Here is a 72,089-nt window from a genome sequence, read left to right as displayed (position 1 = left end):
GGTGGAAGAAGGGGGGGAGGGGTAAACACAATAAATACCATAAGCAAGTGCACTTGCCAAACCTACTACTAAAATACAGTATAAAAGCTCTCAATTAATGACAAATCTGGGATAAGCCCGGCAATATTGCACCTGAGTGCTAGTAGCCAAAATAAGGTTGACAGATACCATGGTCTGACATCATCTTAGGGCTAACTGGCACAACAAATAAATAAGAGTAAAAGAACAAGCAAATGCCAATGCTCAAAAATTTAAATAGGATTAAGTATACATGAGGCTAAAATCAATTGACAGCACCTTGGACATCGTCTTAGGCTTAATTGACACTACAAATATAGGTAAAAGGACAGAAAAATGACAGTACCCAGCAATTTAAATAAAATAAGTCAGCACTATGCTAAAGGCAATTGCTAGCAACTTAAAAAGCACACATAAAAAGATCAGACCGCTGCCACATCACAAACGGGCGCGCACGCAGTCGCCAGCAAGCGAGAAAACCAAAAACACACACTCCAGCAACCGAACCAGCCTGACCACAGAAATTTCAACTCAGAATCAGGGCGCATGAGCACACCAGGTCCACGCAAAACACACGCTGCTAAATAATTGCCACCAAAAGATACGGCCACCCCCCGGGCGGGAAAACAGGGGCGACAACCGGGTACACACCGGCAGAAAACTCGGCACCCAGACTCCGGCTAAAACGGAAGCACGCAGAAAATATGAACAAGCTAAAGTAAGGTGAAACGAACCCCGCCACGCAGACCTGACAGAGCAAACACACACAAAAACTGCCCTGCAGTCCTTACAACTCCTAAGTGCATAAACCCAAGCGATATTGTGGCACCCTTTTCAGAGGCGGGGAAGCTTGAGCGATCTCGTGTGGGAATCCATCAGTTATCCACTACACCACATCATCAACACGGCACACTGCCCAATGCCCAAATCAACGAGGCCCGCCAACAAGGAGGCCACACCCCCAAGCCGGGGCAGAACGTAAAATACCGCCAGCTCAGTGTCAATCCAACTACCGAGCCAAGCGCGCGCGACCCCCCGCGAAAAACGCTCCAGAGGGCAGCAGCCGCCTCAGCGCCTGTGCAGGCTGAACCAGACGGAAACAGAAATACAAGCCGCTATCGATAGTGCCGGTTACGCAACGCGCCAGAGAAATGGCCCAAAGTGTGTGACGTAATCGGGGCGGCGGCGCAGCGATTAAACGGTTATAACGTGCGCGAGAGAGAGTCAATTAGTGAGCGTTCTGGTGGGGACCAAACGTTCTGTTATACATTCATGGCGGATTGCACTGTCGAGCAAACTTTGCCGCCAAAAGTGTAGCACTACGTTCTCGCTCGCACAAGGACATGTGGTGGACGGTGAGCGGTCGGCATCGACAGGTTTGAACGTGCCCAGGAAAACAACTTTGGCGCCAAAAGTGTGGCAGGGAACAGCCGACCGTTGTGTGATTCAGCTCCGAGGCAAACAATTTTGGCGGAAAACGTGTGGAGGCGATGATTACAAATGGTGAGCAGACAAGGGACCACTGTGACGTCAAACTCGGCAAGTTCCAACATGTCCAGCGAAAACATGTTTACGACGTGGGAGCGATCGCTGGGCTCGTCCCCAGCGTACCGGCAGTCCAGCGCGAGCGGCCGCCTCACGCGACAGGCGTCAGCAGTGGCTCCGCGTGCTGGCCAGGGGGTGGCGAGGATTTGAACTAATTCAGTTGGAGCGCGGACGTCATGGCGACTGCACTGCGATATCAATGATGGGTGCTGATTGTGTTGGAGAAAAAGTGATGACCGTACTGCTTGAAATAAAGTCTTCAGTCCCTTCCGCCCTGCAAAATCAAAGGATGTGACATAGGTCACTATAAGTGCAGTTTATTATTTCATGCGATTCTGATAGGTTACCAATGAAGAAAGATAAGTGACGGAGAAAGTTCGTATGTGTGTTCGATTATGGTGTTGGAATTTGAACTTGTGATAGATTCTTGTTATGGATGTAAGGGAAATGGCTTTTTCGCTGAGAAAATCGGACATCTTGAAAAATAATAAATTATCATAATAAATAGAAATACTGTTTTCGAGATATTATCGCGTTTGAATTTAGCGCAATTTTCTAGTGGAGGTAGGCCTATAAAAATAATAATAAATGATAATAAATGACAATGAAGATAATAACTGATAATGAATGATAATGAATGTTAATAAATCATAATGAATAATAATATACAAAAGTAAGGGTTTGCAGCCATTATTGTGTTGGAATTTGAATTTGGAGGGAATTTTCTAGTGGAGGCAGGTCAATAATAATCAATAATAATAAATGAGGATAAATGATAATAAATGTTAATAAACGATAATCAATAATAATTAATAAAAATAAATACATGTACGGTTTAGCATGCATTATCCTCATGGTATTCAAACTTCCCGCCATTTTTTCTTCTGCAGGCTTAGGTTAGTGGACATAGCACAATTGGTCTATTTTCCCACCAAAAGCCGGCATCTTGGATGACGTCATGCGCTGTTGCCAAGTCACATGCCGCCATCTTGGATGACGTCATCGCCGCCATCTTGAATAAATTTGGCAACAATGCAGCACGTCGTGACGCATACTTACTCCTACTACTCACATACGGGCGCGCACGCTCTCGTTACGTGTTGTCGCTCCAAGAGGGACAACGGAGCGGCCCCTCTCCATGCCAGACATGAAGGGATATTATTTTTTGATCTATTCCATTACTCTTGCAGCTCAAGGCGTCAGAAATATCGTCTGCCAATCAGCATTGCTCTTCTAAAATGGGAGAAGTTTCGTTTAAGGCGACCAATCCAGAATTCTGTAGCATCGGCGTTTGGCGTTTGCTGTCTCTCAGTGAAAATCTCTGAATCTGCATGCTATATGTAAAGAATGCATAGGCTGACCGCTTCCACACAATGTAGCGGAATTTGCTTTTAAGCCTAACACGGGGTCATTCCTCCTTTCCCTCAGGCAAACACTTTCCACTCCACGGGCGTCCGCTTTCCGATGTAGATAGGTTGGGACTGGCCTCCTGGCGTGCTGTTGCTGTCCCAAACTAAAAGCTCGTGTGACCGTCGTGTCTAGAATATATATGAGTATGCCAGCCTCGAGTATTTCAATCTCGGTGCGCACTTGTTATTTGCGTATCGTTTCCATGAATTCATACAACATTTACTTTATATTATCGAGTTTGGGTGCGAATGAAGCGTCTTGATGTGCGGAATATAATTGTGAGGGCGGAATATGTAAGCAATGAAGGTAATTAGACCACGACGTCTCCTTCTGACAAAATTTTTGTCTGGGGTTTGTCAATGCCGAGGAAAACATTGACAAAGTCAGGCAAAAATTGTTCTTTTATATTTTGCAATAAACTTTTCTCAGCCATTCTTAACAATTTTTTCTAATGATTTCTTTATAGCTATTGTTTCTATTTTTTAATTCTACAGTTTATGTTTTGTTGTTAGGCAAATATAGACTTTACAAAGGTTGTTATAATTTGTCATTGCCAGAACGTGTCTCTGTTTTTCCTTTTCATTTCCAAAAATTTGTTTTTACAATATTAATTTTTCTAAACTCGTTAGTGTACACTGTATCATCTTTTAGTGTGGTTATATCTTTTCTTTAGTTAAACTTCGCGTGAATGTTCACAAAAGCTCTGTTGTGTTACTCTGCTTTATTTATTTAGGCATTATTATTTTCTTTATGTGTCACTGTTTTTTTTGTGTAAGAACGAAGAAGCGTTTCCTCTTAATTCTGTCCTTGGTATTAATATTATTATCGCAAAAAGGTGTTTTTGAATGTTACTTAAAGAAGAAAAATCCTGCATAAATACTTTTCTGATTTTATATATAAAAGAAATAAATAGAATTTCCATGAGTTTGTGGGATTATATAACTATACTAATTAAGTTTCATTACAAAAGGTTTTAAGGTATCTATAAATTATGGACTTTACATACATAATAAAAATAATTACTTTTACAAAAAAGGAAAAAATTTTTTTTACAAATATATCATTTTCTTTACATTTGTATTTTATTAGTTTTTTGGTTTTTTGCTGCGTCAGTTTCTGTGCTGGAGGATCCCCACTGAAATACCGGAAGATGTCAACTCATTTTTATCATGAGAGAAACACTCTAGCACGCGATGCCGGATCTTACTTGTTGACATTGTCATCATGGAGTGGTACTTTTAACCAATGATGATGACTGTGCTTTACTGCATAAACAGTGATGCCTTGGTACTCCTTTGCTGTCACACCTGGGACGGTATGATAGTTCAATGATTGTAGTTGACTACCGACGATCGTCACCCAATGATGTACTGTGACGTCTTGGTACTTCACACCTGGTTCGGTATGACAATTTGATGATATGGTATGGAGAATACTGTTCATTTTGCTGAATTTATCTCTAGATAATGTTGGTTGGTACTACTTAATATTCCGTATGCCGTTCGCTTGTATTTGTTTGACGATTCAAGGTTTATTTTTGGAGAGGTGGTTTTAGTAGTTTGCCATGCGTCAAAGTTCATGGAAAGACCTTTGTAGCAATTTACTTTGTATGATAGGAGAGAAAGGTATCTTGCTTTTTTCTGCCCTTCTTCATCTTGCATCTTCTTCTCTTTTTTCTTGCATTATTCTGTTCTTCTTGGGCTAGGAATATGTGAATTTTAGTGTAATAGTGATATAGGATTTGTAGGAACCGACTGCTTTTCCAAATGTTACTTGATGAGTTTGTAGATCTTAGTAATTTTTTTGTACCTTCATTGTCGTATCGTCGTATTATGATTCTCCCCACACTCTTCCGTTGTGTAGCTGTGTCGTGACATATGAAATGTCTGTGCCGCACGTTCTCCTCCTGAAGTCAAACCTGGTTGCTACCTGCATTTCCAGTGTGGCGTTGGTCTTCATGTTGTTGTTATAGCCCTAAGTGCTTTCTTAATATGTCTGTACCCTCTCCGTCGCTATCTCGAAGTATATGGTGTTAAGGGAGCTGGTGATTGGTGTTGGTGACGATGTCCCTCTGACAGGTAGAAATATTTACAATTTTTGTTTCACATATATCTGTTATTTACAAAAAAACTCTGATTTTATATAATGCAAAAATTTTCTGATAGTGGCAAAAATTATTGTATATATATGATTTCTTTTCTTTATTCTAATTATGTCCTACCATTTCTTCATTCTTTTAATTGTTGTGTACCATTTATTGTTTGTGTGCATGTTTTAGTGTACTTGATACTACAAGAGATTGTTAGTGTGTATTGTGTCTCTTTTTCTTTTAATTAATGTGTTGTTCTGTTGATCTATTAATTTAACTTTTATTTAGTGGTTAGTATAAGATAGGGTGGACGTTAGTTTGTCTAACCTCTTTCGCATTTTTCTATTCAATCTTTACGTTTTGCAGTATTCGGTGGCCTAACTTCTACTTCTGGTTTCCCTTTGCTGTGTTGTTCTTGTCTCTGTGGACCATAATTTCCTCGGTAGTTATTCGCGCCCTCGTCTCGCCAGTCGCTGTTACTAACATCGTGACGTCTTTCAAAGTACGCTTGACCGTTGGCATTTTGATTCCTAAACCCATATCCGCCACTGTATGACTGTCCATTACCGTTCCTATTTCGGTACCAATTATTCTGGTTATCGTTTCTATGGCAATTGTCTCCATTGTGCCACTGTCCTTGTCTGTTACATTGCCTGAAATTATTGGTGTTAGGATTACGATTATTATTATTGGAATATTCGTTCCTAGTCCTCTCCTTTTGGTGTTCCCTTTCCTTTCTTTTATCTTTCACCTCGTCTTCTTTAAACATAAATTCAAGTTCCCTTAAAACCTCTTTGAATTCTTCGGTATTTTCATTTTTTCCTACTGTCGCCTGTTGATACTTTACCTATAATTTCATTCTACACATACGTATCAGCTCTGCGTTACTGTATGGTTTGTCTAGGCATTGATTCTTTTTGTCCACTGTATCAAAGAATTTTACCACGCTTTTCTCTCCTTAGATTTCATATGTTGTCATCTGAAGTAACTCGTATTTAAATTTGTTTTGCGCCCCCTTAGACCAATGTTTTTCGAGAAATGCTGTTCTGAACTGTAGGTAAGACGCACAGGCAGCCGCGATCTTTTGCATCACCTCTGCTACTGTCCCTGACATGTGTGCACAAATGAAGTCAGGTTTGTGAGCTACGCTCCAGTGGTTTGGTAAGCCTATTTGAAACTGATCGATGAATGTGAGTGCATGCAAGCTACACCTTCTTCTTTGACATGTTAAAATTTCTAACTTTAAGGGCCTGTATCATACCTACTCATAAATCCGGTTTGTGGCTGATTCATGGACTCAAATAATCTGCCACTGCTCATATCGTTGTGTTTAGTCTCTGGTAATCTACTGCCTGTCTGCCTATTCTCAATTTTCTGACTCATATCGGCGTCATATCCTATCATTGGTGAACTAAAGTGTTGTTCGTATGTTTCTACTCTCGTCGTTCGCGGTATAGTACCTGTCCTGCTATTATGTTGTGTCACTGGATTTACTGGTTCAGTTGCCTGTCTTTCGATTGCTATCTGCTGCATGTATGTGTTCCTTTTTTTTAGATACTGTGCCTGGTCCTGTCGCAGGTCATGTATTACTTTAATCGGGGTTTTCTGTTTCGATTTCTGCGCGAGTGTTATGTCTAGCCTTGGTTCTACTTGAACGTTCTTAGACGGCGCGTGTTCGTGTACTGAATTAATGCTTGACGTGTCAGTTGTTTCGCTACAGATGTAATTGGTCTCGATCTTTTCTTCGCTAGTTTGTATCAACTCTGTTCGAAGCTTTTCAAACTGATCTTTGTTTTTAAGTTCTATTTTATTGATCCGCTGATCATATCTTTTCAGTGCAACCTTTGCGACCTTGCTATGAATTGCTTGTTCTTCCGAAATTTGTATTCCTGTTCGAGTGGCTTTTTTCGTAAAACGTTCCACCTTTTTGTCAAAGTTTACGATGTCCAATTGGACCTTTTCCACGTCAGTGCGTAATTGCTGCTGACCTTGTGTTAGTACTTGAATTCTTTCTTTAGATTCTTTCGCGTCTTTGTTTATCTGAGTGATCTATCAATTCTGGCGATCCCTTCTTCCATCTGGATTTTATCCTGTTGAATGTGTGTCCTCAATCTCTTGTCTCAAGCTCTGATTATCCTGTTTCAATTCCTGATTATCCTGTTTTAATTCCTGTTTCAATTCCTGATACTGTTTTGTCATCTGTGTATTCTGTTTCGTCATCTGTCTACTAATACCCTGAATCTGTGTATTAATATCCTGATTCTGTTTCGTCATACTAGCGTTCATTTTTTGTAACATTTCCATGATCGCGTCCTGTCCTGTAACACCACCTTCTGCTGAACTATGTATTCTCGATGTATTGTTTTCTACTCGGTCAGTTACGTCGTTTACTGGGCTATGCTGCGGCGTTTCTAAGTTTGATAACTGCAATAACCCGTGCTGTCTGTGTGGAGGACTAGTTGCGTTTGTCACTGAACCATTTCGTGGCGCAAACAACTCCGCATTCTGCCCTCTCTGTTGTGTATGTCTTGTGTTTGCAGGTACAGTTGCGTTTGTTACGGAACCTTTTCGTGGCGCTCGTAACTCCACAAAATTCTGTATCTGCTGTTGGGGCATATTTAGAATGTGAACGATAGGTTCGACGTATACTAAATGTTCCCCCTCTTCCTCACTGTCTACTTCTCTTTGAACGCTAGCTAACTGCCGGTTCATTGATTGTATTCACGCGTATTCTGTCCCTGAATATGCGGCAAACAAACGCGTATCCTGTGCTCGTTTCGCTTCTAATATTTGCCATTTCCTACGTGCGCTGTCTATTTCTGGCTCAGAATGTGCCCTACCTGGAATTTCATATTCTGGAAATTCGATGTTCTCGTCCCTTCGATTCCCATCTGTCTGATCTTTCTCAATTTCATTCCAGTCTAACTGAGCTTGCTGATTCTGCAGCTCTCCGACTGTCCTATTCTCTGATTCACCGTCTGTCCTTTTTTTCAGGTTCCCCTTCTGTCCTATTCTTAATAAGCTCGTTCACTTGCTCTCTATCTGGTTGATTCTCCACCATCTTGTCTACTTGCTGTCTCTCACGTAACCTTTTGGCTTGCGCTCTCATTAACATGTAAATTCTTTCAACACACTACAACCCTATCTACAAAACTGTACGACCGCTTGCCAGTTGGTTGAACCAACAACAACAACAACATCGTGACTTCTCGGCTAATGTTCTGTCTGCTCTGCTACAGTCTCCCATCTCCACCTGTGCGCTTGCAAAGGGAGAAAAATATTATTTCTTAATTCTAACTCACATGATGCTGCATCACACTGCGTCTCTGCGTCATTCTGTGTCCGTGCCTATCACCTGAAAATCCTATGCCCTAACAGCTACACGAAAATCGTAAAAAATTGCAAAATTTTCCAACACAATAACACACGCCCTTTTCCCTACAATTCTACTTTCTTCACTACCTGTATCTGTTCTGATCCCAGTCTTTGCAAATAGCTATTTAATACATGAAAGAAAGTTCTTCAATGTGCTACTGCTGCGACCTGCCGAACCTAACTATCCTGACACTTTCCTATCCTGGTAGCTTACCTGTTTTACTTATCCTGGCAGGGTCGCTATTTTATGTGAGCGGCGTGGGTGCTATTGTGTCGTTCTGCGCAATGGATTAATCTGAGATGTACCCTTTACCCTGTGGCTCCTGCAAGATGCAATTTCCACCCATACACTACTACAGAAGTCAGAAAGACGCTCCTAACGTTCTAAAGAGAAATGCCTGAAAAACTTTCAGCAGTAAATATCTTCTGGAGCCGTCCGCTGTAAGCAAATTACACAAAAATTCACAAAATTTCTTACGTAACTAGTGGGATACTTGGGTCCTGGAGTAGTGTTAGTGTATGTAAAACATTAAACTAACGAAAATTATTATTTATTTTGCTAAAATTCTGAGAAATCACAATGGCAATTTTAGTTATGAATTTAACAAGTTACTTCCAGGTTCTTTTTGGAATGTGAAGTTACCTCTCAAGGGTAGAATTCGCTAATGAAATTTTTATACAAAATTTAAGATTGTTATTGAATTGGCAGAATGGCTGAGAGCTGCACCTACTCAACTTGAATAATTATCCATTAGAATTGTGCTAGGTATGGTCGAGGCTGTCGCGTGTGAAATGCAGTGAAGTGTACTGTTGTGGAGGAAATATGGGGCTCGCAAGAGCTGTAGTGCAAATACCGGCGCCCTCGCTGCTGACAAATAAGATGACTCTTGTTCTATCTGGATTGACCTTCGCCAATCAAACTCTCCCTACACCTTGATGAAGTCAAGGACTGCTATTCGCCCCTAGTCTAACTATTGGCGTGGTACACCGGTCAGATAACCAGTCCACCGCGAAGGTACTCAAAAATTCGCTCGCAGGCGTTTAACTACAACTCTGTCCATTCACGGCGCACAATAAGTGTGGCGGCCAACGTAGTGAACAACGCTTAATCACAAGGACTCAATATAGAGTCGCACTCTGATTTGCTCTCGACGGAGGTGCTCTCCCAGTGAAATACTGAGGAGAGACTTATTCCTCACCTTTGAGTATACGTACGAGCGCGCACGCTCACGTTACTTGTTCTCGCACCAAGAGCGACAATGGAATGATCCCTCTCCACGCCAGACGTGAAAGTGTCTATCCTTCGGTCCCTTCCATTACTCCTCCAGCTCAAGGCATCAGATATATCGTCTGACAATCAGCAATGCTCTTCTAAAACGGGAGAATGACATTTCGTTTAAGGCGACTAATCCAGAAATCTGTAGCATCGGCGTTTGGGGTTTGCTGTCTCCCTGTGAAAGTCTCTGAAACTGCGTGCTATGTGTAAAGAATGCATAGGCTGTCCGTTCCCACACAATGTAGCGGAATTTGCTTTTAAGCCTAACACGGGGTCGTTCCTCCTTTCCCTCGGGCAAACGCTGTCCACTCCACGGGCAGCCGCCGGCCGTCGTAGATAGGTCTGGACCGGCCTCCTGGCGTGCGGTTGCTGTCCCGAACTAAAAGCTCCTGTGACCGTCGTGTCAGGAATGTATGTGTGTACGCCAGCCTCGAGTGTTTCAATCTCGGTGCGCACTTGTTGTTTGCGTATCGTTTACATGAATTCATGCAACATTGACTTTATATTATCGAGTTTGGGTGCGAATGAAGCGTCTTGATGTGCGGAATATAATTGTGAGGGCAGAATATGTAACCAATGAAGGTCAGGAGACCACGACATCTTACAAGGTACAGTGTGTTGAAGTTGATTGTTGAGCTGATATTTATTCAAAAGATCAGCACACCCTGACTCGTGCTCTTTACGATACACTGTAAGTGATGTCAACATTAAGACACTGTTGATTACGATATGTTGTGTTAGTTTGTAGTTACCTGTTTTATGGTCTCAAGGAGGCAGATGCAAGGGTGACGGAAATCCTGGCGCAAGTGCTTCAAGCTGATAAGCTGGTTCTAATTTTTACGCAGCCGAAAGGCAGGGACAGGGAAAGAAGCCGTCGGTTGTGTGACGTCTCCTGCCGCTGTTATTCAAATAAGAATTGATGTCCTTTTTATTTAACGGGAAAATGTTGTGTACCGTTAATTTAAGTCAGTCCATAATTGTACCTTGAAGTGAATACAGTAATTATTTATATGAGTGTTCCTATGGAATGACATACAATTGATATAGGGTAAAGTAATTTGGGAGAACTTTTCCTGAAAGAGTATAGAACTGTGTTAGGAGTTCTTCCCAATACTTTAAAAACAACTGTTGTGGCGTAACAAGACAGCCACGCCACTCGTAAGTAGCCGAAAGGCACGCGTTAACTCACGCAGGCTAGTAGATAGGTCTGAAACAGGATACGTAATGAATGCTATAAAGAGAAGTACGTAGCTGCTGGAATACTTAACTTTAATCCATCCTTGTGGTACATCGCTCTTGACGATACAAGTGAGATTCTTTAGATACAAGCTATGTAATGCTAATGGCGCCTTGCTAGGTCGTAGCCATTGAATTAGCTGAAGGCTATTCTAACTATCTGCTCTGCTAATGAGCGAGGCTTCGTCAGTGTGCATCGCTAGCTACGTCGTCCGTACAACTGAGGCGAGTGCTAGTAAGTCTCTCGAGACCTGCCGTGTGGTAGCGCTCGGTCTGCGATCACTGACAGTGGCGACACGCGGGTCCGACATGTACTAATGGACCGCGGCTCGATTTAAAGCTACCACCTAGCAAGTGTGGTGTCTGGCGGTGACACCACAACAACAATATGGGAACTGTGAGTCCGCCTTGATGCAAAACACCTAGTTATTTGTTTTCTTGTTTATTCCTCAAATTAGTTTTGGTGACAAATCTCGCCATCATATTTATGATCCAAAACATTACACCAACTTCAAGATGGAGTAATGTTCTGGATCATAAACAAAGTGCGAAAGCTTTGTATTTCTGTGTATAGAATCAGCGACATGCCGTACAACGAAATTGCGGATGACATGGTGTACGCTGAGAAAAATCAGCAACAGAATAGCACAGAAAAAATTCCGTAAACAGCGACAATAACTCTTAACAACATGCCATAACGTACAATAAATGAGATTTATAAATCCACTAAATGATGGTGATATTTGTTGCCGAAACTAGTTTAGGGAATAATTAAGTTAACAAATACCAATGTGTTTCGCATCAAGACGGACTCACAATTCCCGTATTGTTGTTTTTCTATGCAAACACGGACCAAATGGAAGAGTTGCAAGATTAAGTTATTGTCCCAATATTTTATTTTGATAAAAGGTCCTGAATTGTTCCACGGGAACATATTGCAATAAACAGAAGCTTGAATGATACTTCGAGAGAAGCAAACTACAACAAGATATGTCAGACCTTTGAAAATAACAGTTAGGTGGATTGAAAGTCTGTGTGCAATATTATGCTATTTGTGAGATCACGACATTTGAGACATATTTATATACTACTTAGTGAAGAATAGCAGTTGCAAATACCACCCCCGTTAAGGTTAAATGTGTTTGAAATGATTAAAAGACTAGCCAAATCGACTGAAACTGCGAAACTGCGTTCCAATTAAATGTTACTAAAGCAACTCGAAAATCTAAAACTGTATGGTAAAGAATCTATCATGTGAAATGTTGTATTGATCAATGCAGTGAACAGGGATACAGTGCTTGACGTCACAGTACGTGCTTTCTAATTCCAAGAAACAGTACTACCAACGTATGAATTCCGCATAAAATTGTAAACTGTAGTTTAAAGGAATGGCTATCCAAAATGCTTCTGTTAAAATGCCCTGCAAATTTATGAATGTTGGAATGGAACGCAGCAACAGACCAGCTAAAGAAAACCTTGCCCAAGTGCAATGCAAGACAAAATAGCAATGCTAAGCACGTTGCTTTGAGCAACGTGTTCCGCTAAGTGCAATGCAGTGACACACAATTACAAAGTGTAACTTTAGTAAGGGGATGGAGGTAGAAACTGGACTTACTGAGTGATATAGAAGACACTAACATTTATAAACTGTATTATAAAGCTCACTTTGGTCTATTATAACAGTCTTTACAAAATTCCCTTTCTTTAATAGAATATATATATATAACTCTGCCATGTAGTTCGTAAATAAAGTGCCAACTAGTGGTGAATCAGTAACTCTGACTCCAAGCCATGTGAGCAGATAATTTTGTTTAATCCCGTCTCGACAATCAAACAAAGCAACAGGAATCAATAATGGAAATTATAGAGAAAATCTGCCTTTTATAAACTAATCATAAATCACATGCGAGCAAGCAATGCATCGAGAATCTTCACACTTATAAAAGAAGCTTTTACTAAACCATATTTCCAAAACTCAACATTCTCTGCCTTTTTATATTGTGTCCCGCTAATTACCCTCAGAATTCTCAGCAGCGTGACCAACACCAGACTTTCTCGATTAATACTTTCGAATACTACACTGGCAACGACAAGACTATAGACAACGAAAGATCAAATTGCCTACACTCAGAACCTCTGAAGCATAGCATGTTGTTGTTGTTGTTGTTGTGGTCTTCAGTCCTGAGACTGGTTTGATGCAGCTCTCCATGCTACTCTATCCTGTGCAAGCTTCTTCATCTCCCAGTACCTACTGCAACCTACATCCTTCTGAATCTGCTTAGTGTATTGATCTCTTGGTCTCCCTCTACGATTTTTACCCTCCACGCTGCCGTCCAATGCTAAATTTGTGATCCGCATAGCATATCGACTACTAAACACATTTGTCTGAAAAATATCCAGTGCACATTTACGAAGCATGATTCATCGAATAAAAAGAGAACTCATATCACTCGAATCGGATACCAAAAATAAACTACAAATCATACACAGTGTTAAAATTCGAAGGGACAGACAGAAGCCGTTGTATCCAAGTATTAAATGCTCGCATGCTATGTGGCAGGTTGCTGTTATCCAATCAGACGTCCACGATATAGTTGATACAGGGTGATAGTCAAAGGTTATTAGGACCGACTGGATACAAATTCGTGGAATTATCCGGTCTGTGTAACTGCTACGAATCAATAACGGTAGGTATACCGTTATGTTCATACGGTGAACGTAACTGAAGCAAATACGGACTGTTGACACACACGGTCCTACGGATGCCCTACTAAGCACAACCACGCATGGTCTCCTCGTCGAATGCTTCGAACTGTAGAAAGAGCAATGCCATACTCTCGGCGAAAGGCACGCCACACAATTGTTAACTGATTTGTATCTATTGAAGCCACTAAACTCAAAGCACCTTTTGTTGTCATGTTGCTCGCCATTCTGCGAACCGTACGAGGAAGAAATGGAAAAAAGTAATAGAAAAGACTGAAAGAAGAGCAAGCACCACGTTTCGTGGTGGATTCGTTTATTCAGCGCCAAACCAACTCTCCAGTGGCAGACATTACAAGAGAGGCATTGTGTATAAAGATGTGATTTGTTGAAGAGACAACCAATACAATGGGCCTCCCTGCATACATATACTACGGAAACACCATGAAAGTAAAATTATGGAGGATTTCCAACAATCGTCCTTCACTCGCACCGTTTGTGACTGGAACAGAAAAAGGAGGAACTTGTGGTGTCACCGCCAGACACCACACTTGCTAGGTGGTAGCCTTTAAATCGGCCGCGGTCCGGTAGTATACGTCGGACCCGCGTGTCGCCACTGTCAGTGATTGCAGACCGAGCGCCGCCACACGGCAGGTCTAGAGAGCCGTCCTAGCACTCGTCCCAGTTGTACAGCAGACTTTGCTAGGAAAGGTTCACTGACGAATACGCTCTCATTTGCCGAGACGATAGTTAGCATAGCCTTCAGCTACGTCATTTGCTACGACCTAGCAAGGCGCCATTACCAATTTATATTGAGATTATAAATTATGTGTCATCAAGAGCGATGTTCTCCAATTATGGATTAAAGTTAAGTATTCCAAGATCTTCGTACTTTATTTGCAATTCTCAAGACTTTGTCCTGTTCCAGACCTCACGCCAGTCTGCGTGAGCTTAAACGCGTGCCTTTCGGCTACCTCCGAGTGGCTTGGCTGTCTTGCCAAGTCACTACAGAACTGACAATGGTAGACAAATTACCCGACGCCTCATACCACTGGGTGGTTTGTGGAGTGTAGATGTAGATGTAGATCTCCACCTTGACTCCATGCACATTGGGAAACGTACCGTCGGCCGGAGTGGTTCAGCGGTTCCAGACGCTACAGTCTGGAACCGCGCGACCGCTACGGTCGCAGGTTCGAATCCTGCCTTGGGCATGGATGTGTGTGATGTCATTAGGTTAGTTAAGTTTAAGTAGTTCTTAATTCTATGGGACTGATGACCTGAGAAGTTAAGTCCCATAGTGCTGAGAGCCATTTGAACCGTTTTTTTGAAAACGTACCAGCACGAGAACGAGATGGTTGCACCACGGAAGTTCCTGCTGGCAAGCACACGAACCTGCAAACTACACCTGGAACCACATTAAACTTCTAGTTTCGATCTGTAACTTAAAATTCGCCGTGAAGTATTGTCTTCATGTGAAGCAGGACGCTGCCGGCCGGAGTGGCCGTGCGGTTCTAGGCGCTACAGTCTCTAGCCGAGCGACCGCTACGGTCGCAGGTTCGAATCCTGCCTCGGGCATGGATGTGTGTGATGTCCTTAGGTTAGTTAGGTTTAATTAGTTCTAAGCTCTAGGCGACTGGTGACCTCAGAAGTTAAGTCGGATAGTGCTCAGAGCCATTTGAAGCAGGACGCGTCTTTTTAAAGTACGCTATATGCAGGGAGACGCTGAAAGGACGGACGTTTTTAGAACAGCTCACGAGGTCGGAGAGGGGGGACTGATGTGGTAACGTGATCGGTAGCTCCTGCCATTTTTTTTAGTCAAGGTCATGGAGCAGTGGACTGCCGAACATCGTGCGTTTAGCTACGATAGTTTTGTGTGCAATAGTGAGTCTGTCGTTGCAGGACAGCGTGAGTTTCTCGGTAGATGTGATAGTGTTCCCACCCGTAACGCCATTTTACGTTGGGTAGAATCATTTCGAACACGAGGAACAGATATGAACAAAAAACAACCACCAGGAGCTCCTCGTTCAGTTCGGACACAAGAAAATGTGGAAAGAGTTCGGCAAGCTATACTCCGAAGCAGTGGTCGATCTCTTAAAAGACACGCGGCTGAGCTGCGACTCAGTAATGGCTCGGTAAGGCGTATTTTGCATACTAGCCTAAAATCTCGTCCTTACAAAAAGGCCATTGTGCAAAAATTAAACCCAGTAGATTATGAACAGCAGCTAAATTTTGCCCGAGAAATTGATGCCATATTTGAGCAAAATGACAACATTTTGCTTGTGAGTGATGAAGCTCATTTCCATTTGAATGTAATGCTAAATCAGCAGACCTGTCGTTATTGGGCCAGCGAAAACCCAAAACTACTCAATGAGAAACCATTACAGTGTCATGGTAACTGTTTGGTGTGCTGTGACAGGTACACATGTTATTGGCCCATACTTTTTCCAAGACGGGAAGGGGAACTCTGTAAGAATAACCTCTGAACGATATAGAGAGATGATCAGTGAATTCTTCCTATCTGAATTAAGAAGAAAGCGTATTCCTATCCGGCGAGTGTCGTTTCAGCAGGGTGGAGCTACAACGTACATGGCAAGATTGGCTATGGAAGCAATTAAGACTGTTTTTCGTGGCAGAGTTATTTCCAAGTTCGGGGACATTCATTGGCCTCCTCGTTCCTCTGACCTATCCATGTGTGTTGTTGCCTCAAATCACGTGTGTACGTGCATTAACCATGTACTCTTGAAGAATTAGAGGAAGCTGTTCGTGTGGAAATCGTCCAAATAGACAGAGGCATGTTGCAGAGAGTTGAAGCCACCTTCCGAGAGCGCTTTGACAAGTGCTTCGCTGAAAACGGCCGTCACCTGGGAGGTGTTGTTTCCAAGCATTAATTTTGTTAAATGGCAATATTATTTGAGTGTTATTCTGTAATTAAAAATTTTTTGAAGCACTCCTAACGATGTATTGTTCATGTGAAAACCGTTCATCCTTTATGCCTCACCCTATATCTACTAGGTGATTGTCTCTATAACGAACCGATAGGCCACTGAAATAGTATATTGTCTACAGCACATCAGCCGTGAATGCTACACAAGACATTTTTGAATTTTAAAATGAGGAGTACTTATTACTAAAAGCATGAGGATAGCACATACTTGAATTGCACCTGGAATGACTCGACTGACCATCCGAGGTTACAAGCCTATATAATCTATATTCATAAGCCGGAACACTACGACCACTACCCACCGCGACGTTAGATGTCACCTGGTGGTGCTGCGAGCACACGATGCTCTAACAAAAAGTATTTATGCGTAGCAGACACGGATAGTGGGCAAGTCCAGTGAGATAAGCAACGTTCACAAAGGGAAGATTATTGCTACGCAGACCCTGCGAACGAGTATCTCAAAAACGGCGAAGCTGTCGAATGTTTAAGTGCTACTGTCGTGAGCCGCTATGAAAAGAGGTAGAAGGACAATGAAACTTTAGCCGTGGTGTGCCTTTTCTGGAACATCAGCTCTTTGGCACGACAATCGATTATCCGGCTGTACTACGACCTTTGCCCCTGTTGTGATCTGCTGGCCGGTATTGGCGGTATGGGAGTTGGTCGCGAGACTCGCTACGAGGCTCTAAGACAGGGGCGGGCAGGAATCCTGCACGTGTGCGGTGCACTTGCACGCGTGCAGTTAACAGGTGTTCCGCGTGCACACAGGGGCAAGCTGGCCACCCGCTTATCTCCCATCCTCACCATACCTTCTGTCCGCTCCTTCCTCTGTAATGCGTTTTGTTTCCTAGCTTGCTTTATTGAGTGAATCAATAAGGTTAGTAGGAGTGCTTGAAGGAAATCATGGTTTGAAAGAGTACCTATTACCTACGATACGTTTTATTTAATTATCACAGGTGGAGTTTACAATACGTTTAATATCTGGAACAAAATTTCTACATACAGACAAACATAAACAGTTACGTAAATTTTCATCACTGATGTTTGCTCTTAACCGAGACTTATTAATTCAGCAAATGGTTTTCCAGCTCTCGCTATAGTAAGCGCAGTCTTATAACTTGCACATACCGCTGGGCTATTATTGTTGTCGTCCTGAAAACTTGAAAACAGTGCTCCATAAAATGTTAGATCAGTTAAATGAGAGACCTGACGAGAGAAAGTCGCAGATCTCTCGTGACAACAGCAACTACGACAAATTCAAATGGCTGTGAGCACTATGGGACTTAACTGCTGTGGTCAGCAGTCCCCTAGAACTTAGAACTACTTAAACCTAACTAACCTAAGGACATCACACACATCCATGCCTGAGGCAGGATTAGAACCTGCGACCATAGCGGTCGCGCGGTTCCAGACTGTAGTGCCTAGAACCGCTCGGCCACTCTGGCCGGCCAACTACGACAGATTCATCTGGTATCGTCAGATCGGTCTTCTTAAGCTCAGTCAATTCCCCATCCGCTCAGAATCCGACAATAAATTGTACTCGTCCTTGTGAAATTTATTAGAATGGCCTTCAATAATAAACTTCGGTTGACCAGGGAGAATACTGCCACATATTAAACATTTCGAATTTTCACGTTTTTGCACAAAGAAAAAATGATTCTCCCATTACTTTTTAAAAGATAGCAAATCTCCACTTCTCCGTTTCTTGAAATACAACGTTCACTACATAGTGCTCGCTTCACATCAACGTCCGCAGCTTAGGCTGGCACTACACTGCCGCAACCTGCCGGCTGTCGCCACAGCCCCGGTCGACGCCTGCACGCGAGCAGCACACGTGCAGCGCTGTGCGCTCATGAGCCGCGTGCAACGTTTGCCCGCCCCTGCGCTAAGACGTGCTTGAGGGGACGACGGATCAAACACGTGGGCTCGGGCACCGGTGGCGCGGCCGGTCTACCTTGCAAGAAGGTTGCCAGTTTGTGGTGGACCTGTCTGATGTCAGCTTCGGGCGCTGCTCCTCGGATCGCTTTGGGGCCTGTTTTCTCGGAGACACCCTTCCCTCGAGACAATCTCGAACAACGCTCTCCATCGTACATGTTAGTGGTTTTGGTGCCTTCGTTTCGTGAAACGATTTGCGTTGCAGCGAGTCTATTTGTTGGTCGGTTGGTTCGAATGTACGTGTTGTCGAAGTAAGAGCAGCCGGCAGAGTCTGTGTGACTGTATGCAAATCAGCAGTTACTATTTGCTTTAAAATCCGCTGGTTGGGTGACTATTAAAAGGCAGATTAGCACGAACGCGTGCGTGTAATTTTGGTTTATTGCCGTCAAGTGACGTCCCTGGTGTATTGCTGTAACTTTTTTTTTTTTTTTTTTTTGCAATCAGTTATTCTGTTATTAGTAAAACTTGTACTTGTAAAACTAGTCATTTATATGTACTTCCTTATGTAAGTGCACTTATTGAATGCACTCACTCAACAGTAATTGGTTTGTGTATTTGGTTTATCAATTTTTTTAACGTATATTGATTGATGTTTGGTTGGTGTTTGCTGTGTCTCCTGCGGTCTGTTTGTGTTCCAGTTTCTGCGAGTTAGGGTGCGTGGGTGCCGCACCACGTTCCACTTCTGTGCACAGAAGCTGTGACCTGTTGTCTAATGGGAAGTGACTCCCGGTTGGGCCCCGGCGTCTAGGTGTTGTTTTGGACGGCTGGTCTGCTGCTTCCGGCATTTTAAGTTAAGTCACCTTTTTCGCAGGGGAGCTTGGCGTCACTGTCCATTTGATAAACACCTAACATTTCTCATGTCATTTAAAAAAAATTAAATTTGCTCGCCAATGAATTATATTAAGTGTAACGTATTGTGCCGTTTGTGTTATTGCCCAAAAAAAAATTTATCGGAGCCATCTTCAAATTACTTTAGATTTATTGCTCGTTAAGTAATTCAAATTTGCTGCTTGCGTGAGAAGGAAGCTATTGGTCATTTTGGATTGTTTTTACGACGGCCACATGCTTGTATGTTAGCTGTTTTATAAATGTGATCTTGAATAAATTGTTAATTTATTGACCTACTAGTTATTGTGTTTAAGGAGAGACATTATAGGTGCCTTGTCATTCCATGCCAATCCCGACTTCCCTAGTCACAAAACTATTAGGCGCTAAATGGATGGACGTCCAGAACTCTTCATAGAACGTTGGTATCGGAGGCTGGTCTGTAAAGTAGCATAGATGGTGACGTGTGGCATCTCTGCCGAAAGGACACAATACAAGTGTTTCGGAGCACACCGATCAACGTACACTGTTAACATAGAGCTTCACAGCTGACCACCCCTACGTGTTCAAATGTTGACCCAGTGACATCGCCAATTAAGATTGAAATTGGGACGGGACCGTCGGGATTCGAACGTTGACCCTTGGGTGAATCACATTTTTCCTACGCTAGGACGATGATCGTCTCCACAAATGCCGTCAGCGAGGTGAACGGCGGGTCAAAATGTGCAGCGCGCCACGGACGCAAGCTGGTGGAAGCAGTATTATGCTAAGGGAGACATTCTCCTGCGCTTGCATGGGACGTGTGGTAGTAATCTAAGACACGTTGACAGCTGCGAACCACCTGAATCCCTTCATGCTTGATGTCTTCCCCAACCTGACGTAAATCCCATGGATCCCATGGATCCCATGGATCCCATCTGGGTCCCATCACCACGTACATTTTTCAGCGAACAGTTATTTACGCGAATTACACGACCTGTCGTAGACATCTAATGGACATACCTCTACAAAATCTAACAACAAACTATCGGATCCCTAATATGCAGATTCAGTGACCTATTTAGTTTCAAGACTGACAAACAAGCTTTCATGCATGTGGTCATAATGTTTTGGCTCATCAATGTATTTCTGAAACTTCGCGGCAACTTTTAGGCGAACACTTTAAAGAGGAGAATTTTCGTTCTGTTTTCTATTACTATTTAATCGAAAAGAAGAAGTAGATGTCAATACATCTGACACCGATGTACCGAGATTGAAAATAGAAAACATGTAGAAGTGCTGTGGTTAGGGTTTTGATGAGAAATTACTTTCACTTACTCCGTCTCTTCAATTTTTCATCTCAAGGTTTAGCAGTAATATTTATTACATCTTCTGTAACAGAACTGATCACGACAAATTGGTTGTTACGTAAATTAGGTCTTTTCTCTCCTCGAGAGATAATTACTGAGAATCACATTGCCTTCCTCGTTAGCTGCTGAATCTCATTTCCAGAGTCAACCAGCTCGTTATTGAAATCAGAAGCTTCTTACTTTCCATCGTTACCAATAAATTGCATATCGTCTTCTTCTACATGAAATTAATTTGACAACTGACAGAATAATTTTTCACTGATGGTTCAAGGCGTGAACAAAGAAACCAAACTTTATCAGTGTTAGATTACTTTGTTAGTCAATAAGTAGACTAATTCTTTAATTACAAGCAGCAACAAGAATATGCACAGCGTGGAAACATATTGAGGAAACAAGGACTACGCACAAACATTATAGGGGAAAAACATTTGAGGACTAACAACAGGTGTGATACACTGTGAGAGTGAACTGGAAAAGGTACGAAAAAGAGTGTACATGATTAGAATCCACAAAGAATCACACCAAAGATGGGCAATACCACTGGAAACGTATATACAGAAAATACATCACTATTATTGCCTAAAGAGTACTCAAAAACCATTATCATTCGAATAAAGAAACAGATTCCTACTTTGCAGATGGCTTTTTGTCAAGAAATGAAGGCATATAAAAGCAATCAAAATGATTCAATTCTGTCCTTACAATTAATGTACCTTCAGGTAGAAAATGATAACCAAAATTAAAAACTTTTATAATTTTGTGGCCTAAAACAATAATCTAACTATAAATTTCTTATTATATTTTACGAAAATGGAACCATAGCCACTAACTATGACGCACAGATATCTAGGCATGTTTAGGTAACAGATAAAAGTCGAATTTCTAGTAACTTATGAGAAAAACAACATCCCGGTAAAAAAAGGAGAGAATATTAAAATAGCTGAAGCGACCAGTTGTAATTTGGAAAGTTAACAACATGATTCTGTGAAATTTCTGTAAAAGACGAGATTCGCCTACACGTTCATTAGCGTGCTTTTCAAGCTCACCAATAAAGGTTTTTCTTTTATTTGCGTATTCTTCCAGTAAACGCGAAAAGTTCGTTTTGTTTACATTTCGCGGCTTTGCCTTACATTCCGAGTGTGCATACTTAGCGTTGTACCACAATCTTAAGTGCATTTGGTATAGATTAACTAATTAATGCGTTCATTAGTGTGCTCTTCAAGCTTGCCATTAAAAGTTTTTCTTTTATTTGCGTATTCTGCCAGTAATCGCAAAAAGTTCGTTTGGGTTACATTCGGCTGTTTAGACCAACGTGCATATTTAGCGTTATACTACAAATTTAAGAGCATTTGCTAAAAGTTTACTTACATATTAGTTTCCAAAACATATTTAGTGTCCTTTTACATCTGTATTTAATACATTATCGTGACCACTTAGTAAATCTCTTAACTAATTTCCAAACTACCATGGATACTAAGTGTGTGAGCTGCAGTGGGAAAGTTAGTTCAGGGGTTTTGTGAAACTGTTGTGACAGGTGGTTTCATTGGAGAAATTGTAGCGGCGTGGGAATTGGGGAAGCAAACGAGACTCTTTCATTCGTTTGCAGGGTTTTCTCAAGAGATAGGATTATAGCTGAACAGGAGGAGAAAATTAGAGCCCTTCAGACTGATTTGGACAGAGCGTGGGAGGAACTGAAGAGGTCAAGTGGGGAGGAGGATAAACAGCGGTTGGAAGTGGTAGCTGGGAACAGGGGCAACAGAAAGAGAACAGTGTCTGACAGTTTCCCAATTGGTACAACCAATAGATTTGCCTTGCTACCACAGTTAAGTAAGGAAGAGGCTCCAGTAGAAGCAGATGTAGTTAAGATGCAAAGAATCTCACTAGTAAACCAACTGTTTTAAAAAAAGTGGAAAGTAACAGGAAAGTTCTGTTGCTAGGTAGCAGCCATGGAAGATGTGCGGGCCACATTTTGCAGGAAAAATTAGGTGACAGGTAACAGGTCACAAACTTTTTCAAGCCAAGTGCATGTCTTAGCCAGGTGGTAGTTGATATAGGTTCCTTGTGCAAGGGTTTCTCAATGCAGGATCATGTGATGATAGTGGGTGGAGTGGGAAACAGTATTGGTAGGGATCAGGGCTACAGTATTGAGTGTGATTTGGTGAAAATAGCCTCTGCAACGACCCATACCAATGTTGGGCTGGTGCCTGCTTTCGTGTGGCATGATCAGCCCCAGTTGAACCGCTCTCTCAGGAGGGTAAATATGGAGTTGGATCAGTTGCGTATCCTGGCCACTCTGTCAGACATTGGATTGGTTCCTGTCGAGGCTATTGATGCTATTGGTAGGGGGGATTTCACAAGGCATGGCCTACACCTCACTAGGAAAGGTAAGGGTAAACTGGCAGGGTTGTTAGCGAAATTCACCAGGGGGGACACTAGTACTCATAATTATACCTCTTTTTTAGACTAATATCAGTGTCCAATGAGAAGTTCAGGCAGGCAGGTGCTAAAGAGGTCCAAAACTCACAAGAGTCTCACAACAATAAAGTAAATAATAATGTTGCCATATTTAACCAAAATATTGGTGGATTAAAGAAAAAAATAGATTCTCACAAAAGTAAAGTAAAAAATAATGTTACCATTTTTCACCAAAACATTCCGCGATTGAAGAATAAAGTAGATGAGCTCCTGATTTCTTTAAATGACATTGAATCTGATAATGTAATAAATATAATATGCCTGTCTGAGCATCACATTGATATGGGAAAGGTAAATATCATTGGCTATGAACTAGCTTTGCATACGGGTAGAGAGAATAAGGTGAGAGGTGTTGCCATATATGTCAAAAGTTATCACTGTGTAAAAAGCTCAGATACAAAAAAGTTTTGTTTTGAGCAAAATATAGAAGCATGTGCCTGTCAAACTGAAGGAAGACTGTTTTATAATTGTAACAGTATATAGGTCCCCTTCAGGAAACTTTCAATTATTCCTGGAAAACTTGGATGCCTTGTTGTGCTATCTGTCACATAGGGGAAAGCAAATTATTATTTGTGGGGACTTGAGTGTTGATTCGCTGAATTAGTGTAATAGGAAGAATGACCTGGAAGTCTTGCTCCATTCTTTCAATTTGACATCTGTCATTAATTTTCCTGCTCGGGTAGTAATGGACAGCAGCACATTGATAGATAACACTTTTATAGACCAAGATAAGTTTAAAAACATAAATTCTTGTCCTTTAGAGAGTGGCCTTTCTGATCATGGTGCTCAGCTAGTTACAGTATATGACATAGCTCCATTCAGTAATTCAAAACTACCCTCCAAAGTTGTGCATTCAATTAATGACTCAAAATTAGAAATTTCAGGGAAAATCTTCAACAGTTCGACTGGGATGAGATGTACACGGAACCTGATGCTAGTTTAAAATATAATTTATTTCATGATACACTTGTAAGAGAATTTTAAAACTGTTTCCCCAAGAGAGTAGTTAAATCTAATTATAAGAAACCATGCAAAAAACCTTGGATCACTAAAGGAATAAAAATATCCTGTAACCACGAAAGGGAACTGTATCTAATAACAAGATAGAGTAATAACCCAGAAACAGCCAAATATTATAAAAACTATTGTGCTACATTAAGAAACGTTATTAAAAATTCCAGAAGAATGTGCATCTTGTCTGAGATTAATACCTCCGACAGCAAAATTAAAACAATTTGGAATATTATTACAAGGGAGATAGGGCAACCAAGAGTACAGGATGACCGAATACCATCAAAGCGAATGGGAACTTGACAGACAAGCTGAAAGTCGAAAACATTTTGAATAGTCGTTTTCTTAAATGTTGTAGAGAAAATAGGATCTAAATCTTCATTAGAAGATGCAAGGCAGTTAATGGAAGAGGCCTTACCCACACAATTTGATACACTTCAAATTCCACCCACCTCTCCCTCTGAAATTAGGAAGATAATAAACAAGAATAAAAGCTCACATTGAATTGACAGGCATTTCCAGCAGGATAATAAAAGCTTGTTCCCTAAAGATAAATGGGATACTTAGCCACATATGTAATATCTACATCTACATCCATACTACGCAAGCCACCTGACGATGTGTGGCGGAGGGTACCTCTAACGGTTCTCCCTTCTATTCCAGACTCGTATCGTTCGTGGAAAGAAAGATTGTTGGTGTGCCTCTGTGTGGGCTCTAATCTCTCTGATTTTCTCCTCATGGTCTGTTCGCGAGATATACGTAGGAGGGAGCATGGTACTGCTTGACTCCTCGATGAAGGTATTTTCTCCAAACTTCAACAAAAGCCCGTACCGAGCTACTGAGCGTCTCTCCTGCAAAGTCTTCCACTGCAGTTTATCTATCACATCCGTAACGCTTTCGCGATTACTAAATGATCCTGTAACGAAGCGCGCTGCTCTCCGCTGGATCTTCTCTATCTATTCTATCAACCCCATCTGGTACGGATCCTACACTGGTGAGCAATATTCAAGCAGTGGGCGAACAAGTGTACTGTAACCTACTTCCTTTGTTTCCGAATTGCATTTCCTTAGGATTCTTCCAATGAATCTCACTCTTGCATCTGCTTTACCGACGATCAACTTTATATGATCATTCCATTTTAAATCACTCCTAATGTCTACTCCCAGATAGTTAATGGAATTAACTGCTTCCGGTTGCTGACCTGCTATATTGTAGTTAAAGGATCTTTCTTTCTATGTATTTGCAGCACATTACACTTGTCTACATTGAGATTCAATTGCCATTCCCTGCACCACGCGTCAATTCGTTGCAGATCCTCCTGCATTTCCATTGTTACAACCTCTCGATACACCACAGCATCATCCACAAAAAGCCTCAGTGAACTTCCGATGTCATCCACAAGGTCATTTATGTATATTGTGAATAGCAACGGTCCTACGACACTCCATTGAGAATGACATGCTGCGTTCTGTTTTCTAGGAACTCTTCAATCCAATCACACAATCGGTCTGATAGTCCATATGCTCTTGCTTTGTTCATTAAACGACTGTGAGGAGCTGTATCGCACGCCTTGCGGAAGTCAAGAAACACGGCATCTACCTGGGAACCCGTGTCTATGGCCCTCTGAGTCTCGTGGACGAATAGTGCGAGCTTGGTTTCACAGGATCTTTTTCGAAACCCATGCTGATTCCTACAGAGTAGATTTCTAGTCTCCAGAAAAGTCATTATACTCGAACATGAAACGTGTTCCAAAATTCTACAACTGATCGACGTTAGAGATATAGGTCTATAGTTCTGCAAATCTGTTCGACGTCCCTTCTTAAAAACGGGGATGAGCTGTGCCCTTTTCCAATCCTTTGGAACGCTACGCTCTTCTAGAGACCTACGGTACACCGCTGCAAGAAGGGGGGCAAGTTCCTTCGCGTACTCTGTGTAAAATCGAACTGGTATCCCATCAGGTCCAGCGGCCTTTCCTCTTTTGAGCGATTTTAATTGTTTCTCTATCCCTCTGTCGTCTATTTAGACATCTACCATTTTGTCATCTGTGCGACAATCTAGAGAGGGAACTACAGTGCAGTCTTCCTCTGTGAAACACCTTTGGAAAAAGACATTTAGTATTTCGGCCTTTAGTCTGTCATCCTCCGTTTCAGTACCATTTTGGTCACAGAGTGTCCGGACATTTTGTTTTGATCCACCTACCGCTTCGACATAAGACCAAAATTTCTTAGGATTTTCTGCTGTCAGCACATAGAACTACACTTTCGAATTCATTGAACGCCTCTCGCATAGCCCTCCTCAATTTTCATTTCTCTTCGCGTAATTTTTGTTTGTCTGCAAGGCTTCGGCTATGTTTATGTTTGCTGTGAAGTTCCCTTTGCTTCTGCAGCAGTTTTCTAAGTCGGTTGTTGTACCAGCGTGGCTCTTTTCCATCTCTTACGATCTTGATTGGCACATACTCATCTAATGCATATTGTACGATGGTTCTGAACTTTGTCCACTGATCCTCAACACTATCTGTACTTGAGATAAAACTTTTGTGCTGAGCCGTCAATTACTTTGAAATCTGCTTTTTGTCACTTTTTCTAAACAGAAAAATCTTCCTATCTTTTTTAATATTTCTATTCACGGCTGAAATCTTTGATGCAGTAACCGCTTTATGATCGCTGATTCCCTGTTTGCGTTAACTAGATACCTCTAGAGAAGCTCAAGTACTGTGGTATGAGTGGGACAGTGCTCAAATGGTTTAAGTCATACCTAACTGCTCTCTGAAGCAGGGTACTTTCCCAGATATACTGAAGTATGCCATTGTTAATCCACGGGGATACGTCTGATGCCAACAACTACCGCCCAATCTCTCTTCTGACTGCCTTATCCCAAATTCTTGAAAAAGTAATGTATTGTAGACCAGCTTCACACCTTCGTAAAATGAAGTTTTAACAAAATGTCAGTTTGGCTTCCAGAAAGATTTCTCAACGGAAAATGCTCTATATACTTTCACTAATGAAATATTAAATGCTCTGAGTAACCGGAAGTCACCTGTTGGGATTTTTTGTGATCCCTCAAAGGCTTTTGATTGTCTAAATCATGGAATACTTCTAGATAAGCTCAAGTACTGTGGTATGAATGGAACAGTGCTCAAATCGTTTAAATCATATCTAACTCGAAGAGTGCAGAAAGTCAAAATAAGCAGTTCACATAATATGCAAACAAAATGGTGATTTCTCAAACTGGGGAACAATCAAGAATGGGGTGCCACAAGGTTCGGTCTTGGGTCCTCTGCTGTTCTTAATATATATTAATGACTTGCCATTCTATATTTACGAAGATGCAAAGCTGGTACTTTTTGCCGATGTTACAAGTATAGCTATCACACACAACAGACAAGAATTAACTGGTGAAATTGTTCATGGTGTTTTTCAGAAATTCATTAAGTTGTTCTATGCAAATGGGCTCTCATTAACTTTGACAAAACACAGTATATACAGTTCGACATTGTACTTGGAATGACACCATTAATAAATATAGACTTCGATCATAAATCGGTATCTAAGGTAGAATATTGAAAATTTCTAGGTGTATGCATTGATGAGGAGTTGAACTGTTAAAAACACACTGAATATCTGCTGAAACGTTTGAGTTCAGCTACTTATGCTATTAGGGTCATTGCAAATTTTGGCGATATACATCTCAGTAAATTAGCTTACCACGCCTATTTTCGTTCTCTGCTTTCGTTTTTTTTTTTTTTTTTTTTTTTTTTTTTTTTTTTTTTTTTTTTTTTTTTTTGGTCATCAGTCTACTGACTGGTTTGACGCGGCTGCTTTCGTATGACATCATATTCTGGGGTAACTCATCACTGAGTAAAAGACTCTTCATTGCACAAAAGCGTGTAATCAGAATAATTGCTGGAGCTCATCCAAGATCATCCTGCAGACACTTATTAAAGAGTTAGACATATTCACTGTAGCCTCACAATGTATATATTCACTTATGAAATTTGTTATTAACAATACGAACGAATTCATAAGTAATAGCATTGTACATGGCTACAACGCTAGGAGAAAGAATGGTCTTCACTACTCAAGGTTAAATCTAACTTTGGCTCAGAAGGGGGTAAATTATGCTGCCACAGAAGTCTTTGGTCACTTATCTAATAGCATCAAAAGTCTAACAGATAGCCATACATATAATTTCAAAGGAAATTAAAAGAATTTCTTAATGGCAACTCTTTCTACTCATTATATGAAGTTTTGGATGTAGTAAGTGGATAATTTCCCCAACCCCCAACAGAAAAAAAATATATATTAAAAATATTAAGTGTCATGTAATATTTTGTGTAATGTAATATATTGTATAGACGCCTTTGATTAACCTGACACGTTCCACATCATTACGAAGTGTCACATACGTTATCAATGGAACAAGTACTATCTAATCTAATCTAATAATTAAATAGTATTAGGGACATCAATGAATCCACGACAGCAACATTGCCCAATAAGATGTAAAATGCATTCATGGCGCAGCACGAGAGACCTTAGGTATGAATTAAAGTTTTAACAATATGTATCCGGAATGGTAGGCAAAATATATTGCGGTAATGTTGAAAGAGGAGGAACAGCTGTATGAGAAATGGTTACGTACACAGGACAACGACTACGGGAAGAACTACGGAAGATGCAACAAAAAGATTAAAAAGGAAATTTCGAGAGCAAAACTGGTGATATAGTACAAAATGTGCGAGGAAACCAGTAGGTATATTCGTGTTACGAAAGTAAGAATTACCTGGAAAACAGTGAAACACCTTAGAAAAGATGGAGCAGAAAAAGTTAATGCCCCAATAAATAGCGTACAGGAGCGAGAGGATCATTAAATAAGCTATAGGGCGAGAACAGAAATGAGTACAAACAGGCATTATATCATCTGAATGGTGCAATTAATGTGAATGTGGATCCTGTGAAGCGGAATGAAGTAGAAAAAAACCGTGGAATTAATGAAGCATAATAAATCCGTTGGCCTGGGACAGCTCCTATTGAGTTACTGATATAAGGACCAAGTGTTTTATGGGAAATTCTGGCACACTTTTTTAATAAGCTAATGAGGTGATGAGCTACCAGACGAATTTAATGTTTGCGTAATAAGCTCCATTTACAAGAAAGAAAAAGGACAAGATTGCAATAATTACAGAGGAATTAGTGTAATCAGCTCGATAGGAATGTTGTATGGACAGAGGATTTATAGGAGGCAGATCACGTGTTGAAAATATTCATCCTAAATGTTAATAGAAAAAAGATCTGAAATAAATTTGAAAACACATCTAGTATTCATAGAACTCGAGAAAAAATATGACAATGTTCTACTAACCAAGTGTAGAAAGCTCTGGAACTATATGACATAGAGCCATTATATATAAAAAGTATGCATACATTGTGTAAAGATGTGCAAATAAGAATAAGGGTAGGATCTGTCATACCTAACCAGCTTAAAATACAGGACTGAAAAAAGATTGTTGTTTATCTCTAACTTTATTCAAAATGTATCTGCGAATCTTGTTTCAGAACTGGAAAAATATACGAAGTAAAATGGGCATTCAGTTACTACTATATGACGACAAAATTGATGGAAGAGTGTAGGAAACGAAGACTGAAGTTGAACATAAAAAACAAAAAAATATTTAAGCGAGAGATTGTAATCAGCAGATCTTGAAATGTCACAGAATCGAACCGTTGGTATTCGTGAAAATTATAAATACCTAGGGAGTATAATCAATAAATGTGGAACATACGAAGATGGCTTGGGAAACAGAGCGAGCTCAATAAGAAGAGTGATACTAAATTGGCCGCCTATTTGTGGTCCACAAAAAACAGGTTAATATCGAAACTTAGTATATATAAAGCTATTATTGGGTTAGTTACTGTCTGTGGTTCAGAGTGCTAGACGATTGTGGAGAAGAAGTACAAGAAGAATGAAGCTGTAGAAATCGACGAGTATCAACAGCCTCCCATTTGCAACACAGAACAATTAAGGGCCGTCCGTGGTGGCCGAGCGGTTCTAGGCGCTACAGTCTGGAACCACGCGACCGCTACAGTCGCAGGTTCGAATCCTGCCTCGGGCATGGATGTGTGTGATGTCCTTAGGTTAGTTACAGGGTGTTTCAAAAATGACCGGTATATTTGAAACGGCAATAAAAACTAAACGAGCAGCGATAGAAATACACCGTTTGCTGCAATGTGCTTGGGACAACAGTACATTTTCAGGCGGACAAACTTTCGAAATTACAGTAGTTACAATTTTCAACAACAGATGGCGCTGCTAGTGATGTGAACGATATAGAAGACAACGCAGTCTGTGGGTGCGCCATTCTGTATGTCGTCTTTCTGCTGTAAGCGTGTGCTGTTCACAACGTGCAAGTGTGCTGTGGACAACATGGTTTATTCCTTAGAACAGAGGATTTTTCTGGTGTTGGAATTCCACCGCCTAGAACACAGTGTTGTTGCAACAAGACGAAGTTTTCAACGGAGGTTTAATGTAACCAAAGGACCGAAAAGCGATACAATAAAGGATCTGTTTGAAAAATTTCAACGGACTGGGAACGTGACGGATGAACGTGCTGGAAAGGTAGGGCGACCGCGTACGGCAACCACAGAGGGCAACGCGCAGCTAGTGCAGCAGGTGATCCAACAGCGGCCTCGGGTTTCCGTTCGCCGTGTTGCAGCTGCGGTCCAAATGACGCCAACGTCCACGTATCGTCTCATGCGCCAGAGTTTACACCTCTATCCATACAAAATTCAAACGCGGCAACCCCTCAGCGCCGCTACCATTGCTGCACGAGAGACATTCGCTAACGATATAGTGCACAGGATTGATGACGGCGATATGCATGTGGGCAGCATTTGGTTTACTGACGAAGCTTATTTTTACCTGGGCAGCTTCGTCAATAAACAGAACTGGCGCATATGGGGAACCGAAAAGCCCCATGTTGCAGTTCCATCGTCCCTGCATCCTCAAAAAGTACTGGTCTGGGCCGCCATTTCTTCCAAAGGAATCATTGACCCATTTTTCAGATCCGAAACGATTACTGCATCACGCTATCTGGACATTCTTCGTGAATTTGTGGCGGTACAAACTGCCTTAGACGACACTGCGAACACCTCGTGGTTTATGCAAGATGGTGCCCGGCCACATCGCACGGCCGACGTCTTTAATTTCCTGAATGAATATTTCGATGATCGTGTGATTGCTTTGGGCCATCCGAAACATACAGGAGGCGGCGTAGATTGGCCTCCCTATTCGCCAGACATGAACCCCTGTGACTTCTTTCTGTGGGGACACTTGAAAGACCAGGTGTACCGCCAGAATCCAGAAACAATTGAACAGCTGAAGCAGTACATCTCATCTGCATGTGAAGCCATTCCGCCAGACACGTTGTCAAAGGTTTCGGGTAATTTCATTCAGAGACTACGCCATATTATTGCTACGCATGGTGGATATGTGGAAAATATCGTACTATAGAGTTTCCCAGACCGCAGCGCCATCTGTTGTTGACAATTGTAACTACTGTAATTTCGAAAGTTTGTCTGCCTGAAAATGTACTGTTGTCCCTAGCATATTGCAACAAACGGTGTATTTCTATCGCTGCTCGTTTAGTTTTTATTACCGTTTCAAATATACCGGTAATTTTTGAAACACCCTGTAGGTTTGAGTAGTTCTAAGTTTTGGGGGACTGATGACCTCAGCAGATAAGTCCCATAGCGCTCAGAGACATTTGAACCATTTTGAACAATTAAGGATGTATGGGAAATAACATAGTAAAAAGATATCATAACAGATGAAGTATAGCTCAGGCAACTGTTATGGTTGGACCGTTAATGAGATTTTGAGAAAAACTGATACCAAAAAATATAGTTGAATCTAGACCGACAAACAGAAGGCACAGAGGAAGACGGAAATTAAATGGACTCAAGGTGCAGAAAGGAGTATGACCAACAAAACGTAGACCAGAAGGTTATTATGGGGACTGAGATGTGGAATGTAACAAGAGTCGTAGGACTTCTGCTAGAAGTAAAGTAGTCATCAATTTGAAAATTCTTTTGAATATCAGACAGTTGATTCACAACATGGTGTCCATTTTCATCAAAACTGCTACCATAAAATTGATAAATCCAGCTAAATTTCTGTCAACAGAGGAAAGTACGAATAGTGATAAATTTAACATCAGTAATAATTAATTGCTATACTTAATCACTAAGATTCCATATTAATTTATTCCTATGTATGATTAATTGAGTAGTTGAGAGTCCTATTGAATGCATGTTAAGCAGACCTCACAGATCCGAAATGGGACGGCAAAAGTCGAACCGTTAGGCCCGAGGGACTATGGGTCCTTTCCAATGTGCATATATTGTCACTGTCGAGGGCGGTGAGATGACAGGAAGGAATATATGTTGTGTGTGACCAGAGGTTTGCAGACGAGCACTGTATGTGCTCTCTCGGATGACCATAGTGCTTGAGTCCTAAGCGATGGGATGCTGTTGTATAACAGAAATTCCAGGGGTGTATCGTGACTCTTTCCCAATAGCTAACAGCGATGGGATATGTAGAATTGTGAAGAACTGATTCCTGCATGAGCTGTGTATTCTGGGAAACTGTGGTAAAGAAATAGTTTATAGAAGTAAGACCTAGGAGGTGGAACGAGCATAGGGTGATCTGCACCTCGTGCCAAGGAGCGTGGCATCAACAGGCATCAGGATGGTGCCAAGCTAACAGAGGTTGCTCATTTTGGCTATGAAACTCTAAGAGCAGTTATCACTAGTTAACACAAATAAGTTCTAAAGAGGGAGAACGGAGCTCACCTATGCTTACGTGGAGGCGGCCTTGTTAGCTCGAGTTAGACGCTGCCTGGCTCTGAGTTTCAGCACTAAACCTCCCCACAATTGGTTAATAATATTAAATGGAGCATCGAAGGAAAACTCCTGCTTGATTAAAAAGTGTTTGGTCATCACTCAGAAGAAACATTAACAATGGAGATCACAATCATGCACAAGGCTTACACTCATAAAGAAAAAGTGAAATTCACTCCGAAAGTTGACAGGTTGATAGGGGCCACTTCATTCGGGAGATATGCGCTTCAGCTTTGGGCTCTGAGGGAGAACAGCCTTCGATGCAAAACAGATGACAGAGTTTGCAGCCATCATAGCAGGCACTCGCGGGCTACTGTTAACTCTGTGTTCAGCAACAGCAGTGTTTGCTAACTGAGAAGCGCGGAGACGTTCAAAGAGTTCAGAGATTAGTCTTAACACTTTCATTTTCATTTCTAGTACACACAATATGCGCTCGATCAAGGCAGTATGTGCATACATGATTCATTTAGTTGTTCCTTCCTTCCTTCTTGATTAATAATCAGCAATCATTGTACGGCTTCAGTTAGCTACTTCCCAACATTGGCGCAGTTCTTTCTTGTTCATTCCAGATTCATTATGCGACTTTCGCCAGGGTGATCATACTGTAACTGAGTTGAAACCTATGTTGATGTTTCACGAACTTTGCTGTTCCATATTACTCATACACTGCATACATAATTCATTCAGTTGTTCTTCCCTTCCTTCTTGATTAATAATCAGCAATCGTGCGGCTTCAGTTAACTCAGTGTCGTAGTTGGGTGTCATGAGGTAGGCATCCTTCATCGAATTTAAGGCCATCTCGCCGCAGATCAGTATCTGTACACGATGAAACACACTATGATGGCGAGTGTGGAGTTGTCCAGCGCCAGCAGGACAATTAACTGGTTAACGCAAGTCGAATTGTTCAGCAGTTGTTTCGCAACAGGTGGACGTCGACCTGATTGACTGGCCTGTTCGAGTGCCAGCCTTGAATTCCTTTGATAATTTTTAGATATAAATGAAGCATTATATAATCCTACACTGGCCAACAACGGTCGTCCATTCACCTGCCCAACTGTACGACCTAGTGTAGGATACATGAGAGGGTCTACCAGACAACAAGAGACATTTCCAGACACTGACCGTTTCCATGCCTCGTCGCATGAGGCAGGTAACTGATGCGAACGGTGGGTTGCCCTCATACTAGTCTCATTCCTGATGTGAAACTGTCTCACTTTACTTCAATTTATATTACAACTTTTTCTTTACTGTCCGTTTGTTTATTGAAAATCTAGGGGAAATAATTTTATTTGAAATTTTGTTTATTGAATTAACAACTAATAAGTGAGAATTAACAACTTATACATGTAAATTTGAGAAAAAGGGCAAACATGCCAAACTGAATGGAAAGAGATACGGTCTCCTAATGTAAGGCAGAGAAAATACTTAATATTAGCCGATATAACAACAGGCGAACTCTAAAATATTAATCATCCCTTCTTTACTGCCTCTCCAACTTCGGGATTCCACAGGTGGCATTCCTTGCACCGTGCCAATTTCTCTTTTGAGAAACGACCACTGCAGAATATGGATTCAATGTCTTCTTCTTCTTCAGACTGCAGTACTGAACCATTCTTCTCAAATACACTCCTGGAAATTGAAATAAGAACACCGTGAATTCATTGTCCCAGGAAGGGGAAACTTTATTGACACATTCCTGGGGTCAGATACATCACATGATCACACTGACAGAACCACAGGCACATAGCCACAGGCAACAGAGCATGCACAATGTCGGCACTAGTAAGTGTATATCCACCTTTCGCAGCAATGCAGGCTGCTATTCTCCCATGGAGACGATCGTAGAGATGCTGCATGTAGTCCTGTGGAACGGCTTGCCATGCCATTTCCACCTGGCGCCTCAGTTGGACCAGCGTTTGTGCTGGACGTGCAGACCGCGTGAGACGACGCTTCATCCAGTCCCAAACATGCTCAATGGGGGACAGATCCGGAGATCTTGCTGGCCAGGGTAGTTGACGTACACCTTCTAGAGCACGTTGGGTGGCACGGGATACATGCGGACGTGCATTGTCCTGTTGGAACAGCAAGTTCCCTTGCCGGTCTAGGAATGGTAGAACGATTGGTTCGATGACGGTTTGGATGTACCGTGCACTATTCAGTGTCCCCTCGACGATCACCAGTGGTGTACGGCCAGTATAGGAGATCGCTCCCCACACCATGATGCTGGGTGTTGGCCCTGTGTGCCTCGGTCGTATGCAGTCCTGATTGTGGCGCTCACCTGCACGGCGCCAAACACGCATACGACCATCATTGGCACCAAGGCAGAAGCGACTCTCATCGCTGAAGACGACACGTCTCCATTCGTCCCTCCATTCACGCCTGTCGCGACACCACTGGAGGCGGGTTGCACGATGTTGGGGCGTGAGCGGAAGACGGCCTAACGGTGTGCGGGACCGTAGCCCAGCTTCATGGAGACGGTTGCGAATGGTCCTCGCCGATACCCCAGGAGCACCAGTGTCCCTAATTTGCTGGGAAATGGCGGTGCGGTCCCCTACGGCACTGCGTAGGATCCTACGGTCTTGGCGTGCATCCGTGCGTCGCTGCGGTCCGGTCCCAGGTCGACGGGCACGTGCACCTTCCGCCGACCACTGGCGACAACATCGATGTACTGTGGAGACCTCACGCCCCACGTGTTGAGCAATTCGGCGGTACGTCCACCCGGCCTCCCGCATGCCCACTATACGCCCTCGCTCAAAGTCCGTCAACTGCACATACGGTTCACGTCCACGCTGTCGCGGCATGCTACCAGTGTTAAAGACTGCGATGGAGCTCCGTATGCCATGGCAAAGTGGCTGACACTGACGGCGGCGGTGCACAAATGCTGCGCAGCTAGCGCCATTCGACGGCCAACACCGCGGTTCCTGGTGTGTCCGCTGTGCCGTGCGTGTGATCATTGCTTGTACAGCCCTCTCGCAGTGTCCGGAGCAAGTATGGTGGGTCTGACACACCGGTGTCAATGTGTTCTTTTTTCCATTTCCAGGAGTGTACATTTCTATTAGACTCTGAATGATTGGGAGTCTATATTTCTCGTGTTTGCTCTTGTCCTTTTTCAACTGCAATCTTTCGCTTTTGTCTCCTTTGATTTTACTACATCTTTCTTCTCTCTGAATTGCAGCAAACAATTCCTCTATCGAGACGATATTTGCTACGTAACAGATTGAGAACGCCGCGCTCATTTTACTACAACTGGTCGTTCTAGATGTGACTTGCTGATTTTGGGAGCACGCCGGATACCATTTAACTCACATTTACTCCCCGTTGTTTACATCCTGTATGTTAAACGTACTCGGCCACGGGGTCGAACACCGCGGCCGGTTACATTTTGAATAAACATCTTCAGCACTGACGGCGAAAGACTTCCGGCTTAGGTCATTCTGTCAAGGGCCTCGTCAGACAGGGTTGAGGAGTGGATAGGGCACTCTGCTGCCCTTGGGGTGGGAAACTGCCACTAAGAGGAGGAATAATAAGCAATGATAAACGATGAAGATGCCACTGCATTAAAGGCAGAAAATGTATGTCCACAAGAAATGTGGCCTGTAATTGAAGAAGTGTCATGATGATCTCCCCCACTGCATAAGATTCCGGAATAGTCCCCCCATTCGGATCTCCGGGATAGGAATGCCAAGGGGGAGATTACCATGAGAAAAAGATTGAATAACCAACGGAAGGATAACGTTCTACGAGCGTGAAATGTCAGAAGCTTGAACGTGGTAGGGAAGCTAGAAAATCTGGAAAATGAAATGCTGACGCTCGATCTAGGTACAGTGTCGTGTGTGTCAGTGAAATGAAATGGAAAGAAGACAAGGATTTCTGGTCAGGTGAGTATAGGGTAATATCAAAAATGGTTCAAGTGGCTCTGAGCACTAAGGGACTTAACTTTTGTGGTCATCAGTCCCTGGTAATATCAACAGCAGCACAAAATGATGTAACGGGAGTAGGATTCGTTCTGAATATGGAGGTAGGGAAGAGAGTGCGTTTCCGTGAACAGTTTAGTGATAGGGCTGTACTCATCAGAATCGACAGCAAACTAACACCGGCAACGATAGTTCAGGTATACATGTCGTCATCGCAAGCTGTAGATGAAGAGATAGGGAACGAATAAGAGGATACTGAACGAGTAATTCAGTATGTAAAATATGATATAATATAGAACATGTACAGCAGCGAAGAGGGAATGATAAAGCGAGGGACGAAGAACGGAGTGCAGGGTTTAAAAAGGCGGTAAAACAGGGATGTAGTTTTTCGCCCCTACTGTTCAATCTATACATCAAAGAACCATTGTTATAAATAAAGAAAGGGTCAAGAGTGGGATTAAAATTCAAAGTGAAAGGCTATCATTCATAACATTCGCTGATGACATTGCTGTTCTTAGTGAAATTGAAGAAGAATTGCAGGATCTGCTGACTGAAATGAACAGTCTAATGAGTGCAAAAGTGGACTGAAAGTAAATCGAAGAAACACGAAAGTAATGAGAAGTAGCAGAAATAAGAACAGCGAAAGAGTTAACATCAGGATTGAGGGTCCAAAAGCAGATGAAGTTAAGGAAGTCTGCTTACTAGGCAGCGAAATAACCAATGACGGACGAAGCGAAGAGGACATCAAAAACAGAGTAGCATTAAAAAAAAAAAAAAAAGAGGCATTCTTGATGAAGAAAGGTCTACTAATATCTAACATAGGTCTTAATTTGAGGAAGAATTTTCTGAGAAGAGGAATTTGTGGCGGGCCGCACCGAACCAGTCAGAAGACTGATGACTCTAACAACTTATCGAATTCCTGGTGTATAGCAACGTCATTGTTTCTAATGGTATACTGTTACATGGGACGGGTCATGTCTTCCAGAGGCCGTTTATAGCATTTTCCATTTTTACTGTTCCCAAGTAGGCCGCTCCAAAAAACTTCGTAATGAAAAATAACGTTACTAGTCGACCTGGGTTATTTGCACACCAAGGTTCTATTTCTTGGGGATAATGTGTTTTAAACAGACCTATGAATCCGACACAACAGGCTGTATTTTATGTGTGGAATGGGGCAGCAAAAAGACGATGTGGACGGCTTCCTTTGTTGCACACAAACGTGATAGGATGCATATCAAATATTAGCACAACAGGATCACCACCAGATGGCTTTACGACATTGTCCAACAACTGATCAAAAATATGAGTCACACTTCCATTACGTGCGTAGCAAGCTGGAGTTTTCCTGATATGGAATAGCGTGTCCTAATACGTGAGACCGTCGCGTATTAGCATACCAGTGACGTTGTGTACTAGGAATGGCCATGTTGGACAAGAAACCAAGCCTCACAGTCACGTTGCTCGTTTTAAAGGACAATTCAGTACTGCGAACGAAAGAATACTTTGTGAAGAATATAATCATATGGATATTGTTGAAAGAGCTACTCAACTTCAGACACCAAAGCCCTACAAGCACACGCATTCAAAAAACCTGAGATTCAACCCATTCTGCAGTCAGGAATGTAGGAGGACGGCGCAGGTTATCTTCAATCAGAAAGATTCTCAACAATCAGTAATAAAATGGTATTTATTAAATATGAAGAAATACTGTAATGCTACTTCTTCTTGTGAAATGTCCAGCACAGACGTCGTCTAAAACATTAAAGTCTTGTCACTGTACCTGTGAGTGGTGCCTACGTGGAGTGCAGAGCTTGGCCAACGATGGCTGCAGAATTTGGGTCCCAGAGATGACGGACGAACACTGCAGTTCGTACACTCGGAGGTAACTGGAGACTGTACACTACTCGGCGCACAGAAGAGAAGGTTGGGTTTGGTTGTTTGTCGGAAGAGACCAGACAGCGTGTTCATCGGTCTTATCGGATTAGGGAAGGACCGGGAAGGAATTCGGCCGTGCTCTTTCAAAGGAACCATTTGCAGGGAGAGATTTAGGAAAATCGCGGAAAACCTAAATCAGGATGGCCGGACGTGGGATTGAGCCGTCGTCCTCCCGAATGCGAGTCCAGTGTGCTACCCACTGCGCCATCTCGCTCGGTCACAGAAGAGAACTGACCGCTGCGACCCAGTGCTCAAGTATTTAACGGGGGATCGCCCAGTCGCTATCCCCCCACGTCATGCCCATGGGTTGGAAGCTGTGGCCTCTGGTGGACGTCGGTGTACACTACAGGCCATTTCAATTGCTACACCAAGAAGAAATGCAGATGATAAACGGGTATTCATTGGACAAATATATTATACTAGAACTGACATGTGATTACATTTACACGCAATTTGGGTGCATAGATCCTGAGAAATCAGTACCCAGAACAACCACCTCTGGCCGTAATAACGGCCTTGATACGCCTGGGCATTGAGTCAAACAGAGCTTGGATGGCGTGTACAGGTACAGCTGCCCATGCAGCTTCAACACGATACCACAGTTCATCAAGAGTAGTGACTGGCGTATTGAGACGAGCCAGTTGCTTGGCCTCCATTCACCAGACATTTTCAATTGGTGAGAGATCTGGAGAAAGTGCTGGCCAGGTCAGCAGTCGAACATTTTCTGTATCCAAAAAGGCCCGTACAGGACCCTCAGCATGCGGTCGTGCATTATCCTGCTGAAATGTAGGGTTTCGCAGGGATCGAATGAAGGGTAGAGCCACGGGTCGTAACACGTCTGAAATGTAACGTCCACTGTTCAAGGTACCGTCGATGCGAACAAGAGGTGACCGATACGTGTAACCATTGGCACCCCATACCATCACGCCGGATGATACGCCAGTATGGCGATGACGAATACACGCTTCCAATGTGCGTTCACCGCGATGTCGCCAATCACGGATGCAACCATCATGATGCTGTAAACAGAACCTGGATTCATCCGAATAAATGACGTTATGCCATACGTGCACCCAGGTTCGTTGTTGAGTACACCACCGCATGCGCTACTGTCTGTGATGCAGCGTCAAGGGTAACCGCAGCCATGGTCTCCGAGCTGATAGTCCATGCTGCTGCAAACGTCGTCGAACTGTTCGTGCAGAAGGTTGTTGTCCTGCAAACGTCCCCGTCTGTTGACTCAGGGGTGGAGACGTGGCTGCACGATCCATTACAGCCATGCGGATAAGATGCCTGTCATCTCGACTGCTATTGATTCGAGGCCGTTGGGATCCAGGACGGCGTTCCGTATTACCCTCCTGAACCCACCGATTCAAATGGCTCAAATGGCTCTGAGCACTATGGGACTCAACTGCTGTGGTGATCAGTCCCCTAGAACTACTTAAACCTAACAAACCTAAGGACATCACACACATCCATGCCCGAGGCAGGATTCGAACCTGCGACCGTAGCAGTCCCACGGTTCCGGACTGCGCGCCTAGAACCGCGAGACCACCGCGGCCGGCCCCACCGATTCCATATTCTGCTAACAGTCATTGGATCTCGACCACCCCGAGCAGGAATGTCGCGATACTATAAAACGCAATCGCGAAAGTACAATACAACCTTTATCAAAGTCGGAAACGTGATGGTACGCATTTCTCCTCCTTACAGGAGGCATCACAACAACGTTTCACCAGGAAACGCCGGCCAACTGTTGTTTGAGTATGAGAAATCGGTTGGAAACTTTCCTCATGTCTGCACGTTGTAGGTGTCGCCACCGGCGCCAACCTTGCGTGAATGCTCTGGAAAGCTGATCATTTGCATATCACAGCATCTTCTTCCTGTCGGTTAAATTTCGCGTCTGTAGCACGTCATCTTCGTGGTGTAGCAATTTTAATGGCCAGTAGTGTAGTTTGTACTGCCAACCCCCTACAGCTGTTACGCTACGAGTCTTTCGAGCGCGGCAATCGATTGTGTGCGGTGCTCTCTGGAGTCGTGAGTACCGCCACCACAATGACAATCAAAGATTCTCGACAATATCCAGCTCTGTAACGGTCTTATTGTCACTGCTCTAGTGGCTCAGGTGCTGTGAGATCTAAGTTCTGGTTCTGCCCAAGAGACTTGAGCACTTACTTTTGTCAGAATCTGGCTGTCACATGTTAGCAAAGCCTCCAATCTTTCCTCTGTATTCAAAATCGTTTTCAGTAATCATAGTGTCTTTTGGGTAAATTAAAAACAATGCCGAATAAGAACATACAGTCTAATTGATTTCTAATAGCGGTAAGGCAAAGAGTATTACATTCTTTCATCTGACGACTGTGGTTCCATAGCCGAGAGCCACCGAAATTACTGAGTTCTTTTTTTCGTGAAAATTACGGAGAAACGAAACATATTCTACGCTTGTTCTGTCAGTTGGAAGGTTGTGAAATTTCGTAACTGTCTGTCACTCTCGGATCATTATACTCGTCCAACCTGATTTCAGTTAGTACTGTCTACCGGAAATTAAACGTCTTATTCACACCTATCTATCTTAACAGTTAAACCTATTTCCCACAGCTCTATAATTTTACTTACAGACCAAAATTTATGAGCTCATTATTAAACATTTATTCTCTGCCATTGGAACTGACCTTAATACCTTTTTCTGTTGCATCTGCTTTCTTGTTGTGCCTGTTGCTTCTGTGAGAGTTTTACGCATACAGATAAAACTTTCTCTTCCACATCTGAAACTAGACCTGACTTTTTTCGAAACTGAGAGTGATAATTAATTTTAATGCACTCAAATAAAATGACAAAATGATTGCTGTTGACTTCGGCGCTTACATTTGAATTCGTAATTTGAGAAAAAACGCTAAATTATTACCAATTTCAAGCACACAAAAGAACTGAATACTTATTTTGATCATTACTCTTTCATGCATTTGAAATACGACTTATGCAAAAGATAAAATTTTGCAAAAGTCTGATTGAACTAAAATCACTTACTCCTCGAAATAAAAATATTCTCTCATTCCTGTTCAATAAATGCCTTTAAAATAACTCTGACGAATTGTTTTTGAAACGTTGTGAGTTTTCTTGTAGAGTTTTTGTTAATTCGTAGTACATCAGTTTTCTTAACTACTCCAAATTATGTGCACCAGTGTCGTACCGAAGAAGATAAGAGAAGCTACCACAGAACGGCCGTTGGCGCCTACCACGACGGGCACATAAATTAGGTTGAACAGATGGCTCCACGGAACTCTGATTGAAGGAACGACCATCAGGCACTTTGACCGCCAGCTACGTGAACAGCCAACACCTCCTTCGGACCGCAACTAGCTCTTCTTTACAAATAATCGGTGAGGACGTGTAGGTGCGGTCCGCTTGTTAGCTGTATTCCGTGAGAACATATTTGTTACGTCTGCGTATACACAGAACCACATCTCCTGCTAACCGATCGGTCATTGCGTTGGAAAATAAAAATCGACACGCGCAGCACGTGTGTATGTACTGGCTGCGCCACGGATCCTCGGTAATGCTTTCGAACTCGTGTATTCTTTTTCCTTTGTACGCTGGTACAGTCCGCTTAACACTTAGTCGAAGATTTTTCAGACAAACCGGCAGCGGCAGGTACTGACTACTCAAGTTTCCGAGCGTACTGTGACGGCGAGCGTACTGTGAGGGCTCTCTGGTGAGCTGATAACGAATATAGCGACCTCATTTATGACCTCTAGCACTTACGAGAGGATCAAGACGTCTACATCTACATCTAGATGACTACTCTACGATTGAAACGTGTCCGCAGCTCTTGGTCTCGCGGTAGCGTTCTCGCTTCCCGAGCACGAGGTCCCGGGTTCGATTCCCGGCAGGGTCAGGGATTTTCTCTGCCTCGTGATGACTGGGTGTTGTGTGTTGTCCTTAGGTTAGTTAGGTTTAAGTATTTCTAAGTTCTAGGGGACTCATGACCATAGCTGTTAAGTCCCATAGTGCTCAGAGCCATTTGAACCATTTTTTTTGATTGAAACGTAAGTACCTAGCACACGCTTCATCAAACCATCTTCAAGCTATTTATCTGCCGTTCGATTCTCGAACAGCATGCTGGAAAAACGATATCTTAAATCTTTCCGTGATCTTTTCTTCCCACATAGCTGGGCGGCAAAAAAATATTTTCGCATTCGGAGGCGAAAGTTTCCGATTGAAATAACGTGAAAAGATCTCACCACAATGACGAATGCCTTGGTTTTAATTTTTACCACACCATCTCGCGTATCATATCCATCGCACTTTGCCTCCTATTTCGCGATAATAAAACCGTACTGCTCTACTTCGAACTTTTGCCTGGTCCTCCGTCAATCCTGTCTGATGCGTATCCCAGACCGCGCAACAGTACTCGAGAACAGGTCGGGAAAGTGTAGTGTAGGCAGTCTCATTTTCTAAGAGTTCTGCCAGTAAATCACAGTCTTTGATTTGCTTTCCCCACAACGTTAGCCATGGGATCGTTTCAGTTTAAGTTACTCGTAATTGCAATCCCTTAGTATTTAGCTGAATTAACTTCCTTCATATGTGATTGATTTATCATGACACCGAAATCTAGCGGATTCCTTTTAGTACTCGTGTGGAAAACCTTACACTTGTCGTTATTCAGCGTCACTTGCCACTTTTCGCACCGTACAGACATCGCGTATAAATAATTTTACAATTGATTTTGATCATCTCATGACTTTACGAGACGGAAAAGGACAGCATCATCTCCAAACAATCTAAGATGGATGCTCAGATTGTCTCCTAAATCGTTTATATGCATCAGGAACAACTTAAGGCCTATGACCCTTCCATATGGAAAGCCACATATCGCTTACATTTCACTCGATGATTTTCTTTTCATTACAACGTACTGCGATCTTTCTGAGAGTCCAGTCCTACAACTGAGACGATAGTCTAGAGGAACGCAATTTGATTAGAAGCCGCTTGTGAGGAACGAGGAACAGTGAAAAAAGCCTTTTGGAAATTTGTAAACGAAAGCGCTCTTTACTTAACAGGCATAAACAGCTGTGTTTCACTAAACAATAATTCTGAAACCGTGGTGATTATCTGTCAATAAATGGTTTTGTTCGGGGTAATTCATAATGTTCCAACACAGTGTATATTCCAAAATCCTACTTGAAATGGGCTTAGTGCTTTGGATCTGTATTCCAGCGGATTATTCCTATTTCCTTTCTTGAATATCGTGAATATTGGTATGGTCTGTGCTACTTTCCAGTCTTTAGGTATGAATCTTCCGTTGAGAGAGTGGCTGCACCGTATATGGTGGCAATGCATGCAGCTATTGTATGGGGATTCTCTGAAACCTCTCTGGTATACTATCTGGATCGGAGAACTTCCATTTATGAACTGGTTTTAGCTGCTTCGCTACACACAGGCATAAACTTTTAAGTTACTCGTATTGGCAGCAGTTATTCATTCGAATTCTGGAACAATTACTTCGTTTTCTTTAGTGAGGAAACTTCAGGAATCATGTGCAGTAACTACGTTTTAGTGGCACTATTGTCGTAACATCAGCATTGCTATCACATAGTGAAGGTATTTCCCCTGGTATACTTAACGCGCGACCGGAACCTCTTTGTGTTGTGTCAGGTTTGGAGACAGGTTTTCGTTGTGGAAGCTACTAAAAGCATCTCACATTGGAGTCTACGCTAAATTTCGAGTTTCAGTAAACCGTCACCAGTATTGGTTGAGATTAGAAATTAGCACGGTAAACTTCATTATGAGAGTTAATATCTGTTCATAAATGTGCAGTACGTTTATCAGTGAACTGAAAGTAATGCTGAACCACGATCGCAAGGGCTTTCGCTGATTTAGCGGAAGGCTTTAGTCATCCACAGAGCAGTGGGTATTTGCTCTGGCTCTAAGTGCAGAGGGATCGCCACAGCCTGTCAATTCACCTGGGCGTCAGCTGCGAGGTTCCCACAAACTCCGTTCGGACGCGTCTGCCGCACCGAGTCCGGCAAACAGCGGTGCGGGGCGCCGCGACGCCCGCTGCCCACCGTCTCATTAAGGTGCGCGCGCGCGTCCCAGCCGCGCACAGTGCTAAGTCCGGCTGCAGCCGCGCCGCCGTCGGCTAATAATCAGACCTGCGACCCGCTTAAGCCTGCAGCCCTAGCGGCCCTACCAGCCGATCTGCAGGGCCGGCGGCGGAGCGCACGTTCATCTCGCCGCGGTAGGTGCCGTAACGGCCGCCAGCCGGCGCTCTCGCTGCCGCCGCCGCAGTAATTTCTTTGCGAAAGAAACGAAACGATGTTTGTTGTTGATTGTGAGCAGCGCCTGCGTGACTCAGACTGCTAATGGAACTGAAATAGGATGCACGCCCGACTACAGTGCGCAGCTACGTAGCAGATTCTTGAGCAAGGCCAGCGTGATTTTCTTGGTTGTGGCCGCCAGTATTTTACTTTGCTAGAAGCTCGCCTTGATGCAGGTTGATACGCGTGATATGTGGTACAAAAGTGGAGTGAGGTACAACCGACAGATGGTACAGTATGTACCAGTCCCGTGGGAGAGTCAGCCAATTGCACTGAACTTGCTTCCGACTCATTTTACTAAGGTTTGAAGCTCCTCTTTTCTTTCTTCCGTGTTTCCGACTTAAAAACTAGGTGGTTTTGGAAATCAGCCTTATGCAAACACAATTAGTATATTTTTTATATTTACCCAGCCATGTTTCGACACCAATGTGTTATCTTCCGTGGGTCAAATTGTATTACTGTAAAGTACAATATCACATTTGTAATAATTTAACTGCTGCAGGCCTCAGAAATAAAATATTTGCAATTTGTTTAGGTTTGTTTGGAAACTCACGTTAAAATTACAACGCTAACTGAACTGTATTAATATACATCGATTTTAGTGCTTGTTTTCAAAAATGGTTCAAATGACTCTGAGCACTATGGGACTTAACATCGGTCCGTATCCATTCGAGGAAGAGGAGGAGGTGGGGGAACGGAATAAGATCCTACAGGATCCGCGTGGGAGAGGGGAGACGGATGTGATAGGCGAGGGGGAGAGCATGGCGTTCAAGGATTTGAAGGGATTTGTAAAAGGTCTAGGGTAGCGTCTTTGATTCATAATCAAAACGTCTTCGGTCCGGGGTTCGATCCTCGCCATTGCCTAAATTTTGATAATTAATCAGCATTGGCGACCGAAGACTTCCGGCATAAGAAGTCAGCCTCATTCTGCCAACGGCCTTGTCAAAGAGGGCGGAGGAGCGGATAGAGGTTCAGGGCACTCTCTTGTCCTAGGGGTGAGAAATTGCCCCTAAAGGCGGAAGAATCAGCAATGATCAACGACATGAGGGTGCAGAAGGCAATGGAAACCACTGCATTAAAGACACGTAACGTGTATCCACAGGACATGTGGCCTGTAATTGAAGAAGTGTCATGATGATCTCTCCATTGGCAAAAGATTCCGGAGTAGTCCCCCATTCGGATCTCCGGGAGGGAACTGCCAAGGGGGAGGTTACCATGAGAAAAAGATTGAATAATCCACGAAAGGATAACGTTCTACGAGTCGGGGCGTGGAATATCAGAAGCTTGAACGTGGTAAGGAAACTAGAAAATCTGAAAGGGGAAATGCAAAGGCTCAATCTAGATATAGTAGGGGTCAGTGAAGTGAAGTGGAAGGAAGACAAGGATTTCTGGACAGATGAGTATCGGGTAATATCAACAGCAGCAGAAAATGGTATAACAGGTGTAGGATTCGTTATGAATAGGAAGGTAGGGCAGAGGGTGTGTTACTGTGAACAGTTCAGTGACCGGGTTGTTCTAATCAGAATCGACAGCAGACCAACACCGACAACGATAGTTCAGGTATACATGCCGACGTCGCAAGCTGAAGATGAACAGATAGAGAAAGTGTATGAGGAAATTGAAAGGGTAACGCAGTATGTAAAGGGGGACGAAAATCTAATAGTCATGGGCGACTGGAATGCAGTTGTAGGGGAAGGAGTAGAAGAAAATGTCACATGAGAATATGGGCTTGGGACGAGGAATGAAAGAGGAGAAAGACTAATTGAGTTCTGTAACAAGTTACAGCTAGTAATAGCGAATACCCTGTTCAAGAATCACAAGAGGAGGAGGTATACTTGTAAAAGGCCGGGAGATACGGGAAGATTTAAATTAGATTACATCATGGTCAAAGATTCCGAAACGAGATACTGGATTGTAAGGCGTACCCAGGAGTAGATATAGACTCAGATCACAATATAGTAGTGATGAAGAGTAGGCTGAAGTTCAAGACATTAGTCAGGAAGAATCAATACGCAAAGAAGTGGGATACGGAAGTACTAAGGAATGACGAGATACGTTTGAAGTTCTCTAACGCTATAGATACAGCAATAAGGAATAGCGAAGTAGGCAGTACAGTTGAAGAGGAATGGACATCTCTAAAAATGGCCATCACAGAAGTTGGGAAGGAAAACATAGGTACAAAGAAGGTAGCTGCGAAGAAACCATGGGTAACAGAAGAAATACTTCAGTTGATTGATGAAAGGAGAAAGTACAGACATGTTCCGGGAAAATCAGGAATACAGAAATACAAGTCGCTGACGAATGAAATAAATAGGAAGTGCAGGGAAGCTAAGACGAAGTGGCTGCAGGAAAAATGTGAAGACATCGAAAAAGATATGATTGTCGGAAGGACAGACTCAGCATACCGGAAAGTCAAAACAACCTTTGGTGACATTAAAAGCAACGTTGGTAACATTTAGAGTGCAACGGGAATTCCACTGTTATATAAAGAGGAGAGAGCAGATAGGTGGAAAGAATACATTGAAAGCCTCTATGAGGGTGAAGATTTGTCTGATGTGATAGAAGAAGAAACAGGGGTCGATTTAGAAGAGATAGGGGATCCAGTATTAGAATCGGAATTTAAAAGATCTTTGGAGGACTTACGGTCAAATAAGGCAGAAGGGATAGATAACAATCCATCAGAATTTCTAAAATCATTGGGGGAAGTGGCAACAAAACGACTATTCACGTTGGTGTGTAGAATATATGAGTCTGGCGATATACCATCTGACTTTCGGAAAAGCATCATCCACATAATTCAGAAGACGGCAAGAGCTGACAAGTGCGAGAATTATCGCACAATCAGCTTAACAGCTCATGCATCGAAGCTGCTTACAAGAATAATATACAGAAGGATGGAAAAGAAAATTGAGAATGCGCTAGGTGACGATCAGTTTGGCTTTAGGAAAAGTAAAGGGACGAGAGAGGCAATTCTGACGTTACGGCTAATAATGGAAGCAAGGCTAAAGAAAAATCAAGACACTTTCATAGGATTTGTCGACCTGGAAAAAGCGTTCGACAATATAAAATGGTGCAAGCTGTTCGAGATTCTGAAAGAAGTTGGGTAAGCTATAGGGAGAGACGGGTCATATGCAATATGTACAACAACCAAGAGGCAATAATAAGAGTGGACGATCAAGAACGAAGTGCTCGTATTAAGAAGGGTGTAAGAGAAGGCTGTAGCCTTTCGCCCCTACTCTTCAATCTGTACATCGAGGAAGCAATGATGGAAATAAAAGAAAGGTTCAGGAGTGGAATTAAAACACAAGGTGAAAGGATATCAATGATACGATTCGCTGATGACATTGCTATCCTGAGTGAAAGTGAGGAAGAATTAAATGATCTGCTGAACGGAATGAACAGTCTAATGAGTACACAGTATGGTTTGAGAGTAAATCGGAGAAAGACGAAGGTAATGAGAAGTAGTAGAAATAACAGCGAGAAACTTAACATCAGGATTGATGGTCACGAAGTCAATGAAGTTAAGGAATTATGCTACCTAGGCAGTAAAATAACCAATCACGGACGGAGCAAGGAGGACATCAAAAGCAGACTGGCTATGGCAAAAAAGGCATTTCTGTCCAACAGAAGTCTACAAATATCAAATACCGGCCTTAATTTGAGGAAGAAATTTCTGAGGATGTACGTCTGGAGTACAGCATTGTATGGTAGTGAAACATGGACTGTGGGAAAACCGGAACAGAAGAGAATCGAAGCATTTGAGATGTGGTGCTATAGACGAATGTTGAAAATTAGGTGGACTGATAAGGAATGAGGAGGTTCTACGCAGAATCGGAGAGGAAACTAATATGTGGAAAACATTGATAAGGAGAAGGGACAGGATGATAGGACATATGCTAAGACATGAGGGAATGACTTCCATGGTACTAGAAGGAGCTGTAGATGGCAAAAACTGTAGAGGAAGACAGAGATTGGAATACGTCAAGCAAATAATTGAGGACGTAGGTTACAAGTGCTACTCTGAGATGAAGAGGTTAGCACAGGAAAAAAAAAAATAGTAAAAGGTAGGAGGGGCGGAGATCCAGGCGGGATGGACGTAGCAGAGGATAGGGCGGATGAGGGATTTATGGGTGTGGAGGATGGTGGAAGGGTTCAGACCCCATGTGCGGCCAGAAAAGAGCTCGAGGAGACGGAGCCGGGAGCGTGCCTTGGTTCGGGTTGTCTGGAGATGGGGGGCCCAGGAGAGGCGACGGCCGAGGTTGACGCCTTGGTACTAAGGGTGGGGGTGAGGGCGATAGGACGGCCATAGATGGTGATACAGAAATCGAAGAGGCGGAAGGAAGGGGTGGTTTTGCCTACAATGATCGCCTGGGTTTCGGAAGGAGTTGCCAGTTCATTTCATTTTATCTCTCAGAAACCAGCCAGTTTGTACGTATTTGTAAGCCATTCTTGATTTCACTAACTAATGTTACAGCTGGACTAGAAACATGTCCCATCTTAACCACTAAAATGGTCTGACCGTAACAGAGCACAAGATATTTGTTTCCGACAGCTGAATATTTTCTCACGCTGATTGGTTAACCCGGCACCAGACTTCTAATATCGAGCTGCGTGGAAGTTGAACGCCCTCCGGAGCAAAGAAATCTTAGTGCACGATAGAGGGCAGTGTCACTGCAGCGCTGTCCTCGCCCAGTGAATACACCGAGACCTGATTACACCGACCAGTTGTGTCCCTTGCGGCCGGGATAAATACCGCCGCACCTCGACCGCTTAGTATACCAAATATCTATCGGTAAAAATCTGCTCTTCCATCAACATGCGGAATATGTCATCCAAAAAGGACTGAAGCTGATAAAAGCGTTGTCCTCACTGTTCAACGGTGGGGACCTGAACTTAGAAACCACTCCGACTGTCGTGGACGATTAACCACCCTTTCCTCACGTATAGCTTCTCGCGTGGCCCACGATTAGTGCCTGCCGGATTCAGACCCTCCAGTGCCTACAGAATAAAGGTGCTTCGGTGGAGCCTGCATGCCCCTCCCCTCACGTTGGTAGTTATCCTCCACGAAGAAACATACATACTCACTCTGAAGACGGCCATTCGAGAGAAGGCAAAGCTTTTGTGTGACAAAGTGAATGCCCTGCGCGACATGGTCACTGGCTTACACCATACACGCACCACGACTACCCGGCACTGGCACCGCCACCCTGTTCGTCTCACCATCCTCGAGGAGTCAGATTCGGACCATGGCCAACGGTAGCCCTGTTACAGCCACTGCTACAGTAAAACTTGCTCAAAACGGAATCAACTGGGACTAAAATAATTTTACCGATTGAACAAGTTTCCGGATTACAGAAAACTCTCTGAGTAAGGTAAAATTTGTCAGGTATCATGCACCAAAGTACAGTAAAATTTTTTAATTATGCATATACCGTATTTACGTATCTCCACCTCCAGGACAGTATTTGTTTATTTACTGTATTTTGGGCCAACGGCCTTGCTGCAATGGTAACACCGGTTCCCGTCAGATCACCGAAGTTAATCGCTGACGATGGGCTAGCAGTTGGATGGGTGACCTTGTCTGCCGAGCGCTGTTGGCAAGCCGGGTGCACTCAGCCCTTGTGAGGCAAACTGAGTAGCTGCTTGATTGAGAAGTAGCGGCACCGGTCTCGGACACTGACATGCGGCCGGCAGAGCGGTGTGCTGACCGCATGCCACTCCATATCGACATCCAGAGACTTCTATGGGCTGAGATGACACGGCGGCCTGTCAGTACCGTTGGGCCTTCATGGCCTGTTCGGGAAGTTTAGTTTTTTACTGTATATTGGACAGTGGAACACTGTACTATTGCCCTAATTGATAAATAACATGGCATTTCTATATTTTTACTCGAACTTTAAATTCGTTTTTTATTATTTGTACGTACATATTATTCCCATGTTTATTTGTGTTACATTTCACTTTTTTCACCACATATCAAGGAGGGAAACTTGTTTTAATTTCCTGATCAAAATTGTTTTTTCTAGACAGTTTTTTGCACCATACAATAGTCCCAACAAGTTGAGAGAATTTGTGCTGTAATTTGGATAACATCGTTTATGCATGCAATGGCTTCTTCAGGCGTATTAATTTTTCTAGGGACATCATTTTGCTCCTCATATTCTCCCTATATTTCTTCATTATCCTCTCTGTTGCGGATTTATATTAAATCTGCTCCTCAAGTGAAAGTGGAGTAAATTGATAGAAAGTAATCACTTCGAATATAATCATCTGCACTACATGGAATTTTTCGAATTTTCATTAACTCATCATTTGCTGCTGCATTTTCTTGAACTTCGATGGCCACAGAAGCGTCTTGTTCTTGACCCCCAAGCCCCGCTTTGTTGAAGCACTTCGTGACAGTTTTGGGTTTAATTTCCTTCAATGCCAACCCAGTCAAATTTACTGCATCCAGGACAGAAACCGTGCAAGAGCTAATGCACTTTCGGTTTCAACACTAAGAATAAGAGATTGCATCAGTTATCGCCTATAATGACTCTTCAGATGATTCAAATGGCTCTGAGCACTATGGGACTTAACACCTCATGTCATCAGTCCCCTAGAACTTACAACTACTTAAACCTAACTAACCTAAGGACATCACACACATCCATGCCCGAGGCGGGATTCGAAACAGCGACCGTAGCAGTCGCGCGGTTCCCGACTGAAGCGCGTAGAACCGCTCAGCCACCGCGGCGAGCTAATGACACTTCACTGTGTAAATAACCCCCTGGTCCATGGGTTGTGTGAGGCTGGAGGGAACCAAGCCAATTTCACGTTTGATAACGTTACTTTCGGGTGGCAAGTTGCATTCTCTAGGGAAAGGATAACTTGGCGATTTCCTTTTTTCATTTTGGCATTGAACGAGCCCAGTCATTCTTCCACAAGACCACTCACCATTCACGCCTTTTTATTGCTTCGCCATGTGACTGGAAGCTTACTGACGTCTGTGTTTTTGAATCAATGCTGTTCTGTCCCCTTTCTAATCACCAGTGGCTTCTCCATTTTACGTAACATGTTTCCACACAGCGGTACAGTGAGTCTGTCCCTGAACATGTTTCCGTCGGTGCACTTTTCACCTCGAATTGCTAGCGATTTTGGAGGCAGGGCACATTAAAACAGTCGCATGCCATCGGCACTGAACACGTCTTTCGGGTCATAATTCACAATTAACTTGGACAGTACTGTCTTCCATTCTGTTGCTACACTTCCCTGCACATCCTTAGCTTCCCCACACTCTTAAATCTACACGATGTTGTGCCTAGCGTTGAAACTGTCCAGCCATCCTGTGGATGTCTTAAACTCCGTAATTCAAAGCTCTTTAGCGACTTTGAGAGCCTCACTCTGCAACATGGGTCCAGATAGATGTACGTTTTTTACCCACGTACTTACGAACCATTCCCACACTATTCGTTAATTTCTTCATTTACGGTCTTCTTCGCCTTCCTTTTTATCTGCCCGTGCCCTTTCATCCATCCCTTATCCCTTATCCCTGTTTCTTAAAGTCTCATAAATTTGTGTTTTACCGCATTCGAAACGCAACATAATTTCGCTCACCGAGTGTTTGTCTTTCTCACTCGCATGGATTACATTGATCTTTTTCCGTTAAGTGTTATCGACACTTACCGTTTGTTCGACATAATGTTACTGTATCTCTGAAAGTGCTACCAGTCAACTGAAACTGGAAGGAAATAACGACCGTGTCGGGTAAAACCATTTTTTAAAGGAACAATACTCACCTCTTTCACTAAGCACATTGCAGCAGAGTGTTGGTAGATGCGCAACAATGTTCCTGTATGCGCCGGAGTGCGTCAATAATGAGGAAAACGGGAAAGCCGACAAACAGCGCTGACGAACGGACAGCTTCCTTTGATGTACTGTGCCGACACCTAGCGTAACTTATTCGTTGTTGCACAGAGCGGCGCCGTTTTAGGTCCAGATCAGCACGGCCACGCTGCGCTGGATCTCTTTTCTTGGTTTTGCGCCGCGTAACAGAGGTGTTAAAAGTAACATCCTTGTAGAGTCGTGAATAACTAATGAACTGTAATACTGTAGTACTGTATAGGCTCTATTCCGCATTATTCAATGTATTATTAAGTGTGTTCTAAGAATCGCTTTCCGTTTCTGCATTAGGCATCTTCCGCTTGATACAAAAAATCTGCATATTAAAGTGCACTGAATGAGTCGGGACTAAGATATTTGTACGGTTTGGGCAGATGTTCGAATTATACATGTGCTGATTTGAGCAAGTTTTACTGTATGGTGTTAGTCTTGATACGACCACTCGGTACGTAACGTCCATAATGCGACCAACAATTTCAGTACCTATATAGTTGTGTTCCCTATTGCCTGCTACCTCGAACTTCCACCCACGAAGGGTGGTACGGGACTTTAAATCCCACAGCCACACTTTCAATGTGCACTCCAATAAAGTCATTGGAATTATGTCATTACAGCATGGAAAAATAAATTATACCCACACACCAAGACAGTAAGACCGAGATCCATCGGTGACGCTGTACACCGGCCTACCACAAAAAAAAGAAAGAAAAACGCTCAGTCAGTCGTGTACTTCGTCTATTACCATTCGTTCCTATCTACGCCGTACTACCGACTACTTGATGACTTCGCTTTGGTGTTGGCTCTCCTCTTTGGTATTGATTTGGATTGGGGTTCGTTCTTGACCTGTTGACAGCGTTGTGTTGAAAGTTCATTGCACTTCGTTGTTGCATAGGATGCTACTTGCGTTTTCCTGTTGTGTCGGGTCCACCGTTCGGTCAACCTTGTTGCGCGACTCCGTGTTTGGGTTTGAGTCCCGCCGCAGGCCGTCTTCCCGTCTTGCGTCGTCATTGTTCTATCCTATTTTTCTGACGTGTCCAGCAGTATCCAGCTACGCGCGGATACAGCAGGACTGATTCCCCTAACAATTTATGGGACTGTACGTTTGGAGCACAGCATTGTACATCAGTGAATGACGGGCAGTGGAAACTCCAGAACACGAGGATCCAAGGACATGAGATGTAGTACTACAGAACAATGTTGAAAATAAGCTAGAGTCGTATTAGGAGGTTCTCCGCACAATCGGCGAAGGAAGGAACGTATGGAAAACATGCACAAGAAGAAGTGACGGATTATACGTCATGTGTTATGGCGTGGTACTACAATTAATAGTAGAGGTTAAAAACCTTAAGTGAAGACAGAGATTTCAATTTATTCAACAAAATATTGAGGACGTAGGGTGCAAGTGTATCTCTCTGATGAAGAGGTTAGTGCAACAGAGGAATTCGTGGCGGGACACAACACATCAAATCAGTCAGAACCCTGATGACTCACAATTCCCATGTCGTAAATACTGAATCTGCCTTCCTCGTTTTCCCTTAAGTCTGAGATGACGAAGGTTACATCTGTCTGTTTTCGATACATTAGTATTCTTCCATACTGGTTGCTAGCATTATGCTTGTTTTACTGTGCAGTTTTTGCTATGTAACTATCTTCAGATGATTATCTATACGACTCTGTAAAGACAAATCGGTCTTTAACTTTCCTACCAAAAATCTCCAAAAGTACTAGATCAACTCAGTTCAAATTGTTTTACGATACTCCAATGAACATTCAGCCGGACATAAGCTATATATAATATATAAACTATGTATGTAATGTAAGAAAGGAAAACGATGTTACCAAAGTCTTGGAAAGTTCTTGACCGATTTACTTCAAATTTTCACTCGATATTAATTGAACTTTTGCATGGACATGGGCTACATATTGTTTTAAACCACAATGACGGTTTTCTGTTCAAAAAGACGGCGAGAAGAAAATACTGTGCTGTGCTCTGCTGTGAAAACGTTCCATTTCTTTCTTTCTCCCGGTTAGTTTTAACTACGAGAGGAGGGAATTTAAACCATTAAGGAAAATGGTTTATACCATATATATTATTTCCCATTACATACACTGTAAACGGTAGTTGTATACACAGATTTATGCTGCTTCGTTTCCTTTCTCGCAGTCTGCTTTTATAGCAAAGAGGAATATCATATTTATGGTTTATCAACTTATAATTAGAAAACTACTACAGAATCTGAATTTGCAATGACAAAAAACAAGGCTGAAGGTCAAAGGGAAGAAGTAAGTAGACAGTGAGTGGTGGAGGAGATGGAGAGAAATGGGTGGATGAGGAGAAGGACAGAGAGGCGGGAGGAAGTGTTGGGTACAGTGGTTCTGAGGATGAGGAGATGGACAAAAAATGGTTCAAATGGCTCTGAGCACTATGGGACAACTGCTGAGGTCATTAGTCCCCTAGAACTTAGAACTAGTTAAACCTAACTAACCTAAGGACATCACAAACATCCATGCCCGAGGCAGGATTCGAACCTGCGACCGTAGCGGTCTTGCGGTTCCAGACTGCAGCGCCTTTAACCGCACGGCCACTTCGGCCGGCGGAGATGGACAAAGAGAGGGGTAGTAAGAGATGAGGACGTATGTTCAATTCCCGTACATCTCTGACAATTGCGAAGCATTGCCATGTTCGCTAGTTCGGTATCATTCTACAAAGGACTTACTTCGATAACAATCGGAACATTTATCAACTGAAATAATTGTAAGACATGTAGGGGGCTGGTAGAAGACATGGCGCCACGCGTTTTTTGCGAGACGGATGCATGTCCGCAATAGTTGCGACATTTCTACTAACCAGTAAAATGATCATACCAACTCGAGTCTTATCTATAGTCAATTTCACATGAAAAAGTACGCCATAATTTTAAATGTAACGTCCGCAGCGAGATCTCTGGTACTGGTCTAGAATCTTTAACTAATGCGCTTTTCCACAGTGTATAGATAAACAGTGTGAGAGTTGAATGTTTTGTTTTGTCGGTTGCAGTTTAAAATGAGTGCAAAATATCTGTCGCGTCACTTATTTACGTTCATATTCTTATATTTATCAAAAATATCTTCTGAGATCTGTTAAGAAGTTATTTGGTTCGAACGAGGCAAACTAGGAGCTTCAACAGGATAACCGATACGAAACATCGCAGCCGTCTCTGTTGAGCGCAGAGACAAGACAATAGGGTGTCCAAGATGGAGTGGTATGTAATGTTTGCGGATGCAAATCCGAAAGGAAATGTTTGGTCGTATATTAAGGTGAATACATTGGAGCAGCTGTCATATCAAATCAGGACTATATGGACGTCGTTACCGAGAGAATATGCCGAAAATCTGGTGAAAAGCATGTCACAAAGGTGCCAAGCTATAATCGATAATGGCGGAGATTGGATTAACTATTAGGTAATTGTACAAATAGTAACAACATGTATTTTCATGTCAATATATATTTGTACTAGTGTGTTTTATTTCATACAGATAACAGCGTACACTTTCTTGCGGAACTGACTGTACAGGGCTCTTCACTTATTTCCATAATTAACGTCCGTCGGTACCATGCACAGCAACCAGAAAGGCAACGGAATAGCACCACTACAACCAAACTATCGCCTGACCAGTCTATACTTAATATAGGTCCTTAAATTGAACGCTAAATTTGTCGGCACTTCCCCATTTTGAAACCAATACTCAACTACAAAGTTTCTTGTAATATGGTTGTTTCTATTATGACTGAACAAACGTTCAAGGGTACAGTAGAAGGGAAAATATGTAAATTTACGGTAAGGAACCACAGGCCGGAAACGACTGAGTCGGAAATAACGACGACAAACCTGTTGTGCCAGGGGAATACGAGAATCTAAAATGTAATAAATTTATTTAATGTGTGCGTTTGTGTTTTTGTAATCGCCAGCTCTTCACGCTTGTCTTGCTTATGCAAATCTCTTCAGCTCTGCATAACTACTAAAACTTTTATCCGGTTGTACCCGTTAATTGTAATTAGTCCTTAATCTCTATGTTCTTGTTCTCCCTCCCCCCCCCCCCCCTCCCAACCGTATTTCGCTTCACAATAAAGCTAAAAACTCCTTGACATGTCGCAATGTGTCATATCAGTGCATCCCATCTGTTAGTCGGTTTATGCTGTAAAGCTCGATGTACCAGTCTGATCTTCTTCTGCAGCATAAAACTTCGACAGTGTTTCTTCTCTCTCCTTCTGTACCGTTTATCAGCCACATTTCAATTCCGTGTGAGACTATACACGAAACAATTACCGGTAACCGAAAAAGAGCGTCCTACTCTTAAGTTGTGTTTGTGGTTAACATATTTTACCTTTTCCTGAATTCTTTCAGTTTTGTTACCACTGTATATTTTACATCGTCTCTTTTTGTCAAGTAGTCAGTTATTCTGCTGCTTCAGTAGCTAAACTAGCCTTCAGCTTTTAGTGGCTCATGTTCTAATGTAATCTCCTCAGCGTCAGGTGACTGAATTCGACAACACTCCACTAACCTCTTTCTACTTTTGTTGATTTTCAGATTATAGCCTTTTTTTCAAACCATTCCCTACTTCGATCAACTAATTTACCATGTGCTTAGCCATCTCTGAAAGAAGAACAGATAGCGTATGACACGTGACCATCGGGATAACACTTGGAAACAGCCGCAGCTACATACACGAAACAGAGCACGTTCTCTTCGACACAGGTGAGGTAGAGATTACACAAGTGTGGCAAACAACCCTAACCTCAACACGAGTGCACTCGACACTTGCAGAGCTAGTGTCTTGGGCAGCCACAGGGCGGCTCTTAATCTCTTTGAACAGCTGGGTGTATGGTGTTAGTATTTGTCCGCACCTTTGCTTCCTTCTCATTCGCAAACGTAGCCAGCCCATTGCATTACTTTTATCACGTCTCTCTCTCTATTTCTCTTCTACGTACGGCAATACCCATAACTCTCTTTCCCCTGTTTCCTCTCTCTATCGGGCTGCATGCGCTTGTATTCGCATCTTTTTATCGATACGTCACGATTCTCGTAATTAATACAGTTTTAAATTGATTTTTCTTTCTTTGTTCGTTTATTTCAATTTGTAATTCGTTCGATTGTGTGTCGACACAAAACAAGTCGGTCCCTAGATCCAGCCATTGTCCCGCCATTGTACGAAATTTATATTTCGTTCTTTTGTTCCAAATATTCGGGCATTGTTTTCTCGGATGGGGCCTTCGCCGCTCTACCGCCCCTCTCACACCTCCCTTCCCCCTTCATCCCTCAAACCACGCCGAAACCCTACCCGCTTTTGATCTGATAAAGCATGAGGCTAAATTCCCGACCGCCATAACTATTTAATTACAGAAATGTCGTCTCATTTAATTGAGCGGACGAACAATGAAGGGAAATAACTGAAATAATAGTCTTCGGTGGCATACTACGATTCAGTAACAAAATTGAAATCCCTCTATATAATAGAAGTGGCAGTTCCTCTGCAACGAAACAAAGAGTGGCAATATTTGAATGGAAAATACACGGTAATAATAACATCTTTTCACAATATGTTTATAATTGGGTCAAGCCTCAGAGACACCTTAGTGAGTATAAAAAGTTACGATAAAATGAGCGTCAGACAGAACCAGGGCTGAAGAATGAATAAAAGAAATACCTCTAAGGAAGTATCCTATGGATCCAGTGATAAATATTTTCAGGAAAATCATTATTGTGGAGAAAACGGAGACTAATGTAGAAAGGCGATGACTTATTTGTTCCCTGGTGGTAGCAGGCTTTCTTTGGCTGCGTCACGACTTTTCTTATTATGACCATTAATCAATTAAAAGAAAAAAAATATTTGCCACAACAAATAAATAAATAAATAAATAAAATCCCGTTTCACTGTCCCTTGACCTGATAAAAATGGACTACCCCATATAGCAGATTGTGTTTCAGCTATTGTTTCCTATAGACCTTTTTTATAAGATAAAGAATGAAGTCACAGGGTAGGAAAGAATGCTACTGAACGCTGTCATCGGCTGAAAGCTGTAAAAACACTGTAGTATTGTTGCACCCAGAAAGGCGACAAAGTGTAGCAGGAGGTAACTGTGATAATGGTTTTTTGTAATCAAAGAAATTAAACTGCTTTAATCAGCTTCTACAGAATTAATTCATTTTCGCATGTAAAACTAAGTCACAGGAGTTTTTCAACACTAGCGTCTGCTGGGGTGCATGCCATAAAGCCGAAAGTGGTAATTAGACTTAAATAAAAAATATTTGATCTAATCTGTTTACTTCGTAAAATTGCTGTACTATCCTAGGGATTGACGTACACAGTTTCAGAATAGACAGCAACTGTATCAACATTTCGCGTTGAATCACTGTGTTAATACGGTTAATGTATTTCTTAGTATAACAAAGTAAGAAACTGTAATAGAAGACATGATAATGCAAGTCTGTGTACAACAAAAGTCAACAACAAGGACCTAACACAGCCCATGGCCTCAATAGAAATCACACGGATGATAAGCAAATAACGATACAATATAATTATTCCTTCCCTCCCTGTATTCTAGTTCCCTCGCTTGCATTTCCTTTTAATCTTCTATTTAACCTATTGAAATCCGACTTATTTAGACCTCTTGAATGTGGCAGTCAGGAAAAGGGATACTGTAACACTTCGATACTAGGTGTAAGTAATTGAGACAATAAGATTCGGACACACTGTTTACCATACCTTTACCATACTTTTATTTGATCTTTACAACGTGGTTTAGTATATGGCAGGTTATCTAACCGCAGAATAGTTTTTTTTATGGAAAGAAAAAAATAAATAGCCAAGTCATTTACGAAGTTTTGTTTTATTGTGGGCGGAACACGTGACAAAATAGATATTGGCACCGATATATGCGATCAAGAAAACCATCCTTTATCATTACATGGTCTTAAACTCACAAGCAAAAAGTTACTCATCGCTAGAGATATCATCCCACAAGCATCGTCTAATATCGGGTAATTTGGCCACTGGACTTTTGCCTGGATTCGGTAAATAAGTGAGTCCACAACGTTGTGTAGCTACCTCGCGTCTAGGTAAGCCCATTCGTTGATGATTTTATTGCGCTCTTCAACCAAACTTGAAACGTACCCTTAGAAAAATTATACATGACTATGCTTAAACTGACACACAATATTTTTCAGCACAACGCAATCTGACTTTCAATAATCCCCACAAAAGAATGGCCCTGACTAACATTAACCTATACCTTTCACAAATCACTTACCTCACAAAAATCTTCATTACTCGAACTACTGCAATACAGCGAGCGCCTCTACTGCCATCTAAATATAAGGTTCAAACTACTGAAGGCACTAACTACTGATAGGCATAGTTAGCAAATGGAAGATTTTGATAGAGAACAAACAATGTATTTACCTTAATGGTCATAATATATATAGCAGTTCATGACATCCATTCTTAAAAATCTACTGTTTCTGATGGACACACCTCCAGATTATCCATTCTCAAAAATCCACCATCTCACTTCCCCACATCCACCACTGCTGGCGGCTCACCTCCAACTGCGCAATGCTACGCACTGTTAACATCCAGCTGCCCAACACTGCAATGGCAGACAACAATGCAAACTAGCCACAGACTGCACACAGCACAGCTAGTGATTTTCATACAGAGCGCTACGTGGCGTTACCAATAAGAGAACCTAAACAGCCTGCTTACATAGCCCCCATGATCCCCACAAAAAATTTTACAAATTGTTTTGGGCACTGGCCAATACAGATTTGAAAAATTTTTTCATAATTATAATTACAATAACAAATAAATCAAATGCACACATTTATTGATTCAATTTTCTCACAGTCCATAAAGACAGTCCTGATCATTCATCACAGTAAAATTGCAGTGTTTTTTTTTCTCAAAGTCTGAGCAGTAAAAGAAAATGCACACAGAAGTAGTGGATTTCCATGCAGTCTTGAAGAAGTAGTGTTGTCCTTCCAACAGAAAGACAGTTCTGACTTTTGACATGCAGACAGGTAATGGGCCACAACAGAGCAAACCCACAGCAGAGTCAGTCGAAGTTTTGAAGAATATTGGTAGGTAGGTCATCACAGAGTAGACCCACTGTAGTCCTGGTAGAGATTATCGTATTGGTGGGCCACCAGAGGTGCAGATCCACTGCAGTCCTTGTAGAAATAATGGTGTTGGTGAGTCATCAAAGGTGTAGACCCACTGTAGTCCTTGTAGAGACGGCCAGCAACCATCTGTTGCGACTGTGCAGGTGCACAATCACCATCGAAGAGTCTTGCGGACATTATAGTAAGTCCATAAACCACCACTTGTGCACTCACAAAAACTTTTTTTTGAAATGTCTTTAGAACCAGCATTGTTGTTATCCAGTCCCTTGCTGAATTATCAACACACGTGCAAACACTAACAGTCCCTACTTCTCACATATTGTCCATATACTATGACCAACAGAAACGTGTGCAGTGAAATGGAACTTACAAGTTAATAATATGATGAACTGGTGTCAATCACAATTTTATAACATAAGAATACAATTACAAAGGTTCAAATTACATCATTAAAGAACATAACAATACAGATAACATTTGTAGTAACACAGGCTTTACAAAAGAATAGAAATAAACTTGCACATCAGTGTTACAAAAAATATGACACAAGAACATACATAAAGATCAGAATAACTTTTGAAACATCAACTTCACATATGAGCAACAAAACAGAATAAATAATGTCTAAACATCTTTACAAAGTAAATAACATAGTATTAGAAAAATTCTACAACATAGTTCTCATCAGCTAAACACATAAAGACAGGAAAAACACAAATACACAAGGGTATACAAACACATAGAGGGATGACAAAAAAGGAAAGGACAGGGTTTGTTTTACTGCAGTATTTTGCATGGAGATCTCCCTTCGTTCATCATTATTCCCAAAAGTCCTATCTAAGCCTACTTTCTGTATTCTGTTCACATCCTCTTACAAAAATAGTTTTTCTCCACTGTACACTACTTTTTTTGGCCAAACCATTTTCTTATAGCTTCGCAATGCATTTCTTCCAATTCATCATAGTTAGTTTCTTATATAGTCTACCCCCTCTTAAGCTAACTTAAATCTACTGAGCTCAGATATATATACCAAGGGACGAGGCAATGCAGCAGCACATAACAAATTAACACAAACAGCAATGAGAAAAATTCAAATTGGCTAAGCAAGCAGCATAAATTAGCAAAGAAATTGCCATATTACAACTAATACAAGGCAATGCGCAGCAAACAAGAAAAATAAATCAGTAGTAAAACTAGCTTAATACAATGTAAAAATCAGTAGGGCTATACCTGGCAAACAGCAGCAGCAAATGCAGTAACTTATACCTAAACATGACATAGCTCAGGCAGAAAAAAAATATTACAGTAAAAATGGCCATTTTTAATACCTATGTCACATCTTAACACTAGAGTGATGCATCACGAGAACTTACACCAGCAGATAAGTTACCAAATCGTAAAAAAAATTTTTATGCAATTCCTGTGAAGGGAAATGTCGATTTATGTGCCCTCGTTTTCTTGGAAGTAGATCATAAATTTCTTATTGACTCGATCTGTAGGCATAAAATAACTATATTAGTACATCTATTAAATTTTATTTTAACCAATGCTGCAGTGCAGCTAGAAACTAGATATTAAACAAATTGAATAAATAAATACATAAAGCAAGCCATATGGCATTTCTCTCAACTAGCAAGACAATAGCCGTCAAATGTTTCTCATCGTTTCAGTAGGCATTTTAGTAAATATCATAAATTAAGAGCTCCACAGTATAATCATATGTTTTCAAGTTTGAGCGTGTCGTATTTGCGATGCTTTCTACAAAGGAATGTCAATAGCGAGGATAATGGCCTCCCTTTTTTTTCTCCACCTGTGCCTCTGAAAGGCACACACCAATGGCTTTTTTCCAGGAGACTGTCACGCAGCTGGGTGCCCACGACACATTACGTGCAGGTGGTCACTTAACTTTCTTACCGAAATATTTACAACACCAGTTTCCACTACAGTGACAGTCTCATATGAAAATTTCACAGGTCGAAAATTTACGTTACAAATGTGTATAAACAAAATCATGTAAATGTAACAGTGTCCAAAAAATTTTCGGCGGAATTGTGATACATTCACACATGTACACACATTTCATAACTCTTTAAAGTACGATTCTCAGCTTGTTGTTGTTGTTGTTGTGGTCTTCAGTCCTGAGACTGGTTTGATGCAGCTCTCCATGCTACTCTATCCTGTGCAAGCTTCTTCATCTCCCAGTACCTACTGCAACCTACATCCTTCTGAATCTGCTTAGTGTATTCATCTCTTGGTCTCCCCCTACGATTTTTACCCTCCACGCTGCCCTCCAATACTAAATTGGTGATCCCTTGATGCCTCAGAACATGTCCTACCAACCGATCCCTTCTTCTGGTCAAGTTGTGCCACAAACTCCTCTTCTCCCCAATCCTGTTCAGTACCTCCTCATTAGTTATGTGATCTACCCATCTAATCTTCAGCATTCTTCTGTAGCACCACATTTCGAAAGCTTCTATTCTCTTCTTGTCCAAACTATTTATCGTCCATGTTTCACTTCCATACATGGCTACACTCCATACAAATACTTTCAGAAAAGACTTCCTGACACTTAAATCTATACTCGATGTTAACAAATTTCTCTTCTTCAGAAACGCTTTCCTTGCCATTGCCAGTCTACATTTTATATCCTCTCTACTTCGACCATCATCAGTTATTTTGCTCCCCAAATAGCAAAACTCCTTTACTACTTTAAGTGTCTCATTTCCTAATCTAATACCCTCAACATCACCCGACTTAATTCGACTACATTCCATTATCCTCGTTTTGCTTTTGTTGATGTTCATCTTATATCCTCCCTTCAAGACACCATCCATTCCATTCAACTGCTCTTCCAAGTCCTTTGCTGTCTCTGACAGAATTACAATGTCATCGGCGAACCTCAAAGTTTTTATTTCTTCTCCATGGATTTTAATACCTACTCCGAATTTTTCTTTTGTTTCCTTTACTGCTTGCTCAATATACAGATTGAATAACATCGGGGAGAGGCTACAACCCTGTCTTACTCCCTTCCCAACCACTGCTTCCCTTTCATGTCCCTCGACTCTTATAACTGCCATCTGGTTTCTGTACAAATTGTAAATAGCCTTTCGCTTATTGATCATAAACATACCTCAACAGCATAATACACATCGTCATCGCAATAGTAACATCATAACAAATCAATCACATCTCAGAATCGTCGCAGCTTCTTTCAATAATTTCAAGACCTTCAATAAAGTCATCTACCTCAAACGTACTTCAAAAATCATGATCCCTTACCAAATACATCATTCTAAGCTCTCATATTATCACAATGGTTCCGAAAAAATATGAACAGTTCACCAAGTACAGAAAAAATACAATTCCATAAGTGTGAAATTATCCAACTGTATAATTGCGTAAACATGTGTCACTGACATAAAAAAAATTTTGTTTCTCTGTTAAATAATCAGATAGCTGTGTAATTCTGTGTTGGAGAAATATGGTACCGATGTGTAAAGTTGTATAAGCAAATACCACATTAGCTAGGGCTCCTTGTGCTTGCCACACACATGGTACATAAAGTAAGGGTGTACCCCCCTGAGGATTAACGAATAATACCCTCAGGTGTTACAGATTACAGCAATGGAATGAAATGTATCACGGAAAACCTTTGTATCATTGTCCTTCAAATTTATTTAAAAATAAATGTTTTAAGTACAAAATTAATCGCTCAAATACGTGTACTGTAGCGCTAAACTGTGCGCCTTGTTGTAAGATAATCTCTGTGGAAATGTCGTAGTTATCGTCCTCCAAAAGCTAAGTTCTGCAGAAGTCAATGTACTTACCTAATGATAAACAAAAGTGAAATGCTTTGCGTATAGATATCTTAGTTATTACGCTTATTGCCGTGATGAAGGAAGTACTGTGCTGTAACGTATTGTTGTGCTACGAAAAAGGCTCTCTCATTGTAGCTATACCACAAAAGTTACTACTAAAACATGTTTTACTTTCCAGAATAATTCAGAAAAACTGTGCAGATATAAAACAGAAACACCACAAAAGCAACATTGTAAATTTTCACTCATTAGTAGTGTCGTGATTAAATCGTGTAGCAGTGACATAAACGAACCACTGTGTCATCTGGTATCTCACAGAAAGTACTTTGAATCCAGAATGTATTTTCACGTAAACCAAAATGTTGCATTAAAATCTCATTAGCAGTACCAGTATATGTTCTAAGTATGTAAGCCTGATAGTCGTTACGTAATCGTGCAACTAACAAGCAAGAATGTACAAATAACAACACTGTCTCGTCTGTTCACTATAACAATGCACTCGTAAATACTGTCTAAACACGTTCCCGAGGTTCTAGACTGTATAGTTAACTTCAAAACATTGTTGCAGGTTAAAGGTTTCTCATTGTGACAAATTTTACTAGTAGCGTGAAGTGAAAAATTTTATGGCAAAGACTAAGTTAAAAAGCAGATTATCTCTCAATAAACGGTTTTACATGTGAAATTTGGTGTAAACCTTTACTCTTCCTAGTACGCAGAGTTTCAACTTCAACGCAATTATCATGTGGTATACGTCGGACTCTGTAAGGTCCATTGTAAATCAGAAAGAATTTGTGACTCAAGTGTTTCTTCTTATGTGACAATGAATGAGCTTTAATGAGAACTTTCTGACCAATATATAATTTCTTTGCATTTGCTTTACCGTGTATTTTTTTTCTTTTGTCTGCTGCAGATTTTATATTTTTAATAGCCAAATCAATTATGTCTTTGTGTCGAAGTTTACGTGTATTCGGGAAAGGTACAAGCTCTCCGATTCTGTTCGGTGGTTCTTCATTCTTCAGTACAAGAGTAGGTGGTAAAGCAGTGGAGTCATGAGGCATTTCATTCAGCACATTTTGAAATAAGTGTAAATATCTGCCCCAATGCTGATGCTTTCTGTGACAATAAAGTCTGCAAAGCTTATTGATTTCTTTCGCAATTCGTTCAGACGGGTTACAGTGTGGTGAGTACAATGAAATAAAAACAGGTTTCATTTTATGGTTCCGAAGCATGCGTGACCAAACAGCAGATCTGAATTGCGGTCCGTTATCTGAAATGACTTTGGCAACGTGGCCAACTTCACGTAAGAAATTTTTAACAAAGGCGTTGGATACGGACCGTCCCGTGGCTTTACGTAACGGAGTGAAAGAGACAAATTTTGAAGTAAGTTCAACAGCGACTAGAACGCACGAAAATCCATTCGATGTTCTGACAAGGAGTCCCAAGAGATCAACTGCAGCAAATTCTTTCAATTTAGAAGGATTGATAGGAAACAACGGAGCACGATTTGAGATAGTAGATGGTTTCGCCTTTTGACAAAGTTTACAAATAGACAAGACTCTTCGAATTCTCTTTTCCATATTGTTAAAATAACAAGTCGTTCGAAGAATGTGATATTTTCGTGGACCAAAATGTGCGTAGCTGAAATGAATGTACCAAATGAGCTTATTAACAAAATCGTCTGGAATGCAAAGTACCCATAGCTTGTCATCAACAGTGCAGCGTTTGAAGAGTATGTTGTTTCTAACCAGGTAATAATGCCGAATCTGTGTGTGTCTTTTCATGCCATTTACTTTTGATGTCTTTCCAAATCGGATCTTTATCTTGTTCATGAGCAATGTCCTTTAAAGATGTGGTGATGAAGTTTTCAAAGGCGACTTTCTGAATGTAAAGAATACCGAAATTTTTCTCGAGGTTGCCTTCTGTGTTCCCTTTCTCAAGCCCAGTCGGTGCGCGTGACAGTGCGTCCGCAACAATGTTCTCCTTGCCGGGATTGTAGACTATTGTGAAGTGGAATTCTTGCAGAAACAATGCCCAACGTTTTAACCTGTCATGATTTAATTTTGAAGACATAAGAAATTGTAATGCACGATGATCACTGTATACTTTTACGTGCTTACCAGAAAGAAAGAAACGGAATTTGTTAAATGCCCAAACGATAGCTAAGGCTTCTAATTCAGTAACGGAATAATTTTTTTCAGATTTTGTTAGCACTCGGTTAGCAAAAGCAATGGCTTTCTGAACGGTAGTGTCATTTTCTATGGCTTCTTGAAATAAATGGGCACCAAGACCGACTTTAGAAGAATCCGTGCTAAGGCAGAAATCTTGTGACAGATCTGGATGAGCTAGTATTGGCGCGTTAAGTAGCGATTCTTTCAAAGAATTGAATTCCAACTGTGCTTGTTCGTCCCAGTTACAAATATTATTTTTTCCAGTAAGAGAACAAAGTTTTGGTGTAACTAGAATTTGCATATTCAGAAAACGACGGTAAAAATTGACGAGACCTAGAAAACTTCGGACTTGCTTTTTTGTGGATGGAACTGGAATGGCTCTGATTGCTTCTAACTTTTCAGGATCCGGCTGAATGCCTTCAGAAGAAATAATATGTCCCAAAAACTTCACCTTTGTCCTACTGAATTCAGACTTTTCCAAGTTAACTGTAATTCCAGATTCTGCAAAAATATGTAACACGCTGTTGAGGATGCGATTGTGTTGTTCCCATGAGGCTTCTGCTATCAGAATATCGTCCACATATAAGGTGATGTGACGTTTTAAGAACTCTGGTAATATGGAATTTAGCCCGCGAATGAATGCTGCCGAAGAAATGTTCAAACCAAAAGGAAGTTTCCGAAACTGATAACAAACGCCGAAACAAAGGAAAGCTGTGTATTTTCTACATTCTGGATGAAGTTCGATCTGATAAAAGCTGGATCTGAGATCAATAGAAGACAACACTTTTACACCATTAAAATTTTGAAGAAGTTCTTCCATCGTTTGCGGCCTGTCTGTTTCAGGAATAATGATAGTATTGATTTGTCTCGAATCTAAGACAAGCCAAGTCGATCCATTTTTTTCTCAACAACATGTAATGGATTGTTGTATGAGCTTACTGCAGGCTCAATAATGCCCTCGTCAAGCATAGATTGTATTTCTGTTCTAACACGGTCCCTATAATGTGCTGGAATTACGTATGGTCTAACACAAAATTTAGTATGCTCACGAACACGAAATTGTTATTGAAATCCCTTCATTGTTCCTGTTTTGTGAGTAAAAACTGTGGAATGTGCTTGTAAAATCTCAAAAATGTCCTGCCTATCACTGTCATTACAATTGTCAATTGTTTGAATTTTATTCTGAATTAACTCATTAGTTTCAAATATGCCGTAGATATCATCCCTGTCAGTACTTGCAGAGTGATTGTTAGTGTCTAGTTCCGTAGAAAATTCCGAACTGTTGTCTAACAGAAGGTAAAGCCGATTAATTTCCTCGTCATGGTTTGAGAGCCAATCTTCAAATTTCAAAGCTATTGACTTACCTTCTTTCTCTAAACTTATTTCAGCATCGTGAAAGTTTAAGACTGCTTTGTATTCATTCAAAAAGTCTACTCCCAATATAATTTCCGTCGACAATAATGGAACAATAAGAAAGTTCATAGAGAAGCTATGGCTTTGACAAAAGAATTCTACGTTGGTTTGTTGGCGTAAATCTACACTTTTTCCAACGTTCGCACCTTGTAATTTAATCTTACGTAACGGAAGTGTGGGGCAATCGTTCAATTTGTTGCATTTGCTAAAGGCTGTTTCACTAATTACTGAAATGGGACCTCCAGAGTCAAGTACTGCCATAAATTTTACGTCATTTACTGTAATGTGAATCACAGGATATGCAATGTTGTTATGTTTTACGTCGTGTTCCTGGAATAAGATGTCCCTAATGTCTTCCATTTTTACGTAATTACTAGCTACGGCAGCTGCGTCGTCAGTTTCATAAGTACGTTTTGTGGCTGCCAGCGGTATGAGTCATTGCCTATTGTGTCTTTGTTGGCGCGCGTCGTTATTGGGATTTGGAGACCTAACTTCTACAAATTCACCTTGTCGAGAGGGCCCTGCTCTGTTTGAATCCCGCCAGTTCTGATGTAATTCAGGTCTAACGTTACGATCATATCGTCTGTCGTCGTATCGGTAGATTCCATAGTTTCTCTCTTGTCGGTCACGTGGTGGAGAATATCTCCCTGAATCGTAACTGCGCGCTGGACCGTTGCATCTAAAGCTATTCTGTCTCCCTTGATAATAATTATTTTGGTTCCCATATTGTCTGTTTCTCTGATTGTCTTTGTGATAGTCATTACCGCGGAGAGGTGATCTTTCCCTGTAATTATTACTTCTGTGCCAACGGTTGTCATACGGGTGGTGTCTGTTTTGGTCACGATTTACGTTGTAAGAATAGCCTTGTCGTGTATTATTTCTGTCATCGGGGAATTGTGACAGATGTGACCTGTAATTGTTGTGCTCCTGTTTTCGCGTTCCGCGATTGTCAGTGTCGATTTCCAGTTCTTGTAACAGTCCCTGAAAAGCTCCAATGTCGTCTTTGCAACGTCCTGTTAAAATAATATGTCGTAAGTGTTCAGGTAATTTGATTAAGCAAATGCGGATGAGTTCTAAGGAGCTGTATGGGTTTGACAGGTACTCATTCTTGTGCAACATGTCTTCAAACTATTTCACAAGACTGGAAAATTCAGATTGTTCGACATGTTTCATCATTATGATGCTATGTTTTACTCGGTCTTGTGTAGCTTGAGACCAATATGCTGAGAGGAAGGCATGATAAAATTCTCCTTCACTGTGACAATCGTGAATGACCGATCGCATTCTTACAGCTGGTTCATTTTGGGAGGATAACAATGAGAGAATTGATGAAGCCACGCTTGTGGATGAATGTCGTTGCCAGAATTCTTAAATGTTTTGAATTTGCGTGTAGTAGTGAACAGCTTATAGTCAAAATCATCATGTCGGCGAGTCGCATGTTGGTCATTGTTGCGTCGTTTCTGCGGTTCCATTTCATAATTCGGTGCACCTTGCCAATTTCTTTCACAATTTCCGAAATGCGGCTTTTCCGCATTTCTAAGTCCCTCTTCCCGTGTTGGAGCGCGAGTGTCCTCTAAAATACGTAATTCTTGTATTACCTGTGTCAGCTGATCTTGTACTTCCCGGATTTCTCTTTGGTGTTGTGTATTAATTTGATTCTGATTTTGTTTGAATTTCCTAATTTGTTCGTACTCTTCTGTGTCATTAAAGATTACCGGTCTTGCGTCATTCAGATTATCATCTACCTTCGTAGATAAATTATTTAGCTGATCCGAAAGTTCGACTACTAGTGAACTAATTTCCTCCCTGTGTCTTTCTGAACCAATTTTCAGAGTATCTACTGTGTCCTTTAAGTTTTCCTGAGTTTTTGCAAGTTGCGTAACCGAATCGGTAGATGCAAGTGAGTCAATTTTAGCTTGCAAGGTCTCATGATTTTCATGAACAATAGTTTGCAGTTCTTTTATGGCTGCTTCGTGATTCTGTAATGCATTTTCATGCCGCGAAAAAATAGGTTGAAAATGCTCACAAATTTGTGTTTTTACGTCATTACAGACTTTTTGACATTTCGATTCAATGTTATGTAACTCAGTAGTTAAATCTTCACGTGTTTGTTCAAGTGTGATGTCTAACTTTTGAAGCTTTTTCTGTGTTTGTCTCTGATTTTGTTCCATTGTGTCTAAATGTTGCTGTGTTTGTCTCTGGTGTTTTTCCATTGTGTCTAACTTTTGAAGATTTTGTTCCATTGTGTCCAACTTTTGAAGATTTTGTTCCATTGTGTCTAACTTTTGAAGATTTTGTTCCATTGTGTCTAACTGTTGCTGTGTTTGTCTCTGATTTTGTTTCATTTGCTGCATTAATTGCAATAATAATGTATTAGTGTCTGGAATCTATTCCTCTATGCTTTCGGCAGTGCATTTGCACCGGCAACATTCACAATTTGACGAGCAGAAAATGTGTCTTGACTTATTTGAGAAAACGGTGAGGACCCAAAACCTGAGTCTACAGTATTTACAATATTGTGTTTTGTCATTTTTGATTCCTGAGGCGAGCTGTTGCCGACCGATCGATCGATAATGCTTCCCTGTTCACTACTTGTTTCACTGTCTACACCATTATTTGCCTCCCGCTCCATTTCCCTATGCACAATTACCAAATTACTACTTTGAACATTAGTTAATTCATTACACGGTGGCGCTAACACACTGCTTTCGTCTTCACTGTCATTTCTCAGTTTACTTTGGAGCCTAGTATTACGTTTTTCACACGCCATTATTGTCACAATATTTCACACGACAACACAGAAAAGCACAATTTGAAGAGCAAAAATAAGAGAACACATTAACATAGCACTGAAAAAAATATCTAGTTAATTGCAAGCGCAGCTGCGAAATACTTTGTGCAAATTTACATGCATGCCACAACTGTTTTACTGTACAACAGTGAAAGACTGCAACTACAAAGGAGATTCTCTCTACAATTACGCGCTGGCAATAAACTGAAGCTACACTAATTACACAAACTACAAAAAAAATCAGAAGATTCCAGTGAGGTATCCTCAGCTAAGGGACGACATATGAAACGTCCCCTTAGAAAAATTATACATGACTGTGCTTAAACTGACACACAATATTTTTTTAGCGCAACGCAATCTGACTTTCAATAATCCCTACAAAAGAATGGCCCTGACTAACATTAACCTATACCTTTCACAAATCACTTACCTCACAAAAATCTTCATTACTCGAACTACTGCAATACAGCGAGCGCCACTACTGCCAGCTAAATAAAAGGTTCAAGCTACTGAAGGCACTAACTACTGATAGGCATAGTTAGCAAATGAAAGATTTTGATAGAGAACAAACAATGTATTTACCTTAATAGTCATAATATATATAGGACTTC

This window comes from Schistocerca nitens, chromosome 5, assembly GCF_023898315.1.
Source record: "Schistocerca nitens isolate TAMUIC-IGC-003100 chromosome 5, iqSchNite1.1, whole genome shotgun sequence".
NCBI classification, from domain to species: domain Eukaryota; kingdom Metazoa; phylum Arthropoda; class Insecta; order Orthoptera; family Acrididae; genus Schistocerca; species Schistocerca nitens.
The sequence above is the reverse complement of the archived record's forward strand: the minus strand, read 5'-3'. Positions refer to the sequence as shown.